The sequence below is a fragment of the Bos javanicus genome, chromosome 26 (genome assembly GCF_032452875.1).
Source record: "Bos javanicus breed banteng chromosome 26, ARS-OSU_banteng_1.0, whole genome shotgun sequence".
NCBI classification, from domain to species: domain Eukaryota; kingdom Metazoa; phylum Chordata; class Mammalia; order Artiodactyla; family Bovidae; genus Bos; species Bos javanicus.
In genome coordinates, this window is record NC_083893.1 from 348503 (window position 1) to 420591 (window position 72089).

The window sequence follows — 72089 nt, forward strand, 5'->3', positions numbered from 1 at the left end:
TCGATGCATGATGCTGGATGCAATGGTATGCCACATGTATACTTTCATTTTGATATTTGGCAAAACTAATACAATTATGTAAAGTTTAAACTTGATTACTTTAAAGAAAATTAGAGGATAAATAGAATGTTTGTGATCTAAAATAGTTGTTTTTTGAAATGTAATTTTACAATTTAAGATAAAGTATATAACCAGTGGGGCATTAGACTTCAGCAGAAATATAGGAGCTTGGAAGTTTTTGTTTGGGCTGATAAATGATATGTTTGCCAAGGAAGACAACACAGAGACTGACAATTGCAGACAAAATATTAAAAATTGTAAACATGGAGAAGACAAGATGAAAAAAATAGGCATGGTAGGAACAGGGGGAACACAGAAGCAATATTCTGTAGTTCAGTGTCTGAGGGGAAAAAAAAGCTAGAATCTCAAAATAGAGGGTTGTCCACAGTGTAAAAGGATGCAGGTTGATTGAGGAACATATTAGGAAAATTTTTTTACAACTTTTAACAAATAATTTTGAAATAAATAAAAAAAAAATAGTATACCTATCAAGGTTGGCATTTTCTTAAGTACTTGGAAGACTAATCACACCAAATGTGTCCCAGACTTACATTAACTTGCCTGACTATTTTTATAAATGTCTCATAAGTACCTAAAACTTAATATGTTCAAAATATCACTTTGATCACTTTATTTTAATCATATCTTCTAATATTTGAAAAATGTCATGGCCAAAGGCCTAACTGTGAAAACATCACAAAAGTCTTTCCTGTTCCTTCAGTTCAGTTCAGTTCAGTCACTCAGTCATGTACAACTTTCTGCAACCCCATGGACTGCAGCACACCAGGCCTCCCTGTCCATCACCAACTCCCAGAGTTTACCCAAACTCACATCCATTGAGTCTGTGATGCCATCCAATGAACTCATCCTCTGTTGCCCCCTTCTCCTCCTGCCTTCAACCTTTCCCAGCATCAGGGTTTTTTCCAATGAGTCAATTCTTCCCATCTGATGGCAAAAGTATTGGAGTTTCAGTTTCAGCACCAGTCTTTCCAATGAATATTCAGGACTGATTTCCTTTAGGATGTACTGGCTGGATCTCCTTACAGTCCAAGGGACTCTCAAGAGTCTTCTCCAATACCACAGTTCAAAACATCAATTCTTTGGCACTCAGCTGTCTTTATAGTCCAACTCTCACATCCATACATGACTACTAGAAAAACCATAGCCTTGACTAGACGGACCTTTGTTGGCATGTAATGTCTCTGCTTTTTAATATACTGTCTGCTGCTGCTGCTAAGTCTCTTCAGTCGTGTCTGACTCTGTGTGACCCCATAGACAGCAGCCCACCAGGCCCCACAGTCCCTGGGGCTCTCTAGGCAAGAATACTGGAATGGGTTGCCATTTCCTCCTCCAATGCATGAAAGTGAAAAGTGAAAGTGAAGTCGCTCAGTCGTGTCCGACTCTTAGAAATCCCATGGACTGCAGCCTACCAGGCCCCTCCGTCCATTGGATTTTCCAGGCAAGAGTACTGGAGTGGGTTGCCATTGCCTTCTCTGATATACTGTCTAAGTTGGTCATAACTTTGCTTCCAAGGAGTAAGCATCTTTTAATTTCATGGCTGCAATCACCATCTGCAGTGATTTAGGAGCTCAAAAAAATAGTCAGTCACAGTTTCCAGTTTCCCCATCTATTTGCCATGAAGTGATGAGACTAGATGTCATGATCTTAGTTTCCTGAATGTTGAGCTTTAAGCCCAAGTTTTTCACTCTCCTTTTTCACTTTATCAAGAGCCTTCTTCATTTTCTGACATAAGGGTGGTGTCATCTGCATATCTGTGGTCATTGATATTTCTCCTGGCAATCTTGGTTCCAGCTTGTGTTTCATCCAGCCCAGCATTTCTCATGATGTACTTTGCATAGAAGTTAAATTAGCAGGGTGACAAGACACAACCTTGACGTATTCCATTTCCTATTTGGAACCAGTCTGTTGTTCCATATCCAGTTCTGTTTCTTTCTGACCTGCATACAGATTTCTCAAGAGGCATGTCAGGTAGTCTGATATTCGAGTCTCTTGAAGAATTTTCCACAGTTTGTTGTGATCCACACAGCAAAAGGCTTTGGCATAGGCAATAAAGAAGAAGTTAATATTTTTCTGGAACTCTCTTACTTTTTTGGTGATCCAGGGGATGTTGGCAATTTGATCTCTGTTTTCTGTCTTTACTAAAACCAGTTTGAACATCTGGAAGAACAGGGTTCAGGTACTGTTGAACTTTTCAGCTGCAGCACTGAAGTGGCAGCTGCATGGCATGGAGCAGCCGTGAGGACATACCCCGCATCCAAGGTCAGAGAAACTCCAGCAAGATAGTAGGTGGGGCGAATTCATATTTATAATCAAACCCCATTCCCTCTAGAGACTCTCAGAGGGCTAAAACAAACCTTGTGAGTACCAGGACCCAGAGACCCCACAGAGACTGAGACAGAGCTGTGTTTGAGCGTCTCCTGTGTAGGTATGGGTCAGCAGTGGGCTGCCGCAGGGACAGGGGCTCTGGGTGCAGCAGACTTGGGAATGGCAAAAACCCTCTTCAAGGAGGTCGCCAGTAACCCTATCAGAGAGCTGCCACAACACATACAGGACTGGGAAAAATCCTCTTGGTGGGCACAAACAGAATCTTGTCCATCAGGACCCAGGAGAAAGGAGCAGTGACCCCCTCAAGAGACTGACCGAGACTTGCCTGTGAGTGTCCGGGAGTCTCCAGCAGAGGCATGGGTCGGTGGTGGCCAACTGCAGGGTTGGGGGCACTGAATGTAGCAGTGTGTACCTGGGATCTTTTGAAGGAGGTCACCATTATATTCATTACTTGCACCACAGTTTAGCCACAGATAAATAGCAGGGACCGAACACAGCTCTACCCACCAACAGAAAATTAGATTAAAGTTTTACTGAGCATGGCCCCACCCATTAGAACAAGACCCAGTTACCCCCTCAGTCATTCTCTCCCATCAGGAAGCTTCCATAAGCCTCTTATGGGCCACTCAAGATAGATGGGTCATGGTGGAGAGTTTTGACAAAACATGGTCCACTGTAGAAGGGAATGGCCGACTGTTTCAGTATTCTTGCCTTGAGAACCTCATGAACAGTATGAAAAGGCAAAAAGATAGGACACTGAAAGAAGAACTCCCCAAGGCAGTAGATGCCCAATATGCTACTGGAAATCAGTGGAGAAATAACTCCAGAAAGAATGAAGAGACAGAGCCAAAGCAAAAACAATGTCCAATTGTGAACGTGACAGGTGAAGGAAGCAAAGCCTGATGCTGTAAAGAGCAATATTGCATAGGAACCTGGAATGTTAGGTCCATTAATCATCATTATATTACTACTGTGGGCAAGAATTCCTTAGAAGAAATGGAGTAGCCATTATAGTCAACAAAAGAGTCTGAAATGCAGTACCTGGATGCAATCTCAAAAACGACAGAATGATCTTGTTCATTTCTAAGGCAAACCATTCAATATCAAGGTCCATGTGTTCTATGAAGACCTATAAGAGCTTTTATTACTAACACCCCCAAAAGATATCCTTTTCATTATAGGGGACTGGTATGCAAAGGTAGGAAGTCAAGAAATACCTGGAGTAATAGGCAAATGTGGCCTTAGAGTACAGAATGAAGCAGGACAAAGGCTAATAAAGTTTTACCAAGAGAATGCACTGGTCATAACAAACACCCTCTTCCAACAACCCAAGGGAAGACTCTACACATGGACATCACCAGATAGCCAACACCAAAATCAGATTAATTATATTCTTTGCAGCTAAAGATGAAGAAGCTCTATATAGTCAGCACAAAGAAGACTGGGAGCTGACTGTGGCTCAGATCATGAACTCCTTATTGCCAAATTCAGACTTAAGTTGAAGAAAGTAGGGAATACCACCAGAGAAGGCAATGGCACCCCACTCCAGTACTCTTGCCTGGAAAATCCCATGGGTGGAGCAGCCTGTTAGGCTGCAGTCCATGGGATCGCAAAGAGTCAGACAGGACTGAGAAACTTCCTTTTCACTTTTCACTTTCATGCATTGGAGAAGGAAATGGCAACCCACTCCAGTGTTCTTGCCTGGAGAATCCCAGGGACGGGGAGCCTGGTGGGCTGCTGACTATGGGGTCACACAGAATCGGACATGACTGAAGCGACTTAGCAGCAGCAGCAGGGAATACCACTAGACCATTCAGGTATGACCTAAATCAAATCCCTTTCTTGTTCCTAATGTAACATAGATTATGTCGCAGGTATTATCTTTTTTCTTCTTCCAATTGTAAAATTTACCTCTTCTCTCTATTTTCAAGTTTTCTTCTTTGGCTTATTATCTTCTGCCAGAAATCCTGTTCCACTGTTTAGCTCATTGTTAAGATTTTACTCCCCTCTTCGATTTTTTGCTCCCTTCCCACATATATTTTCTACCCCCTTCCAACATGTAATTCCTACCCCTTTCCAATCATATAATTCATTATCTTTGTAACTGCAAGATTAATCTTATTTTTTATAAATGTAAATCCTTTCAGTGTTTTACAACTTACTTAGAAAAAAATCCAAATATTTATTATGACCTACATTATCTGATTTTACTAATACTATTATTCAGTCACTCTGGCCTTAAAGGAAACACTAGACTCTATTAAGTTCCCATGAAACAAACAAACAAACACAAAAAAGGATTTTCTATCTCAGGACAGCATCTTTAGGAAATACACTCTTTCTTATAATCCTTAATGTATTTCTTAAAGATTCCTGGAATCCTGGCATATTCTTCCTATGATTTATTCAATACTTGATTACTTCTTATTCTTATGTTTTAGTTGAAATATCACCATCAGAAAGGAATTCTCTTAAAAACATCTAAGAAGTAATTCTCCTAAGTCATCTTGATGCATCATTTTTGTGTAATTTACGTATGGTAATTTACTTATCTTGTTTATGTGTTTTATTCTAGCCCTTTGTTTCTTTCTCATTATTGGAATAGTAGGTCCAGAGGTAAGGGGAAAATAAAGTAACTGAAACTTTAATATATCTTGGAACAAGTAGGAAACAAATAAGATTATATTGTTGTTGTTCAGTCACTAAGTTGTGTCCAGCTCTTTGTGACCCCATGAACTGCAGCATGCCAGGCTTCCCTCTCCTTCACTATCTCCCAGAATTTGCTTAAACTCATGTCCATTGAGTCAGTGATGCCATCCAACAATCTCATCCTCTGTCGCCTCCCCACCTCCTCCTTCCCTCAATCTTTCGCAGAATCAGGTTTTTTACCAATGAGTCAGCTCTTTGCATCAGTTGTCCAAAGTATTGGAGCTCCAGCATCAGGCCTTCCAATGAATATTCAGAGTTGATTTCCTTTAAGACTGACTGGTTTGATCTCCTTGCTGTCCAAGGGACTCTAACAAATCTTCTCCAGCACCACAGTATGAAAGTGTCAATTCTTGGACCCTCAGCCTTCTAGTATGACTCAAAGTAATTAAGAGGAAGAAAGATTTGGAGTCAGAAATGACTAATATCAAATACTCAAAACTGTTTAGTGTTATTACTGCCTTAATTCTTCAATTGTTTTTATATCACTGCTTCATTTTTTATTTCATTGCAGAACTTTTTAAAATCTTCTTTAGGAAAAGAGATATCAATAACTCTGGCCTTTTACTGGTCAGACATTTATGATACATATCTTTTAAAAATTACTTTACTGAGTTATGATTGACATAAAAGAGCTGTACATGGTTAATGTATAAAACTTGATGAATTTGAAGATAAGTATATATTAGTGATACAGTTACCAAAAATCTATGCTGTAAACATATCCACCATTCCCAAAAGTATCATCCTGTCCATTTTATTATTATTATTATTTTATACATATACATAATTAACTTTTTGTTAAAGGGTAGAGCTTATATTAAATGATGAAGTAGTGTTGCTTCTCTGAATCTAAATTTTACATTTTCATATAAGAGACTGTGACAGAATATTTAAGGCCACAGACCATTACTGAAATCAATTAAAAGTTAGAAGGGACTATAATTGGCTTAGTTAGTAACAGGAAGCCATCCTTCAAGCAGATATTTCTAGGAAAATATTATATTATAATTCCATGCTGATTCTTTGGCAACTATATTCAATGTAATTTTCAGAGAAACCTTAGGAAAATAAAATGTTTAGCATTATTACAGTAATAAAAATTATCAAAAGTGTAAAAATGACAGAATTCACAATTTCAGTCTACACTGAATAAATGTTAATACAACGATGGAATAAAGAAAAGAGAGCAGAATAGTGATTGGATCAGTGTTAGAGTGGTGAAGAATCCACCTGCCAATGCAGGAGACATTGGTTTGATCTATGGGTCAGGAAGATCCTCTGGAGGAGGGAATAGCAACCCAGTCTAGTATTCTTGCCTGGAAAATGACAGGGACAGAGGAGCCTGACAATCTACAGTCCATGGGGTCACACACACACACACACAAAAAGAGTTGGACATGATTTAGCAACTAAATAATATTTAAAAATGACTAGATCATGCATTATTCAGAATAAGCAAATATTTTCAAATTAAAGATCACAAGGAACATTGAATTATTTGGAAGCATACAATTACTCAAGAGTTTCTCACACTCAGTGCAGAAGATATTAATATGATGCCATGATATGAGTCATGGCTTTAAATATTTTCAAGATAATAAGATATCCATGAAAAAATTCAATGAATTGGATCTTCGAAATATTCATAATGTTGGATCATCTGTTTAATTTGCCACACTTAAATATTCTCTTTAATAGATGATTTCAAATTTGATTTAATAGACCTAGAAACATGAGTTCAATAAGTTATTTGAGGAAATATCATCCAAGGGATGCTTTTGCCATCTATTGACAGTCCTAGAAAATAGTTCCTTAATTTCTAACCAAGTCTATTTTTCTTCCATATAGATGACTTTCCAAACTCATACATGGCTAATTTAAATTTTACCCAAGTAACTGAGTTTATCCTCAAAGGAGTCTCAGAATGTCCAAACCTCCAGATCCCACTCTTCTTTGTCTTCCTGGTCATCTATGGATTGACTGTGACAGGGAACCCAAGCATCATCACCCTCATCAGTATGGACTCCAGACTTCAGACCCCCATGTATTTCTTCCTCAGGCACTTGGCTATCATCAATCCTGGAAATTCAACTGTCATTGCCCTTAAAGTGTTGATCAATTTTTAGTAAAAACATGCATACCTGTACCACCTCCTTCTAAGAATGTGCCACCCAACTAGGAGGGTTCTTGATTATCAGGGGATGTTCAACTTTAAGGGATCCAATATGTTGCATTTTCTTCCTTTGTGTGCCATTTCTGAAGGACTCTCTGTTCCTTATCAATTCCTGTAATACAGGAATGAGTAGAGCTGCACACAGTTCTCAGGACTGAGATAATGGGAAAGAGCACCTGCTTGGATTCCTTTCAGTGACTCCCTTCAGTGACTCTCTTCAGCGACCTTGTACTTAATAGACTATCCATTTTGTTGCAACTGGTAGAATTTCATGGTTTAGTAATCATTTTACTAAAGATATATAAGCATGCATTTCTGCTAATAAAATACCCTTGTTCCACTAGAGACTTGGGTCCCCCGTGTCCTTCTTTCTGTCTCTGGCTAGTTCTTCGGAGTGTGGAAGCCTACTGAGCTCACTTTCTTGCCCAGGCTTTCAAGACCTCCTTGAGGCCCTGTGCCTTCGTGAGTGGTACAAGCCCTGTGTATGGGCTTTATTGGCTTTCCACATAACCCGAAGGATATTGCTCTTTCTTTCTCTCTTTCTTTTTGTTGACTCCAGCCCCCAGGTCCCAGTCTGTAAAAGACCGCAACACTTGGTTTTCATTGTAGCTGAAATTTCATTTTAGCTGTGATGGCCTATGACCACCATGCAGCCATTTGTCATCCCCTGCTTTACACGATGGTGGTATCTCGGCGGACCTGCCATCTTCTTCTTTCCCTCACGTACCTCTATAGCTTTTCTATAGCTGTTGTAGTTTCATGTTGTGTATTTTCTGTGTCTTATTGTTCTTCCTATGTGATCGATAATTTTTACTGTCCCCCTGTTAGCATTGTCTTGCTATGATACTTCATTACCAGAAATATTAGTATTCATATCTGCATCTACAAGCCTGATGTTTTCCATAACTGTAGTTGTATCATCTTATTTCAACATCATTTTGTCCATTCTAAGGATACGTTCATCAGAGAAAGGAAAAGAGCCTTTTCCACATGTGCTTCACATATGACAGCTGTGTCAGTCTTCTATGGAATTCTGTTTTTCATGTATTTGCAGCCTCAAAATAACCATTCACTGGATACTGATAAAATGGCCTCCATGTTTTGCACGTTGGTGATCCCCATGCTGAATCCCATGATCTACAGCCTGAGGAACAAGGACGTGAAGGCTCCCTTGAGGATATTTGCCGGGAGCCGGCATATTGCATATTGAGTGCATATTGCATATTGCATATTGAGTGCAGCACTTTCCACAGCATCATCTTTCAGGATCTGGAATAGCTCAACTGGAATTCTATCACTGCCGGGAGCCAGCGTAAGGAACTCCGCCCATGACAAAGGTCATGAGGAAGGAGGCTCGGCATACGCAAGGCGGGATCGAGCTTCAGGAGTCCCCCCGGAAATTCTCGAGCATTTACACCCAAAACCAGAGTCTGCCTACTTTCTGCTTTGTGCCTTCACCTACACCTCCGACTTTACGGGGGGCTGTCCCCCACTACCTCTCTCTGAAAAAATGAGTTAGCTTACAGCTCTAGTTAATAATTCCTGGGTGTGACAGTGTTTAACCTACAAACTCCTTTGGAAATCCTCTAGCCTGCCTGAATAGGTTTTTCGGCCACATGTGATTGTTCAGAGCCTCCCAACTGTGAGAGGCAGGAGATGTTCTAAACTGTATAAACACAAATTCTTTTGAGTAGTTAAAAGATTGATTAGAAATTGTATTGGTGAAGGGATTTTCACTTGTTGGGCCAATGTTTGCTGCTAAGTTTCCGTATCCCTTACCTGCTGTGTCCCTGGCAGTGTATTGATTAATATAATTGGTGTAAGTAGTAGCTTTAATGTTTGTAACCTGGGACCCTTGAGTTAATTCTTTTTCTTGTTATAGCCCACCACACCTTTGCTCTGTAGGAATGCAACTTTATCTAATGCTTTTGGAGGGTGGCTCCTGACCAATCACCTTTAGAGAAAAATAACTTTTCTGAAGAAAGGGTCTTAAAATGTTAACAGGCCTCTGGGCCAGAAGATGATGCAAATCACCTAAGCTTTTGCATATGATAAGTTTGCAGGAAGAAAGCCTGGCTTGCTGCCTGACTCTACCCCTTCCCCCATTATGCTCTATGCATAACTTAAGGTATAAAAACTACTTTGGAAAATAAAGTGCGGGCCTTGTTCACTGAAACTTGGTCTCACCATGTCGTTCTTTCTCTTACCTTCTGGCTGAATTATTCAGCCTCTTTTCTCCACTGAATTTCCTCACTGAGCTATCCTCATTCTATTACTCTTTATATCCTTAATTAACGTTTAATTAAGCAATTGTTTCCTGATCTTTGCCTATGCTGTCTCTCCTTTGAATACCCTGGATCAGCCGGGGCTGGACCCCAGCAGATATTTCTGACAAATTAGTGATGCAGTGTTAAAACTCTATAGGTCACTGAAGAGATGGTGAAGACAGGCTGCCATTGTGTGGCATATAGTCTGAACAACATTAGAAGATAAATGAATGGGTTATTTTCCCGTTGTACAATTTCTGTTTTTAGAAAAGGTCCTAGTCTACAGCTTTCAAACACAAATCTTTAATACAAGCCCTTTTTTCTAATATAAAAATGGAAAAAATTGAGACAACTGCCACAAAAATTTTGGGGATGAATTGGAAACACAGCTAGTGAAAATCAGATCCATATTATTTGTACAAAATCTGTGCAATTCACTGGTCTTGAGGCATTTAGGTGTGGAGATTTAGTATCCCAGGAAAGGCTGTGTGTGTGTGTCTGTGTCTGTGTGTGTGTGTGTGCATATGCTCAGTCATGTCTGACACTTTGAGACCCCATGGACTGTAGCCCACCAGGCTCTTCTGTTCATTGAATTTTCCAGGCAAGAATATTCAAATGGGTTGCTATTCTTCCTCCAGTAGATTTTCCTGACCCAGGGATAAAACCCATGTCTCCTGTGTCTCCTTCAGGTGGATCCTTTACCACGAGGCCACCTGGGAATCCAAGACAAGGCTAAAAATACAAAGAAATATTTATGTAACCACCAATGAGACAGGGTTTATAGTTTGACACAAACTTTGTTAACTTTTTCTAAAATAAAAGGAAAAGAACAAATATAATCAACTCTTTTAAGATTATAACAATATTTAGAAACCCTCACAGTATGATGTCCCTGTGTCCAACATAGACTCCATGTCCCCTGAACATCAATGTTTTCAAGAAAATTGGTGTAATCATTGAAGTGACAAAAGAGAGTGAATCTGTGTTATCCTGATCCCTTCTCAGTCTTCAGTGTTAGTCTGTGTACCTTAGGTTGGGATTTTTTCAGCTTTATGTCTTCTCCTACCCACTTCATCTTCTTCATCACAAACTGTTTTGTACACATGGAACTCTTTGCTGGGAGAGACTGTTCTGCCTTCTTCACTGTAGCAAAACTCTTTTTTGTAAAACTGCAAGATCATGGGTCAAAGTGCTAAACAGAAAAATCAAATATAAAACTTCTCGAATAAAATTTGAAAGAATAATTTTATCTATCGCACATAAAAATTCTAAAAACCAATGAAAAGAAAAATCTCAATTGAAATGAACAAAATTTAGACATTTAAGATGGAGATATATGAATGAACAAGTATGTAGAAAAGTGTTCACTACTATTAATCATCAAGTAAATGAAAATAAACTGACAAAGAGATTATTTTTATCCCAGTTTCAATAAATAAATCTTTATTTTTTACTTCAAATATTGAAAAATATGTGGGGAAAGTATGAATTCTCTTACATGGATTTAGGTAATGAAAATGCAAGTTAGTTTAGAAATCTGCAGTTTGTTATAAAGTTAAATATATAATTATCTATGTTCCAGCAATTTCCTTCATAGACCTATTACTAGGGAAATTAATACATCTATAAACATGCATGCTAAGTCACTTTAGTTGCACCTGACTCTTTGCGACACTATGGACTCCTCTGTCCATGGAATTCACCAGGGAAGAATACTGGAGTTGGTTGCCATGCCCTCTTCCAGAGGATCTTTCCAACTCAGGGATGGAAACTGCATCTCATCTCTTATGTCTCCTTGATTGGCAGGCGGGCTCTTTACCCACTAGGAAGCCCCACATATATGCACACATACAGTTACATAAGAGTGTTTATACTAGACTTATTCAGTTCAGTTCAGTCACTTAGTGTTGTCCGACTCTTTGTGACCCCATGAACAGCAGGGCACCAGGCCTCCCTGTCCATCACCAACTCCCGTAGTTTACCCAAACTCATGTCCATTGAATCGGTGATGCCATACAGTCATCTCATCCTCTGTTTTCCCCTTCTCTTCCTGTCTTTAGTCTTTCCCAGCATCAAAGTCTTTTCAAATCAGCTCTTCTCATCAGGTGGCCAAAGTATTGGAGTTTCAGCTTCAACATCAGTCCTTTCAATGAACACCCAGGACTGATCTCCTTTAGGATGGACTGGTTGCATCTCCTTACAGTCCAAGGGATTCTCAAGAGTCTTCTCCAATACCACAGTTCAAGAGCATCAATTCTTCAGTTCTCAGCTTTCTTTATAGTCCAACTATCACATCCATACATGACTACTGGAAAAACCATAGCCTTGACTAGTCGGACCTTCATTGGCAAAGTAATGTCTCCATTTTTTAATATGCTGTCTAGGTTGTTCATAATTTTCCTTCCAGGAGTAAGCATCTTTTAATTTCATGGCTGCAATCACCGTCTGCAGTGATTTTGAAGCCCCCAAAAATAAAGTCAGCCACTATTTCCACTGTTTCCCCATCTATTTGCCATGAAGTGATGAGAACAGATGCCATGATCTTAGTTTTCTGAAAGTTGAGCGTTAAGCCAACTTTTTCACTCTCCTCTTTCACTTTTATCAAGAGGCACTTTAGTTCTTCTCCACTTTCTGCCATAAAGGGTGGTGTCAATTGCATATCTGAGGTTATTGATATTTCTCCTGGCAATCTTGATTCCATCTTATGCTTCCTCCAACCCAGCATTTCTCACGATGTACTCTGCATATAAGTTGAATAAGCAGGGTGACAATATACAGCCTGACGTACTCCTTTTCCTGTTTGGAACCAGTCTGTTGTTCCATGTCCATTTCTAACTGTTGCTTCCTGACCTGCATAGAGGTTTCTCAAGAGGCAGGTCAGGTGGTCTGGTATTCCCATTTCTTTCAGAATCTTCCACAGTTTATTGTGACCCACACAGTCAAAGGTTTTGGCATGGTCAATAAAGCAGAATTAGATGTTTTTCTGGAACTCTCTTGCTTTTTCAATGATCCAGCAGATGTTGGCAATTTGATCTCTGGTTCCTCTGCCTTTTCTAAAGCCAGCTTGATTAAAACAAGCCAAACTTCAAATATCCATCAATAAGAGACTGGTTAAAGATGGGATATATGCATGCAGTCAGTTATTATGTATTTGTATAAATACAACACAGATAAATTTCAATATCACTATGCTGAGTGAAATACAGTTTATTTGAGACTGTTTATTGTGTGATCCCACTTATATGAAATTCAGAAACAGGGAAAATAAGCTTATAGTAGCAGTAAATGGAAGTGGGAGGATGTTGTTCAGGGCATTATAATGTGAGTAGCCTAGGGTGTAGAGATATTTTGGATGCATTTAAAATATCAGGAGCCTTTTTGTTGTTGATAATTTTCTATATCTTGATTTAGGTATCAGGTACAAATGGCACATTTACTAAAACATATCCTATTTTACATTTTAGATCCATCCTTACCTATATATGAATTCCCCTCAATTCTACTTGAGGAAGTAATAGAGGAAGAGATCATGGGTAAATGTTATGAGAGGGAATATATTATCTGCTGTTAGATTTTAATGTCTATGAATTTGTGCTGAACATTATGCAAGAATGATGAGATAACTCAGAAAACACTACGATAGACTATTATTATCGTAATACATTGTACTGCAAGAATTATGTGTTTGTCATATTAAAGGTCAATGTATGTATATCACTCAAAGATGACGTTTTAATTTCAAACCTTCTAATCTTCAATTACATGTTTTTGATCAAGTGATATAGTTTGTCTTAGCTTGGTGTCCTCTGGATATGGAGATAGTAATATCTATATTACTATATAGTAATTACCTATATCTATATAGGGTCAAATGATATATTTTTAACCTAGGGCCTACTACTTATTTTATTGGAAAAACAAATTTAGGAAAAAAAAACTCTATGCAGTGAAGGTGATTCATTTACAGTTTTATCATGACTGTTGGAACTGTTGCAGTTTTGCTGCGAGGGAACTCATACTGTAATGCTTTATTGTTATTTAAATCACTGATTCTGTGAGTAAGTACTTTATGGCATGTAGGTGTCCGTGAAACTCTACAGATCATTTATGCTGCTTTCTTTTTATTCCTTGAATTATTCCTTAGAATTTTTTCCCCTAGAGAATATGCAAAATATTCTGGAGAATTAGCAAGCATCACAGGCAATTATTTTTTAAATCCCTTAGATGATTTAAATTCCATATTACTTCCTCAGGGACATTACAAAGAAAGATAAAAAGCATATATTCTCCCTACCCAAGGAAATATCAGAAGAACATAAGAGCAGAAAATCTGATTCTTCATAAAGGTGAGTATATAAAAATTATTGATTTTGGTAACAACTTGGGTGTTGGTAATTTCCATTGATTCTTAGATTCTGACTAAGGACACTTTGAATTCTTTACACCACAAAAATGTCATTATTTCCTTTATTAACTGGTTTCCCTGGAATAGGATGGTAGTTTTAAGGCATTAATCCTATCATTTGACTACATGTCATATATCCTTCAATTTGTGACAGTCAAAAGTGGTACTTGGATATTGCAAGTGCAGAAGTTACAAGTACCGGAAAATAATCATCACCAATTTAATCTAAGAGAATCCATTTATGTTAGGATTTCCAGATAAAATACAGGCTGTTCAGTGGCATTTAAATTTGAGATCAATAACAGATAATTTTTCATATGTTGTATATAATATTTGTTTTTTTATAAATAAATATACCCAATGTAATATTTGAATAATAATAATTTAAATTATGCATTATTCATGAAATATTGTATATACCTAAAATAATTTTATTTATTTTACAATTGGCTCTGAAGTGAAGTGAAATGAAAGTCTCTCATTCACGTCTGACTCTTTGTGACCCCATGGACTATACAGTCCATGGAATTCTCCAGGCTGTAATACTGTGGGTTTAATGGAGTGGGTAGCTGTTCCCTTCTCCAGGTCATCTTCCTAACCCAAGGATTGAACCCAGGTCTCCCATATTGCAGGTTAATTCTTTACCAGGTCAACCACCAGGGAAGCCCAAAAGTAATTTTAATATATGGATATGCATATTCTTCTCTATGAAAATAACTCCCATGCATTAACTTGGAAAAGTTTTAGTTATTTGTTTCTCTTACTCATTTCTTAGCACTTGTTTGTTTCCCAGAAAACATTTTACAAGCTTAGTGAGTAGACTGGCAAATAAGTATAATGATTTATTAAGAGTTATGAGAAAGTCATGAACTCCACATAACTCCTAACTGCTATCACCAGGACTGAAGGTTGAAAAATCAGTCATCCCACTACATGCTTTTTCTATCCTGTCTACTCTAAGGATTGGTCCTCAATGGAAGGATATAAAATGTTGCACCAAGATATTAAAAAATGACTGGAGACAACTTTTTGCCAAGTAAGAATCAGCAGTGTATCCCTATCTATTTAAGATACTGATAGCAGTTCTTTTGCATAAAAACCGGTTGTAAGTTGGGTCACATGGGGAATTGCTAATCAACAAATATAGTTTCATTTATGTAACATGAATAAGATATAGAGATCCACTGTACAATTTAGTACCTGTAATTAACAATACTGTACAAATGACCTAAAAATCACTTAATGGGACATATTGCATGCTATATATTCTTAAAACAGAACATTAAAATCAAATTTTAAAAAAGAACGGGCAAGGTAAAAAATCTGGAATTTAAGGAGATAATAATTGACACTGAAAATGGAGATACCCTCAGTAAGCATTAGAATAATCCTAACACAGCTGAAGACTTCAGAATTGTAGGACTGTTACCAGAAATCTGAATTTCTTTGCTTAATCCAATGTGTGTCTATTTGTACAATGAAACCCAAGATAGCAGACCAGGCAACACCTAGTCCTTATCTGTGCGTGAGGAAGGAGCCTGAAAGCAGAGTGGGACTCAGTACAGAAACAGCAATTTCCTTCTCCAGGGGATCTTCCAGGGATCAAATCTGAGTCTCCTGCATTGCAGGCAGATTATTTACCACCTGAGAAATCACAGAAGCCCAGAGCAACAGCAGAAAATACTATCTAGGAAAGAGGAATGAACTGGCTCAACAACCTTTAGTATTTCCTTTATTTCTCAACCTCACTCCTTGGATTGGACTAGATTCCTGGTTTGATAATTCAGAATCTCTGTAGCATCTTAGAGAGAAAATAACATCTAAGAATAAAATGGTTATTTTCTAGATCGTTTACTCTTAGTTCAACTGATACTTTTGAATATCAATAGGTAAACAGAAAGACTGAGATGAAAATTTAGAGTTCAAAAAGCTTGTTCCAAGGTGATATGAATAGAAAAAAATGATATGGACTGCAAGGAGATCCAACCAGTCCATTCTGAAGGAGATCAGCCCTGGGATTTCTTTGGAGGGAATGATGCTAAAGCTGAAACTCCAGTACTTTGGCCACCTCATGTGAAGAGTTGACTCATTGGAAAAGACTCATGCTGGGAGGGATTGGGGGCAGAAGGAAAAGGGGAAGACAGAGGATGAGATGGCTGTCGGCATCACTGACTCGATGGACATGAGTTTGAGTGAACTCTGGGAGTTGGTGATGGACAGGGAGGCCTGGCGTGCTGTGATTCATGGGGTCGCAAAGAGTCGGACACGATTGAGCGACTGAACTGAACTGAACTGAATGGATGTATCTGATTGTGGAGTGCACTGAAAGCAAGGCTAAAGCTTTATTCAACTATTCTAAAAATATCTCAGGTTACATACTACTCAAAAGTTTTAATGACCGCATGCTTATCTCATTTGCAAGCTTATTTATCAAGTTTCTGTCCAACAGTAAGACACCTAGTTCTACTACTTAAAAGCCATTTAATTACTTGTTCAACTCCAGTATAGCACTTTCAAAATTAACTTGAACCACCATGAGAAACAGATTTATAAACCAGAATGCAAAGTGTATATTCAGTTCCTTTTGTCTGTAATTTTACAGTGTCTAATCAAAGTGCTATTTTCCATAGTTACCATGACAATAAATCCCCCTTCCTGAGTGTGATTATGTCATACATTCATAATACAGCCAAATACATTTGTGTGCATTTCTTCCTGGCATTGGCTGACAATCTCATTAACTTTTTATAAATTTATATATGTCATTTAATCTTTGCAATATAAAGTTCTATGAATTTATGACAATTGTATAGAGTCAAGTAACAACCCTCTAGTGAAGTTGCTCAGTCGTGTCCGACTCTTTGCAACTCCATGGACTGTAGCCCCCCAGGCTCCTCCATCCATGGGATTCTCCAGGCAAGAATACTGGAGTGGGTTGCCTTTTCCTTCTCCAGGGGATCTTCCTGACCCAGGAATAGAACCCAGGTGTCCCGCATTGCAGGCAGACACTTTAACCTCTGAGCCACCAGGGAAGCCCTGATAACAAGCAAAACAGTTCCTTCACCTTAAAAATTCCCTTAATGTACCTCCTAGTCAAATACTCTCTCCTCCCCAAAACTTTGATCAACTGAACTGAACTCTTTCTCCTAAAGTTTAAGAAATGGAAAGATAAAGATAAACCTTCTCCTGGGAAGAGTCTTTGTTGATATATATATAAAACTAATGTTGAAATAGCATTATAAAAACCCAGTACTAACAAGCTGTGGTTAATAACCTCTCTTTATTGTCATTTGAATTCAACCTAATGTATTTTTATGAGGGATTTATACAGAAGATTTCTACTTAGTTAATTTTCCATCATCCCTATACGAAGTAGAAGCCAAGCCATTTTACAATAAAACATAAATGAAACCAGAACAACTGTATTATGTTTGTCATTTAAAGTAAAATTAAGTATGGCATAGTTACAGAATAATTATGTAATTTACTAAGCATAATTCATATAATCCTGATTGATGCTGACAAATTGTAATTATGTCAAGCTTTGAAATGAAAGGATTTGCTGCTTTTCCTGCTTGCTGAACGACTATTTTAATGTATCATGTACAAACAATGTTAGATACTAACACTGCCACTCCACTGTAGTCATTATATTAAAGCTCATAGTTATTCCTGGAAATTGATTTCATAGAGAACTACATGGTAAATTTTACCGTGCAATATACAAAGCAGACTAATATGTGTCCTCACAAACTATATGCACAACAATCTGGTTCAGTTTAGTTCAGCTCAGTTCAGTCGCTCAGTCGTGTCCAACTCTTTGCGACTCCATGAATCACAGCATGCCAGGCCTCCCTGTCCATCACCAACTCCCGGAGTTCACTCAAACTCATGTCCATCGAGTCGGTGATGCCATCCAGCCATCTCATCCTCTGTCGTCCCCTTATCCTCCTGCCCCCAATCCCTCCCAGCATCAGAGTCTTTTCCAGTGACTCAACTCCTCACATCAGGTGGCCAAAGTATTGAAGTTTCACTTCAGCATCAGTCATTCCAAAAAACATCCAGGACTAATCTCCTTAAGAATGGACTGGTTGGATCTCCTTGCAGGCCAAGGGCCCCTCAAGAGTCTTCAAAACTACAGTTCAAAAGCATCAATTCTCTGGCACTCAGCATTTGTCACAGTCCAATTCTCACATCCATACATGACCACTGGAAAAACCATAGCCTTGCTAGACAGACCTTTGTTGGTAAAGTAACGTCTCTGCTTTTGAATATGCTATCTAGGTTGGTCATAACTTTCCTTCCAAGGAGTAAGAGCCTTTTAATTTCATGGCTGCAATCACCATCTGCAATCATTTGGGGGCCCCCAAAATAAAGTCAGCCACTGTTTCCACTGTTTCCCCATCTATTTCCCATGAAGTGATGGGACCAGATGCCATGATCTTAGTTTTCTGAATGTTGAGCTTAAGCCAACTTTTTCACTCTCCTCTTTCACTTTCATCAAGAGACTTTTTAGTTCCTCTTCACTTTCTACCATAAGGGTGGTGTCATCGGCATATCTGAGGTTATTGATATTTCTCCTGGCAATCTTGAGTCCAGCTTGTGCTTCTTCCAGCCAAGCGTTTCTCATGATGTACTCTGCATATATGTCGGGAGCCGTGTTAGGCATTACTGACAAAATGGAGACACAGCCCCCAGCCCCCTCTTCTCATTCCACAGGCACAGACCTGGGATTAAGGAGTTAGGCCTTGTAATTCTGACTTGTCTTTTCCTCTCCTCGGCTGAGTTGACTGAAAAGGAATATTAAGGTGCTTATTGTTCTTGAGAGGAGCATGAGAAGGCACAAAGCCTTCTGTAGCTGTGCTCAGAGAATAATTCATAAAGTTAATCATTGACATTTGTTTAAGGACTTTTACAAAAGAGTGTTCCAGAATGAGCACATAGGCCGCAGCTCGAGGCCATAGGGGAGATTGCTATCTGAAGCCTATTTGTAAGGAAAATGTTTATGGGAAAGGAGTTTACTGAATTTAGGGCATAGAAATAATTAAAATAGTTAGAAGTTAAAGATTTAAGGAATGTTGTAAAGTTATCATATTTTGTATAGCTTATAGAAGTTAGGAATTTTTAGAGACACTATAGCTAGAAGCCTTTTTAAGAAATAGTGAGCTCAGGATGTTAGGGGCAAACAGGATTTAAGAAGATAAGTAGTAAACTGAGGAATGTAGCATGAGTTACAATGTAACCACAAGTTAACTACAGGATACGTTAGAGGAGGTAGATAATAGATGATAAGGCTGATTCTGAGAGAATCACTGAAGCAGGAACTCTCTTTGAAGAGCAACAATTTATGGAGATAATAAATCTGGGAGAGGGGGAACTGAAAATGTCAAACCTCTGGCCTAATGTTTTTGTAAAAGTATAAAAGATAATCTTGAACTTGAAATAAACAGGCAGTCCGCAGAAAACTGAGAGGTTGTCTCATTTCTCATCTCCAACACCGTCCATCTTTTCAGGTTGAATCCCTGGTTGCTGGAGCTGGACTAAGCAGGGTGACAATATACAGCCTTGAAAAACTCATTTTCCTATTTGGAACCAGTCTGTTGTTCTATGTGGAGTTCTACTGTTGCTTCCTGACGTGCATATAGATTTCTCAAGAGTCAGGTCAGGTGGTCTGGTATTCCCATCTCTTTCAGAATTTTCCACAGTTTATTGTGATTCACACAGTCAAAGGCTTTGGCATAGTCAATAAAGCAGAAATAGATTATTTTCTAGCACTCTCTTCCTTTTTCGATGATCCAGTGGATGTTGGAAATTTGATCTCTGGTTCTTCTGCCTTTTCCAAAACGAGCTTGAACATCTGGAAGTTCACGGTTCACGTATTGGTGAAGCCTGGCTTGGAGAATTTTGAGCATTACTTGACTAGCGTGTGAGATGAGTGCAATTGTGCGGTAGTTTGAGCATTCTTTGGCATTGCCTTACTTTGGGATTGGAATGAAAATGGACCTTTTCCAGTCCTGTGGCCACTGCTGAGTTTTCCAAATTTGCTGGCATATTGAGTGCAGCACTTTCACAGCATCATCTTTCAGGATTTGAAAGAGCTCCACTGGAATTCCATCACCTCCACTAGCTTTGTTCGTAGTGATGCTTTCTAAGCCCCACTTGACTTCACATTCCAGGATGTCTAGCTGTAGGTGAGTGATCACACCGTCATGATTATCTTGGTCATGAAAATCTTCTGTGCATTCTTGCCACCTCGTCTTAATATCTTCTGCTTCTGTTAGGGCCATACCATTTCTGTCCTTTATTGAGCCCATCTTTTCATGAAATGTTGTCTTTGTATCTCTAATTTTCTTGAAGAGATCTCTAGTCTTTCCCATTATGTTGTTTTCCTCTTTCTTTGCATTGACCGCTGAGGAAGGCTTTCTTATCTCGTCTTGCCATTCTTTGAAACTCTGCATTCAGATGCTTATATCTTTCCTTTTCTCCTTTGCTTTTCACTTCTCTTCTTTTCACAGCTATTTCTAAAGCCTCCCCAGACAGCCATTTGGCATTTTTGCATTTCTTTTACATGGGGATAGATGGTCTTGATCCCTGACTCCTGTACAATGTCATGAACCTCATTCCATAGTTCTTCAGGCACTCTGTCTATCAGATCTAGTCCCTTAAATCTATTTCTCACTTCCAGTGTATAATCATAAGGGATTTGATATAGGTCATGCCTGAATGGTCTAGTGGTTTTCCCTACTGTCTTCAATTGAAGTCTGAATTTGGCAATAGGGAGTTCATGGTCTGAGCCACAGTCAGCTCCTGGTCTTGTTTTTGTTGACTGTATAGAGCTTCTCCATCTTTGGCTGCAAAGAATATAATCAGTCTGATTTCGGTGTTCACCATCTGGTGATGTCGAAGTGTAGAGTCTTCTCTTGTGTTGTTGGAAGCGGGTGTTTGTTATAACCAGTGTGTTCTCTTGGCAAAACTCTACTAGCCTTTGCCCTGCTTCATTCCGTATTCCAAGGCCAAATTTGCCTGTTACCCCAGGAGTTTCTTGACTTCCTACTTTTGCATTCCAGTCCCCTATAATGAAAAGGACATCTTTTTTGGGTGTTATTTCTAAAAGGTCTTGTAGGTCTTCATAGAACCGTTCAACTTCAGCTTCTTCAGCGTTACTTGTTGTGGCATAGACTTGGATTACTGTGATATTGAATGGTTTACCTGGGAAACGAATAGAGATCATTCTGTCATTTTTGAGATTGCATCCAAGTACTGCATTTTGGACTCTTTTGTTGACCATGATGGCTACTCCATTTCTTCTAAGTGATTCCTGCCCACAGTAGTAGATATAATGGTTATCTGAGGGTATCCATCATTAATCCAGAATCTTTAGGGATGCAAACTTTTTCTTGCTTTGGACATCACAGTTTGCATCAAATGTCTTACTGTTCCTCTCATCTATGTCTTTTAGGTTCACTATGTATAACTGAAGTTTTGTTTTTCACCTCCTATCTATTCAAAACCTCTGAAAGATATAATTAAAGTATGTGGTGCATCCTCACTTAAATGCTGGACACTGTATATTACTGAGAAGGTAACAGAAATTGCACTATATTGGAAAAATAAAGATAATTCCATAATTCCTTTCTCCCTCATCACTCCCTTCCACCAACCCAACAAAAACTTTTCCATTGTAGAAAATTACTGTTTCCATAAACATGCTGTCTTTGTCCATTCAAGCTACCATAGCAAAATACTATAAAAAAAAAATCAGTGGTTTTTTCATAATAGAAAGTCATTTTCTCATAATTTTGGAGACTGGTAAGTCAAAGATCAAGGTCTTGACCAATTTGGCTCTTTGTAGGAACTCTCTTCCTGGATTGTGTGTGGCTGCTATCTAACTGTGCTCACATAGCCTCTTCTGTGTGTGTATGACAGTGTGATGTTTGTGTGTGTTTATATGTAAATAGAGAGAGAGCAAGCTAGTGTCTCTCCTTATAAAGCCACTGATTCTATCATGAGGATTCCATTCTCAGTATTGCATCTAACACTACTTCCCTAAGGACCATCTGCAAATATCATCACACTGGATTTGGGGCCTTCATCTATGAATTTGGGGAGGATATAATTCAATTTATAGCAGACACATTGTTTCCAAATAAATTTTAAAGCCATCTTTTATCTGTACAACATTGTTGTAGACACAGAAGAACTAAGAAAGCTCTCTGGGAGAGTGCTCTTTAGACTAGGTCACCAAGGAAATCAAGTAATGATGGACAGAGACAAAGAGAAAATGAACTCTTCATGAACATTTCAAGGAATAGGGCAATGATGTTCAGAAATAGATTCTTGGGGGAGCTATATATTTATTTCTTTGAAAGAGATGTAGTTATAAAGTTCACAAGGTAATTTTTTTATCTTTCTTCCAAGGATAGATTTAAATCCTTTTGTTGAACAAAAACAACCACATAACAATTAAAACAACAAATAATTAAGAGCAATTTAAAAACTAGAAAATCTTAGGGCAATAATATCATAGGCAAAATTGTAGACCTGAAGTTCTTCAAAATGAATAATAATGCTAATTGATCTCCAGCCTGCCTTGGGATCCCTTTGGGGTGTGGGCTCTAAGCTTTCTGATTATTTTACTTGCATCATGCTCTAAGTATGAAAGATCCCTTAGGATATGTCAATGACAAAACCTTTCAGTTTGCTGCTGCCTAGACTTATTTGGAGAAGAAATAGGAACACAATCTGCCCAGGTATAGTTTAAAAGAGTATATTTAAAAATTGGGATACAGATGAACAGTTTTAAAATGAATTGGAATAGAATATATTTTAGAATAAAATATTTTGGATGACATTTTCAAAACAAGGGAAAATAATATTCCCTCTAATCTTATTTCAGTTATGTAGACATGTGGTATTATATAAAATGCATTTTTAGTAGGTAGGAGTGAAAAAAACTTGAAATCTCTGAGATAGAATCTATTCAAACATTTAGACAAGTTAGGCACTTAACTGATTAGATTATAAACTATGTCAAAAGTCTCTTTTCCATTTTAGCAAATCTAGTCATTTTACCCAGAATGAGAGATGAGCACATTAAAATTAAATCATCATTGTGACCCTTAATATATTTGATACAAATAAAAGTATGAATTATGAATTGGGGCATAAATTGAAATTGTATGACAAAAATTAATATTTAATTCATTATCACCAAGAATGTAGAAGGGGCTATATTAAGAAATGAATTAAAAATTCATGGCTCCCACCCCTGGAGTTGACAATCTATCAAAAGAAGAAATATGGAAACAGATGGAAATCATAAATGATATGTAAATAAATGATGTATAAAACGTTTCCAGAACACAAAAATGAAAACGGGTAAGTAACAGAGGAACTGGAATTTAAAGAAGTCTCTTTTTAGGAAAGGTTGAGTTTTGATAGGCTTTGAAGAATAAATAGAAGCTTTTCTTCCAACTGTTTAATTATCATTCACCTGGTAGAGATAAGCATAGGATAAAACACATAAGAAGTAGGGGAAAATGGAAAGTCATACTGTAATTGAGGGTTGAAAAATAATTATTCTGTGTGTTGACTGCAACATAAGAGATGTGAGTGGAATATGGATATAAACTATCATGGGATAGATCATAAAAGATAATATATAATATAATTTCAAATATATTGTCAAATATATGCATGCTCTACCTTTAAGATAAAATACAATGGCATACTGAAGCACTTTCTAACTGCTAAACAGTGAAGTCTTAGCTGATGTCTTGGAAATAGTAAACAAAACTTCCAATCAAATACTTGCTTAACTATTTCAAAGTGGAATTTATCTATTTGTGGGACCACTAACTAGGCTTTTAAACACTCTGCTGACTCACTTCATGTAATGATCAATACCATCAAAAATTATCCTCTTCCCATAGAAAGTTGTAGAAACACCCACACATGCACACTTAAAAAATATTTTTGATTTTGATAAAATAGGCACCACTTTAAATTAGGAAAATGAGTAACAAATTGAATTTTTGATGTGCTAAAATTAATGTATTTTGAGGGTGACAGAGCATTCAGATAAAGATCTCCCAGTTTCATTCAGGGTTCTTCCTGCTGTGCTGTGCTTGGCATAAATCTCAATGAAATGGCACTTTTCAACAGTTGTCTCTTATTAGAAAATCAACTGTTCATTACTGAGACTCCATTGTACTTTTTTTCTTATAGATAGAATAAGTGAAATCAAATAGAAACTTTGCATTTACTCTTTAATTTTTATTGGAGTATAATTTTTATTGATTTACAATATTGTAATTTCTGCTGTTATACATATACATATATTCAATCTTTTGTAGATTCTTTTCTATATAGGCCATTTTGGAGTATTGCGTAGACTACCCTGCATTATAAGGTAGGTCCTTGTTAGTTATGTAATAGTGGGTGAGCTCCTGCATCAAAAAAACACAAGTTTGAAACCCCCTGTGCTACAGACAGGCTGTCTGAGCATACTTCAGTTGCTTTGTCTCTCAGTGTCTCTTCCCTGCATATAAAATGGGCATATAAGAAGCAAAGTAGGACTTCTCTCATATTTAAGTGGTTAAGAATTCACCTGCCAATGCAGGGGACATTCCTGGACCTGTTTGATACCTGGTCCAGGAAGAGCCCACATGCTGTGGGACAACTAAGCCCATGTGACACAACTACTGAGCCTGTGCTCTGCAACAAGGAAAACCAGCAAAATGAGAAGCCTGGGTGCCACACAGAGGAGTAGCCCTGGTCACTGAAAGCTGAGAATGCCTGAGTGCACTGAGGAAGTCCAGAGCAGCCAAAAAAAATTATATTATATTATATTATATTTTAAAAAATAACAACCCATGATGTGGGTTATAGTCTCATAAAGTTGCCCATTTTCAGCATTTGCATCATTAACAGATTTGTAAAGATTATGGAGCAATCCACGGTGGCCTCTCTGCAATAAGTAGTGATTATAGAATAGATGGCTAGAGCATGCTGTTCATTGCTCTGTCAGCACTGCAGAATGTGGAGTTTGTATTATATATGCAAGTCTGTCAGAATGATGTCACTGCAGGGCTTTCATTTTCTTTTATATTATTAATGTTAGAATATTTTTAATAAAAGCAATGGCTTTAATGTTTTGAAAAAATAACGTTAAATTTTAAATAACATAATGCTGCTGCTAAGTCATTTCAGTCGTGTTCGACTCTGTGAGATCCCATAGACAGCAGCCCACCAGGTTCTGCTGTCCCTGGGATTCTCCAGGCAAGAACATTGGAGTGGGTTGCCATTTCCTCCTCCAATGCGTGAAAGTGAAAAGTGAAAATGAAGTCGCTCAGTCGTGTCTGACTCTTTGCGACTCCATGGAGTGAAGCCTACCAGGCTCCTCCTTCCATGGGATTTTTCAGGCAAGAGTACTAGAGTGGGTTGCCATTGCCTTCTCCAAATAACATATTAGCTTTGAGCACAGATTCAATGTGGGCTGAATCCTATCTACAGCTGTTAATTTCATAAAATGCATTTGATTTGGGGGAGAGAAACATGCCTGGGCTATAAAATATCTCAATTTACTCTTTATCCCATTGCCAGACTCAAAGATGGTAGCACTTTTACTGTTATCATTTCCATGTTGATAATACCAATTGCTTTAAAGGATAATAAGACTTGAATTTAATTAAGTTGGATTTCATTATCGTCTCTTCATCCAGACATACTAAAGACACATAATCCAGATAAATTGCATCCAGGTAACAGAATTTGTTCCTGTGGGCCTCACAGATCCTCAGGAGTTGAAGATGCCCCTCTTTGTCCTGTTCTTATCCATCTACTTCTTCACAATAGCAGGCAACCTAGGTCTGATCTTAGTCATCAGAACAGATTCAAGGCTCAACACACCAATGTACTTCTTTCTTAATAACTTGGCTTTTGTTGATTTCTGTTATTCTTCTGTCATTACACCCAAAATGCTGGGGAATTTTTTGTACAAACAAAATGTTATCTCTTTCAATGGATGTGGTGCCAGCTGGGCTTCACATGGCCCATGACTGGCCTTCATGACTGCCAAGTGTTTGCTACTGGCTTCCATGGCCTACGACTGGTATGTGGCCATTTGTAACCCTCTCCTTTATATGGTTGTAATGTCCCCAGGCATCTGCATTCAGCCTGTAGCTGGCCCCTATAACTACAGATTCCTGGTTGCTCTATTTCATACCATCCTCACCTTTTGCCTCTCCTACTGCCATTCCAATATCATCAATCATTTCTTTCTATTGTGATGGCATGCCTCTTCTCAGGCTCACTTGCTCAGACACTCACTCCAAGTAGCTATGGATTTTTGCCTGTGCTGGCCTCATGTTCATTTTTTCCCTTCTGGTTGTCTTTGTCTCCTACATGTACATTATTTCTGCCATCCTGAAGATGCACTCCACTGAAGGCAGATGCAAGGCTTTTTCCACCTGTGGTTCCCACATGCTGGCAGTCACCATATTCTTTGGGACCCTCATCTTTATATACTTACAATCAAGTTCTAATCATTCCATTGACACAGATAATTTGGCCTCTGTCTTGTATACAGTGATCTTTCCCATGTTGAACCCTTTAATCTACAGCCTTAGGAATAAGTAGGTGAAAGATGCCCTGAAAAAAGTTATCATGAATAGAAACCAGGCTTTTATGTTCATGAAATTAAGAAAGTAACTTGAATGAATAAAAATGGAATTTTCCTCACAGTCTGATTTTTTTCTCTTAAGCTACCAAAATGCCTATTCTTAATACTGGATTTCTACATGTCTGTTCATTGTGTAATAAAATTTTCTAAAGATTTTCAATTAGAATGAGATTTCAGATATAAAAGTGTCCATTAGAATTTTTGCCAATTCTCTCATTTTCAAATGAAATTATATTAAAAAATAATTCTTTGTTCCATAAGAATTTATACCACTTTTTTTAAATTTCTCAAATGAATAATTGCATAACAAACCATTATCTGGATATGTAACTAGATATAGGACAACGGTTTCACCTTTCCACCACTTCAAAATCCCTGGGTCAGGATTCTCCAGTTCCATTAACCATATCCCATATGAACAGCAAAGATGCACATTGCACTTCTTTCCCTGATTTGCTAGCATCTCAGAAAAATATAACATTATCAAGTGAAGTGAAAGTGAAGTCGCTCACTCATGTCCAACTCTTTGTGACCTCAAGGACTGTAGCATATCAGGCTCCTCAGTCCATGGAATTTTTCAGATAAGAGTACTGGAGTGAGTAGTCATTTCCTTCTCCAGGGGATCTTCCCAACCCAGGGATTGAACCCAGGTCTCCCACACTACAAGCAGACGCTTTACTATCTGAGCTACAGGGAAGCCTCAAAACATAATGTAGAGGGATTTCTCATAGTTATTTAATACTCTCACAAAGATCAGTTTTATCTTTAAACTTTCCATTGATTAGTGAAAAGTGAAAGTGAGGGTCACTCAGTCGTGTCCAACTCTTTGAGGCCCCATGGACTATACAGTCCATGGAATTCTCCAGGCCAGAATTCTGGAGTGGATAGCCTTCCCTTCTCCAGGGGATGTTCCCAACGCAGGGACTGAACCTAGGTCTCCTGCATTGTGGGCAGATTCTTTACCAGCTGAGCCACAAGGGAAGCTTTATAAAACTGTTCCATAAATCAAGTATACTTCAATAAAAATAATTTTAAATTAATGAATGAATTAACAAAACTACTCCATATTTATACATTTAACAAATTGTCTTTATTGTTTTTTCAAATTGTCTTTATTGAGGAGAATAATACCAAATCCTAAGTTTACCTGAGTCACTGATTTAACGTGGCCTGGCATCTGGTCTGATCTCTGAAGACTAATTTTTAAGTGAACTCCATTTTTTAAAGCCTATGAGACCTTGTTATATTTTTTCAAAGTATCTAAAAAAGGTATAACTCAAGAATAGAATCCCAGGTGTATCATATATTCTAAATTAATATACATAAAATAATTGAAGCATCATAGATCATTTTCCAGTAGCAAGGATCCTATGCAGCTATACTGGGCAGATCTCAGGTTAGTTGGTCACCACTGGATAAGGTATAGTTTATAATATGATGACACACTAGGCAATACAGCCTAGCTTGGAAAAGAATACATGCCTTGTAATCAAAGGATGGACTTGAACTGTGTGTGGTCTTCCTGTAGCTTATTTGTCAATTAAATAAGGACAGTATTACAAAATGTGAAGTCTTCTAAAATATTGAACACACAGAAGAGTAATAATAAAATCATAAGCATTTACATATCATCTCTCTTGCTAAAGACTTGAGTTCTAGTCTCAACTACACTAACCTTGAGAGGTCAATTTATAAATGAAGATTAACATATACAACAGATAACTATGATATAGATAGCTAGACAGATATAGATATACAGATATGGATATATAATTTCAGATAAGCGTAATGATAATTTTGCAGTTTCAATTTCACAGAAAATGGTTTTGAGATTGTAATTTGCATAAAATTTTAATATATATTAATGTGTGTGTGTGTGTGTGTGTGTGTGCACACGCTCAGGCACTCAGTTCTGTCTAACTCTTTGTGACCCAATAGAAAGTAGCCAACCAGGCTGCTCTGTGCATGGAACTGTCCTGGCAAGAGTACTAGAGTGGGTTGTCATTTCCTATTCCAGTGGATCTTCCTGACCAAGTAATCGAATCTGTATTTCCTCCATCTCCTGAATTGGCAGGCATATTCTTTACCAGTAGGGCCACCTGTGAAGAAGTCTATGTGTGTGCGTGTGTGTGTGTGTGTATGCCATTTAAACATAACCATGGAAAGGAAATACAGTATATATTTTGGTGAATCACAGAGATACAGGGTTGACTTAATCCACGGTTCTCTAAAGTTTTTTTTTGTCTTTTCTTTGAACATATTTACCTACTATTTGAACATTTCAGTGTTACATATCCTCAAAACCTGTCATTAATGTCTTTGAATTCACACCGTCCTGTCTTGGCAAGATGCAGTTTTTACCATGACACAGCTCTTCAATTAAAGATCATAGATTCCCTGGTGTCTAAAAGCCCGAATCTGAATGCTAGGTCTGACCTTTTAGGAGTCAAAACATCTCAGAAACTTAAGTATGCCGCCATCTCTTCAACAGTGTGAAAGTGAAACTAATAACAAATACTAAATCTATTGTGATGAGATCAACTATAGATAAAGTTTTTTTCTAAATGTCATAGTACCAAAAATAATGTGATACTATGAACAATTGCACTCATCTCACACGCTAGTCAAGTAATGCTCAAAATTCTCCAAGCCAGACTTCACCAATACATGAACCGTGAACTTGCAGATGTTCAAGCTGGTTTTAGAAAATGCTGGTGCCAGCCAGCAAAGTCGATCAGGTCCCAAGAACATGCACGGCGGGGCTGAGAAAGGAAACTACAGCAAGAGACTACAACAAAGATGGGGTCGAGAAGTTCAGACACGTCTCCACAAAGGGGAGCGGTCTGACACCGACTTTATTCAGCATCTTATATTTATACAGGAGAGCGTGAGAAAGACAAGACAGTTGACATTTTTTCTTGGTTGACCTATACATCTTACAAACAGTCACAAGAAATCTTGAGAGCATGGGAATGGCACCCTGTTATTATTTCTTACACCAGATAACATTTCTCTGTGCATGAGAAGTTTGCACAGAACTCCAGGTGTCTGCAGTAAATAAGCGCCTAATCTCTGGGGTGGCGGGACAGAGAGCTATGTTTGCAAGCAAACCCTCAAGGACTGAGGCAGCTCCCAGAGCTGTGTCCTTCAGACAAAGGACCCCGTTCTCACGGGCAGCTCCCCGCATCTCCCCCTTTCTTTTTATATAGGCACACGCTTATGTTCTTTTAACCACAGAGCATTTTAATAGATGGAAGCCTTTATCATCCATAGATTATCAATCAGTTTTTTAATTAAACAAGGTGCAAGAAATAAAACAGTTATGGACTGACCCTCCCAGCCCACCGGTTGGAGAAGGGGAGGGTCAGGAAAATAAGCCCAGTAAGCATTTGAATATTTTTCAGAATTTGCAGTATTAATCTGATTTAAGATAATTAATAAGGTTATCAGGAAGCTTAAAGGCGATATCGAATCACCCTGTACAGCAACATGATTTTGTGCCTCTCGCATCAATGTCTGAAGTTGTTGCTGAGATGGTAATTCATCATGTTCTTGAATCGTCAATCTCCTCATCTGGTTTACTAGAGATCATTTCCGCCGTGCGTACCAACCTTTCTGGCAGCCAGTGCGGTGCTTCAGCATCCTGTGGGAAAACACAAACATGCCCTTGTCCCCAGATTAGTACAGGATCTGGTCCATACCATTTTTCCCACAAGTGGATCTTTCTAAAAGACTTTAGGTCTTATTGTTTGTGCATCAAAGTTCCAAAATCGCTGTGCTGTTGAATGGCCACTTATATTCAATTGTAAAAAATTTAGAACAAGTAAAGCATGGTTTAGAGAGTTGGAGGGGGTATTGGGATACAATTCCCCCTTCTTTAGTTTTTGTAATTGATGTTTGAGAGTTTGATGTGCCCATTTAATAATTCCTTGACCTTGAGGATTATAAGGGATACCTGTTTTATGTGAGATAGACAATTGTGTACAAAATAGTTGAAATTTTTTTTCAATGTATCCTGGACCATTGTCTATTTTTATGGTCTTAGGGGTTTCCATAACAGCAAAACATTTAATGTAATGAGCTATACAATGTTTGTTAGCTTTTCTGGATTGTAGAGAGGCATGTAAAAAACTGGAGAAGGTGTCAATAGTAACATGAACAAATTTTTGTTTACCAAATTTAGGAATATGGGTAACATCTATTTGCCATATATCGTTTGGCAACAATTTTTGAGGATTAACTCTATAATGGGGGACGTTAAAAAATTGAGGACATGTTTGACATTGTTTAACAATCTGTCTGGCAGCTTCTTGGGTAATATCAAATTGAAGTCTTAAGCTATTACTGTTTTGATGGTGTAAGCTGTGGGAAGTTTTTGCCATTTGTTCCAATGAAGGAAATATCATACGTGTAGCTTTGTCAGCCAAAGCATTGTCTTGTGTTAAAGGTCCAGGAAGTCCAGAGTGAGCACGAATATGACCAAAATAGCATTTATTAACTTTGGAGCAAATTAAATGTATATCACGAAAACGAGTTTGGATAGTAGAATTTAGGGTACCAATAAATGGAACAGTCTCAATAGTGTTTAAGGCTCTTATGATATATAGACTGTCAGAATATAAATTAAACGGAGCAGAAATTTGTAATAGAGCCTGAAAAACGGCAAATAGTTTTACTTTTTGAGCAGACTTATAATTAGTACGCCAGGCGGCAGTATTGTCCTATATAATCAAACTAGCTATTCCATTAGAAGAGCCATCAGTAAATACAGTTAGGGCATCGGCAAGGGGCTGAGAAACAACGGATTTTGAGGAAGAGAAATTGGTGATAGTGAGCAAATTGCAAAATTTTATCTGAGGGATAATGATTATCAAGCCGTCCACTAAAACCAGCTAAGGCAATAACCCAATTTAGCCAACACCATTCCCGCCTGCTCATCGCCTATCATTTTACTAATTGTCTCAAGCAGGCAGGCAACAAAATCCTGATATGGTTTATCTGGCCCCTGGCGAATTTTAGATAAATCTTTGGTCTTTTTATCAGAATTTGGAAGCTTTTTCCATGTTCATAGAGCCGCAGCACTAATCTGAGGATAGGCTCCAGGCAAATAATTAAGTTGATTATTAATGTCTCGATAATCTCCCTCTTCCACCATCATTTCATAAGTGGTGTTTAGCCCCTGTTGTCGATTGATATCGGCTGTGATCCCACACTGTTCAGCAAACTCAGATTTCTATAGTAAATAATCTCTTCCAGATAAACAAGCCCGAGCAACCTGTTTTCAATCATTAGGTGGCAGATTTTGATTTCTTAAAGCCTCTATAATAGCCTGAGTAAATGTCGCAGTCGGGCCGTATTGTGTACAAGCCATTTTTAACTCTTTTAGTTGTTTAAAGGGTAGCGGTTTATAATACCTCTGTTGTTCAGCATTTTCAAATACTGGATAGATTCCTGAAAACCCGGGAATATGTTCTCCTTCTTCATTAGCTCGCTTAATCGCTTGTTAAAGAGGAGATAATAATATCTCACTTCTAATTTTTATGTTTTCACTGGGCAAAAAAGCAGGGATAGATATAAGCTCTCGTGGTTCTACGAAAGGTGCAGGTGGATTGAGCCCAGCAAGAACTGAGGGAGGATATGTTGGAGGCATAGGCTGGCTGAAGTGGGAGTCTCCCTGTGCATCCTTCTTTACTGTTATAACAATTTTTTGAATTAAATTTTCCAGCTGTTCTTCGGAAAGCCCTGAATGTTTTAATTCCCCTTTTCCTGAGGGGGATTGTATGCTAACCATCATCTCCCAAGGCATATCCTCTCTATGGTACTGAGCCGCTTGTTCATTGAACTCTTTCTGTTCATCAGAGCTTAACACATCATCATTCCCTCCAGCCTTACAAGCTGTTCCCTCAGGCACGGCATAAAGCGGCTCAGGCGGAGGGGCAGAAGGCTCTGCAACTTCGGGTTTTGTGGAATCCCAGAGGGCCATTTGAATCTTACGTCCCTCATGTTCAGGATCCAGACAGTCTCTCTCTCTCTCTCTCTTTTTTTAAATTTTATTTTATTTTTAAACTTTACAATATTGTATTAGTTTTGCCAAACATCGAAATGAATCCACCACAGGTATACCCGTGCTCCCCATCCTGAACCCTCCTCCCTCCTCCCTCCCCATACCCTCCCTCTGGGTCGTCTCAGTGCACCAGCCCCAAGCATCCAGTATCGTGCATCAAACCTGGACTGGTGACTCCTTTCATACATGATATTATACATGTTTCACTGCCATTCTCCCAAATCTCCCCACCCTCTCCCTCTCCCACAGAGTCCATAAGACTGATCTATACATCAGTGTCTCTTTTGCTGTCTCGTACACAGGGTTATTGTTACCATCTTTCTAAATCCCATATATATGCATTAGTATACTGTATTGGTGTTTTTCTTTCTGGCTTACTTCACTCTGTATAATAGGTTCCAGTTTCATCCACCTCATTAGAACTGATTCAAATGTATTCTTTTTAATGGCTGAGTAATAATCCATTGTGTATATGTACCACAGCTTTCTTATCCATTCATCTGCTGATGGACATCTAGGTTGCTTCCACGTCCTGGCTATTATAAACAGTGCTGTGATGAACATTGGGGTACACGTGTCTCTTTCCCTTCTGGTTTCCTCAATGTATATGCCCAGCAGTGGGATTGCTGGATCATAAGGCAGTTCTATTTCCAGTGTTTTAAGGAATCTCCACACTGTTCTCCATAGTGGCTGTACTAGTTTGCATTCCCACCAACAGTGTAAGAGGGTTCCCTTTTCTCCACACCCTCTCCAGCACTTATTATTTGTAGACTTTTGGATCGCAGCCATTCTGACTGGTGTGAAATGGTACCTCATAGTGGTTTTGATTTGCATTTCTCTGATAATGAGTGATGTTGAGCATCTTTTCATGTGTTTGCTAGCCATCTGTATGTCTTCTTTGGAGAAATGTCTATTTAGTTCTTTGGCCCATTTTTTGATTGGGTCATTTATTTTTCTGGAATTGAGCTGTAGGAGTTGCTTGTATATTTTGGAGATTAGTTGTTTGTCAGTTGCTTCATTTGCTATTATTTTCTCCCATTCTGAAGGCTGTCTTTTCACCTTGCTAATAGTTTCCTTTGTTGTGCAGAAGCTTTTAAGTTTAATTAGGTCCCATTTGTTTATTTTTGCTTTTATTCCCAGTATTCTGGGAGGTGGGTCATAGAGGATCCTGCTGTGATGTATGTCGGAGAGTGTTTTGCCTATATTCTCCTCTAGGAGTTTTATAGTTTCTGGTCTTACATTGAGATCTTTAATCCATTTTGAGTTTATTTTTGTGTATGGTGTTAGAAAGTGTTCTAGTTTCATTCTTTTACAAGTGGTTGACCAGATTTCCCAGCACCACTTGTTAAAGAGATTGTCTTTAATCCATTGTATATTCTTGCCTCCTTTGTCAAAGATAAGGTGTCCATATGTGCGTGGATTTATCTCGGGGCTTTCTATTTTGTTCCACTGATCAATATTTCTGTCTTTGTGCTAGTACCATACTGTCTTGATGACTGTGGCTTTGTAGTAGAGCCTGAAGTCAGGCAGGTTGGTTCCTCCAGTTCCACTCTTCTTTCTCAAGATGGCTTTGGCTATTCGAGGTTTTTTGTATTTCCATACAAATTGTGAAATTATTTGTTCTAGGTCTGTGAAAAATACCATTGGTAGTTTAATAGGGATTGCATTGAATCTATAGATTGCTTTGGGTAGTATACTCATTTTCACTATATTGATTCTTCCAATCCATGAACATGGTATATTTCTCCATCTATTAGTGTCCTCTTTGATTTCTTTCACCAGTGTTTTATAGTTTTCTATATATAGGTCTTTAGTTTCTTTAGGTAGATATATTCCTAAGTATTTTATTCTTTCCATTGCAATGGTGAATGGAATTGTTTCCTTAATTTCTCTTTCTGTTTTCTCATTATTAGTGTATAGGAATGCAAGGGATTTCTGTGTGTTGATTTTATATCCTGCAACTTTACTATAATCATTGATTAGTTCTAGTAATTTTCTGGTGGAGTCCTTAGGGTTTTCTATGTAGAGGATCATGTCATCTGCAAATAGTGAGAGTTTTACTTCTTCTTTTCCAATTTGGATTCCTTTTATTTCTTTTTCTGCTCTGATTGCTGTGGCCAAAACTTCCAAAACTATGTTGAATAGTAATGGTGAAAGTGGGCACACTTGTCTTGTTCCTGATTTTAGAGGAAATGCTTTCAATTTTTCACCATTGAGGATAATGTTTGCTGTAGGGTTGTCATATGTAGCTTTTATTATGTTGAGGTATGTTCCTTCTATTCCTGCTTTCTGGAGAGTTTTTATCATAAATGGATGTTGAATTTTGTCAAAGGCTTTCTCTGCATCTATTGAGATAATCATATGATTTTTATTTTTCAATTTGTTAATGTGGTGTATTACATTGATTGACTTGCGGGTATTGAAGAATCCTTGCATCCCTGGGATAAAGCCCACTTGGTCATGGTGTACGATCTTTTTAATGTGTTGTTGGATTCTGATTGCTAGAATTTTGTTAAGGATTTTTGCATCTATGTTCATCAGTGATATTGGCCTGTAATTTTCTTTTTTTGTGGGATCTTTGTCAGGTTTTGGTATTAGGGTGATGGTGGCCTCATAGAATGAGTTTGGAAGTTTACCTTCCTCTGCAATTTTCTGGAAGAGTTTGAGTAGGATAGGTGTGAATTCTTCTCTAAATTTTTGGTAGAATTCGGCTGTGAAGCCGTCTGGACCTGGGCTTTTGTTTGCTGGAAGATTTCTGATTACAGTTTCAATTTCCTATGTTCCTATGTGGTTGTGATGGGTCTGTTAAGATTTTCTATTTCTTCCTGGTTCAGTTTTGGAAAGTTGCACTTTTCGAAGAATTTGTCCATTTCTTCCACGTTGTCCATTTTATTGGCATATACTTGTTGATAGTAGTCTCTTATGATCCTTTGTATTTCTGTGTTGTCTGTTGTGATCTCTCCATTTTCATTTCTAATTTCATTGATTTGATTTTTCTCCCTTTGTTTCTTGATGAGTCTGGCTAATGGTTTGTCAATTTTATTTATCCTTTCAAAGAACAAGCTTTTGGCTTTGTTGATTTTTGCTATGGTCTCTTTTGTTTCTTTTGCATTTCTTTCTGCCCTAATTTTTAAGATTTCTTTCCTTCTACTAACCCTGGGGTTCTTCATTTCTTCCTTTTCTAGTTGCTTCAGGTGTAGGGTTAGGTTATTTATTTGACTTTTTTCTTGTTTCTTGAGGTATGCCTGTAAAGTGTCCCATAGGTTTTGGGTTGTTGTGTTTTCATTTTCATTAGTTTCTATGCAAATTTTGATTTCTTTTTTGATTTCTTCTGTGATTTGTTGGTTATTCAGCAGCGTGTTGTTCAGCCTCCATATGTTGGAATTTTTAATAGTTTTTCTCCTGTAATTGAGATCTAATCTTACTGCATTGTGGTCAGAAAAGATGCTTGGAATGATTTCAATTTTTTTTGAAATTACCAAGGCTAGATTTATGGCCCAGGATGTGATCTATCCTGGAGAAGGTTCCATGTGCACTTGAGAAAAATGTGAAATTCATTGTTTTGGGATGAAATGTCCTATAGATATCAATTAGGTCTAACTGGTCTATTGTATGGTTTAAAGTTTGTGTTTCCTTGTTACTTTTCTGTTTAGTTGATCTATCCATAGGTGTGAGTGGGGTATTAAAGTCTCCCACTATTATTGTGTTATTGTTAATTTCATACTTGTTAGCATTTGTCTTACATATTGTGGCACTCCCATGTTGGGTGCATATATATTTATAATTGTTATATCTTCTTCTTGGATTGATCCTTTGATCATTATGTAGTGACCGTCTTTGTCTCTTTTCACAGCCTTTGTTTTAAAGTCTATTTTATCTGATATAAGTATTGCTACTCCTGCTTTCTTTTGGTCCCTATTTGCATGGAAAATATTTTTCCAGCCCTTCACTTTCAGTCTGTATGTGTCCCCTGTTTTGAGGTGGGTCTCTTGTAGACAACATATGTAGGGGTCTTGTTTTTGTATCCATTCAGCCAGTCTTTGTCTTTTGGTTGGGGCATTCAACCCATTTACGTTTAAGGTAATTACTGATAAGTATGATCTTGTTGCCATTTACTTTATTGTTTTGGGTTTGAGTTTATACACGGTTTTTGTGTTTCCTGTCTAGAGAATATCCTTTCGTATTTGTTGGAGAGCTGGTTTGATGGTGCTGAATTCTCTCAGCTTTTGTTTGTCTGAAAAGCTTTTGATTTCTCCTTCATATTTGAATGAGATCCTTGCTGGGTACAATAATCTGGGCTGTAGGTTATTTTCTTTCATCACTTTAAGTATGTCTTGCCATTCCCTCCTGGCTTGAAGAGTTTCTGTTGAAAGATCAGCTGTTATCCTTATGGGAATTCCCTTGTGTGTTATTTGTTGTTTTTCCCTTGCTGCTTTTAATATTTGTTCTTTGTGTTTGATCTTTGTTAATTTGATTAATATGTATCTTGGGGTGTTTCACCTTGGGTTTATCCTGTCTGGGACTCTCTGGGTTTCTTGGACTTGGGTGATTATTTCTTTCCCCATTTTAGGGAAGTTTTCAACTATTATCTCCTAAAGTATTTTTTCATGGTCTTTCTTTTTGTCTTCTCCTTCTGGGATCCCTATGATTCGAATGTTGTAGCGTTTAATATTGTCCTGGAGGTCTCTGAGATTGCCCTCATTTCTTTTAATTCGTTTTTCTTTTATCCTTTCTGGTTCATTTATTTCTACCATTCTATTTTCTAATTCACTAATCCTATCTTCTGCCTCTGTTATTCTACTATTTGTTGCCTCCAGAGTGTTTTTAATTTCATTTATTGCATTATTCATTATATATTGACTCTCTTTTATTTCTTCTAGGTCCTTGTTAAACCTTTCTTGCATCTTCTCAATCTTTGTCTCCAGGCTATTTATCTGTGATTCCATTCTGATTTCAAGATTTCAGATCAATTTCACTATCATTATTCAGAATTCTTTATCAAGTAGATTCCCTATCTCTTCCTCTTTTGTTTGGTTTGGTGGGCATTTATCCTGTTCCTTTATCTGCTGGGTATTCCTCTGTCTCTTCATCTTGTTTATATTGCTGAGTTTGGGGTGTCCTTTCTGTATTCTGGCAGTTTGTGGGGTTCTATTTATTGTGGCATTTCCTCGTTCTGTGTGGGTTTGTAGAGGTGGCTTGTCAAGGTTTCTTGGTTGGGGAGGCTTGTGTCGGTGTTCTGTTGGGTGGAGCTGTATTTCTTCTCTTTCCTTTCGAAGACTTGGGTTGCTTTTCTGGGTGCCTGATGTCCTCTGCCAGCATTCAGAAGTTGTTTTGTGGAATTTACTCAGCGTTTAAATGTTCTTTTGATGAATTTGTGGGGGAGAAAGTGTTCTCCCCATCCTACTCCTCCGCCATCTTAGCTCCTCCCCCCAGACAGTCTCTTCTGAGAGTCCACAAAGAAAAAGTATCTACAGGGACACGATTGGGACCATGTAAGGAATAATACGTCTGTAATTGTTTTCCTACTTTTTTTCAAGTTTCCAGATTAACTGTTCTTTTCTCTGGAAACCAAGGACAAACTTCTTTTATAAAAAGTAAAAACTTTTCTAGCTATAACTTATTTACATGAATTCCCCTGCCTTTTAACATAGTTTTCAACATATGTACAAATAACTGGCGGCTATTGTCTTATCCCATGATTTATTACTCTCTACAATAACACTCCCTGTCCTTTACTTTAAATAATTAGGAATTTCTTGTTACTTACCTCAATCTTGGCGGGCAGCAGCTGTCATCATGCTCCGATTCCTGGGTCCCTGTTCAGGCGCCACCTGCTGGTGCCAGCCGGCAAAGTCAATCACATCCCAAGAACATGCACGGAGAGGCTGAGAAAGGAAACTACAGCAAGAGACTACAACAAAGATGGGGTCGAGAAGTTCAGACACGTCTCCACAAAGGGGAGCGGTCTGACACCGACTTTATTCAGCATCTTATATTTATACAGGAGAGTGTGAGAAAGACAAGACAGTTGACATTTTTTCTTGGTTGACCTATACATCTTACAAACAGTCACAAGAAATCTTGAGAGCATGGGAATGGCACCCTGTTATTATTTCTTACACCAGATAACATTTCTCTGTGCATGAGAAGTTTGCACAGAACTCCAGGTGTCTGCAGTAAATAAGCGCCTAATCTCTGGGGTGGCGGGACAGAGAGCTATGTTTGCAAGCAAACCCTCAAGGACTGAGGCAGCTCCCAGAGCTGTGTCCTTCAGACAAAGGACCCCGTTCTCACGGGCAGCTCCCCACAAGAAAAAGCAGAGGAACCAGAGATCAAATTGCCAACATCTGCTGGATCATGGAAAAAGCAAGAGAGTTCCAGAAAAACATCTATTTTTGCTTTATTGACTATGCCAAAGCCTTTGACTGTGTGGATCACAATAAACTGTGGAAAATTCTCAAAGAGATGGGAATACCAGACCACCTGATCTGTCTCTTGAGAAATGTGTATGCAGGTCAGGAAGCAACAGTTAGAACTGGACATGGAACAACAGACTTGTTCCAAATAGGAAAAGGAGTACGTCAAAGCTGTATATTGTCACCCTGTTTATTTAACTTATATGCAGAGTACATCATGAGAAATGCTGGGCTGGAGGAAACAAAAGCTGGAATCAAGATTGCCGGGAGAAATATCAATAACCTCAGATATGCAGATGATACCACCCCTACGGCAGAAAGTGAAGAGGAACTAAAGAGCCTCTTGATGAAAGTGAAAGAGGAGAGTGAAAAAGTTGGCTTAAAGCTCAACATTCAGAAAACTAAGATCATGGCATCTGGTCGCATCACTACATGGGAAATAGATGGAGAAACAGTGGAAACTGTGTCAGACTTTATTTGGGGGGCTCCAAAATCACTGCAGATGGTGATTGCAGCCTTGAAATTAAAAGACACTTACTCCTTGGAAGAAAAGTTATGACCAACCTAGATAGCATATTGAAAAGCAGAGACATTACTTTGCCAACAAAGGTCCATCAAGTCAAGACTATGGTTTTTCCAGTGGTCATGTATGGATGCGAGAGTTTGACTATAAAGAAAGCTGAGCGCCAAAGAATTGATGCTTTCAAACTGTGGTATTGGAGAAGACTCTTGTGAGTCCCTTGGACTGCAAGGGCATCCAACCAATCCATTCTAAAGGAGATCAGCCCTGGGATTTCTTTGGAAGGAATGATGCTAAAGCTGAAACTCCAGTACTTTGGCCACCTCATGCGAAGAGCTGACTCATTGGAAAAGACTCTGATGCTGGGAGGGATTGGGGGGCAGGAGGAAAAGGGGACCACAGAGGATGAGATGGCTGGATGGCATCACCGACTCGATGGACATGAGTTTGAGTAACTCCTGGAAATGGTGATGCACAGGGAGGCCTGGCATGCTGTGATTCATGGGGTCACAAAGAGTCCGACACAACTGAGTGACTGAACTGAACTGAACTGATGAATTTATTGGACTTAAACATAAATAACATGAATATATAAGATGAATATAGCAATTTAATATTGCTCAGCTCAACGTTAAATTAAGCTTTATGTTTTAATGTTTTGTTTATCATATGAAGTGGAATTGTGAAAACTATGTTTTCACATTTCGTTGAAGTTTCACATTTTTTGTGAAATTATGTTATAATTTTCTTTACGCAGCACTACGATAGAAGACATTGTTACAATCATAAAAAAAATCCATTATTACCTTTTCACTAAACATATTGATCTAGATACACTTTCATACTTTATACTGGAGAAGGCAATGGCACCCCAGTCCAGTACTCTTGCCTGAAAAATCCCATGTATGGAGGAGCCTGGTGGGCTGCATTCCATGGGGTTGCTAAGAGTCGGACATGACTGAGAAACTTCACTTTCACTTTTCACTTTCATTCATTGGAGAAGGAATTGGCAACCCACTCCAGTGTTCTTGCCTGGAGAATCCCAGGGAAGTGGGAGCCTGGTGGGCTGCCGTCTGTGGGGTTGCACAGAGTCGGACACGACTGAAGTGACTTAGCAGCAGCAGCAGCAGCATATTTTATACATAACTGTTTTACCCTTTCCTTCATTGCATTGGCTAGCACATTAATAATAACATTTAGTAAGAGTCACAATTGTCTTAATTTTAGTAGAAATGCCTATTGTTTCTTAATATATTAACCTTAATATATTCATGGTCATCTCTTTAACTCTTGAAATATTTATCCTGCTGTACTACCTATGCAGAGAAGGCAATGGCACCCCACTCCAGTACTCTTGCCTGGAAAATCCCATGGATGAAGGAATCTGGTAAGCTGCCATCTATGGGGTCGCACAGAGTCGGACACGACTGAAGCGACTTAGCAGCAGCATACTACCTATGATGCTGGATTTTTATGTGCATGATATCCTACATTTTAATTCAAAACATTCAGTTTTTCTTAACAAACATCTGGACTACTGAGTGTGTTGGAATTCCTACCTGGAGCAAATCCCTTCAAATCCAAAGCAGGCAGCACTGAAATCTGAGAATGGCCCATTGACCAGTGAGGATTTATCTTTCCAATATGGTCACCATAAAATAAGCATGAGTGAAGTCCTTAATCCACAAAGTGACAGATTATCTGCAATGGGTATTCTGGAGATAAAAGTATGATATGCTTCTATACACAATTTGTGGCCAAACACAACAATTTAGAAGTAACTGAATTCATCCTCTTGGGACTCACAGACAGTCCTGAGCTTCAGGCCCTACTTTGGGGGATATTTTTAGTGATTTGCTTAATTAATATCATGGGTAATCTTGGATTAATCATGCTAATTTGTGTCAGTCTTCAGCTTCGCACACCTATGTATTATTTCCTTAGCCACCTAGCTTTTGTTGATTTTTGCTATACCTCCTCAGTCACTCCTAACACTGGTGAACTTCCTCCAATAAACTAAAAGAATATCCTTACTTGTTTGTGCCACTCAGTTGTTTTGCTTTATCATGTTTGTGGTTTGCAAATTTTATATGCTCTCAGTCATGGCTTATGACAGGTATGTGGCCATTTGTAATCCTTTACTCTATACCATTGTTTGAACAGAAGGGTCTGTATTCAGATGGAGGTTAGCACATATCTATATAGCTTTTCTGTGGGACTCCTACAAGCAGTTCTTACATTCCACTTATCTTTCTGTCATTCAAACATAATAAATCACTTTTACTGTGATGCTATCCCCTTGGTTGCCCTGGCCTGTCATGAAACCCATTACAAATAGATAAAAAAGCTGTTACTGTTCACACTTGCTGGGTTCAATATCTTTTTCTCTTTTTATCGTCCTTGTCTCCTATGTATTCATTCTATTTGCCATTCTAAGGATTAAACCAGCTGAAAGCAGAAAAAAGGCATTTTCTACTTGTGCTTCCCACTTGACTTCTATCACTATATTTTATGGTCTGATCATCTTCATGTATATGCAACCAGAAACAAGCCATTCCCTTGATACTGATAAAATACCTTCCATATTCTATATAGTGGTAATTCCCATGCTAAATCCTCTCATATACAGCCTGAGGAACAAGGAAGTAAAAATGCTTTGAAGAGAACTATGGCAAAAGTGTATTCTACTATAAAATAAGTGACTTATGTTTTAACTGAAAGCCTTCACATTTAGGAGGCAAAAAAAAAAAAAGTAAAAAACAAATAGTTTTTCTGCATGATCATACCTTTAGTAGCATGCTTTCTAACACTGCAATATTTAAAAAATGAAAGTGATAGTGTTAATCTCAGTCCTGTCCAACTCTTTTTGACTCCATTGACTGTAGCCCTCCAGGCTCCTCTGCCCAAGGAATCTTCCAGGCAAGAATATGGGAATGAGTTCCATTCCCTTCTCCCATGGATCTTCCTGATACAGGGATGAAACCAATTTCCCACATTGCCAGCAGATTCTTTACCATCTGAGCCACCAAGGGAAAGTTAATTAATTATTAATTAGTTAGTTAATTATTTATTAATTAGAAAGTTAATTAGTTAATTATTAATACAGAAGATACACTTATTTTCTAATTTTATTTTTTATTATTTTGTAAATTATAACTTCTGATAATGCTGAATATGCACTGGAAAGATTGATATTGAAGCTGAAGTTCCAATATTTTGCCCAACTGATGTGAAGAGCTGACTCACTGGAAAAGACCCTGATGTTTGTAAAGACTGAAGGCAGGAAGAGAAGGGAACGACAGAGGATGAGATAGTTGGATGGCATCATCGACTCAATGGATGTGAGTCTGAGCAAACTCCAGGAGATAATGAAGGACAGGGAAGCCTGGGGTGCTGTAGTCTATGGGGTCACAAAGGGTTGGACATGGTTAATGATTGAACTACAACAGCAATATTGAAAGATATAAGATTGAAATAAATTCAGTTGCAAACAGTGGTTTAAATTTTGTTTTGTAGATCACTTAAAATCTCTTTTTTTTTTTCACAGCAGAATTTTTACTTGAATGCTTCAATTCAAAAAACTTACATGGTAAAAAAATATCATATCTTCTTTAGATTATTAAAGCAGCTTTCAACTATCAGAATGGTATAAAATACACTCATGCACACACACATACACAAACACACACACACACACATAGAGTAAGAGGAATCTGAAAAGAACTGTTGATTCTGAAACTCTAACATGAACACTGATATCAACACTGACAGAAAATCTCACTTTAAAAAACTGAAACAGCAACTTGAATTTTAACAAGGAAGCATGTCCTTCTGCACAGAGTAAGATCTATGGCTCCAATAATAAAGTTAATTTGCTGATTTCAACTGAAGTTCTTTGATCTTTAAAGAATGTCCTTGTTTGAGTAACATACACTTATGATTGTATGAAAACAATTACACTGAATATGTAAACTGCCTTGGAGAATATAACTATTTTAACAAGCAGAGGAACCAGAGATCAAATTGCCAAAATCTGTCAGATCATCAAAAAAGCAAGAGAGTTCCAGAAAAACATCTATTACTGCTTTATTGACTATGCCAAATCTTTTGACTGTGTGATCACAATACACTGTGGAAAATTCTGAAAGAGATGGGGATACAAGACCATCTGACCTGCCTCTTGAGAAACCTCTATGCAGGTCAGGAAGCAACAGTTAGAACTGGACATGGAACAAAAGACTGGTTCCAAATAGGAAAAGGAGTACGCCAAGGCTGTATATTGTCACCCTGCTTACTTAACTTATATGCATAGTACATCATTGGAAACACTGGGCTGGATGAAGCACAAGCTGAACTCAAGATTGCTGGGAGAAATACCAAAAACCTCAGATATGCAGATGACACCACCCTTATGGCAGAAAGTGAAGAGGAACTAAAGAGCCTCTTGATGAAAGTGAAAGAGGAGAGTGAAAAAGTTGGCTTAAAGCTCAACATTCAGAAAACGAAGATCATGTCATCTGGTCCCATCATTTCATGGGAAACAGATGAGGAAACAGTGGCTAAGTTTATTTTGGGGGGCTCCAAAGTCACTGCAGATGGTGATTGCAGCCATGAAATTAAAAGATGCTTACTCCTTGGAAGGAAAGTTATGACCAACCTAGATAGCATATTCAAAAGCAGAGATATTGCTTTGCCAACAAAGGTCCATCTAGTCAAGGCTATGGTTTTTCCAGTGGTCATTTATGGATGTGAGGGTTGGACTGTGAATAAAGCTGAGTGCTGAAGAATTGATGCTTTTGAACTGTGGTGTTGGAGAAGATTCTTGAGAGTCCCTTGGACTGCAAGGAGGTCCAACCAGTCGATCCTAAAGGAGATCAGCCCTGGGTGTTCATTGGAAGGAATGATGCTAAAGCTGAAACTCCAATACTTTGACCACCTTGTGCGAACAGTTGACTCATTGGAAAAGACCCTGATGCTGGGAAGGACTGGGGGCAGGAGGAGAAGGGGACGACAGAGGATGAGATGGCTGGATGGCATCACCGACTCAATGGACATGAGTTTGAGTAACTCCGGGAGTTGGTGATGGACAGGGAGGCCTGGTGTGCTGCCATTCATGGGGTCGCAAAGAGTCAGACACGACTGAGCGACTGAACTGAACTCAACTGAATGAGTACAATATATCTTTTCATTTATTTTGTCTTTAATTTTATTCACAAATGTCATAGATTTCTGAGAAAAGCATCTTTTTTGAAACTCTGAATCTATGTCAAAATAAAAGTTAAATGAGTCATCTAGCATTTGTTTTTTAATTTTAATTTAATGCTTTAATTGAACAATATCTTTTAACATATTTCTTATTTTGATGTTCCAATTCATAATCCTTTGTAACTTTAAAAGAACAGTAATACTAAAAGCAAGTAATACCTAAATACCTCCTTGCCAGTAATACCTAAAAGCAATATATCTTTCCTTATGAAAATAAATAAAACAATCCATCTTTCCCAAAGTTTAGTTTAACACAATTGCCTTTTGCTTTATAAGGGCTTATTACTAAGATTGTATTTTTCATTTGTTACAAACTGTTACAAAACAATATACCATAGCTTTTTAGAAATTTTTATTTTATTTTTTAATATTAATTTATTTATTTTAATTGGAGGTTAATTACTTTACAATATTGTATTGGTTTTGCCATATATCAACATGAATCCACCACATGTATGCATGTGTTCCCCATCCTGAACCCCGCTCGCTCCTCCCTCCCCATACCATCCCTTAGAAAACTTTAAATAAGCAACCTAGATGTCCATCAGCAGATGAATGGATAAGAAAGCTGTGGTACATATACACAATGGAGTATTACTCAGCCATTAAAAAGAATACATTTGAATCAGTTCTAATGAGATGGATGAAACTGGAACCTATTATACAGAGTGAAGTAAGCCAGAAAGAAAAACACCAATACAGTATACTAACGCATATATATGGAATTTAGAAAGATGGTAACAATAACCCTGTGTACGAGACAGCAAAAGAGACACTGATGTATAGATCAGTCTTATGGACTCTGTGGGAGAGGGAGAGGGTGGGGAGATTTGGGAGAATGGCAGTGAAACATGTATAATATCATGTATGAAAGGAGTCACCAGTCCAGGTTTGATGCACGATACTGGATGCTTGGGGCTGGTGCACTGAGACGACCCAGAGGGAGGGTATGGGGAGGGAGGAGGGAGGAGGGTTCAGGATGGGGAGCACGGGTATACCTGTGGTGGGTTCATTTTGATATTTGGCAAAACTAATACAATATTGTAAAGTTTAAAAATAAAATAAAATTAAAAAAAAAGAAAACCCTGAAAAAAAAATTTTTAATGACTGTATATTTGTTAATAACTTTATGATTAGCCTTAAAATTACAACCACAATAATGAATATATCAAAGTCTGTTCTCAAATATTCAACTCTTTTAAGTTAGGAGGATAAATAGAGCTCTTTTAGATTCTATTTCATTACTTCATGTTTGGAAGTAAAGTACTTTACAGGCATGGCAGAGTAAAACCAACCTCTGTATCCATTGTATCATTCTTATTGTGCCTGAAGTGTTTCCTGGCCCAAGCAGAGAAGTCTTTAATCATAGCCACCACCTGTCAGATTCCTAGTCACTTCCACAGATTCCACTGTGCCTGCATCACTATGTACCATGTGCTATGTACTCCTAAGACAGGTCTTCTGAAGTATGTTTCAAGATATTATAGACTCATGGTGATGATCTATAAAATGTGATTCAAAGCTGAAATAAAATTTAAAAATGGTTAATGATACAGTCTCTTGCTTGAAGGCACAATTCCCTTTAGCACAAAAGGAACTGACATGTTTACATTCTTTATATATTGAGGTAACATTGGTTTATAATATTATATTATATAAGTTTCAAGTGTACAACATTATATTTCAACATCTGTATACATACAGTACAAGAAAAGGGAGATTTTATATATATGCCTGCATGTGTGCTCAGTTGTTTTAGTCGTGTCTCTTTCTGACCCCATGGACTGGGGTGGATTGCCATTTCCTCCTCCAGGGGATCTTCCCAACATAGGGATCGAATCCATGACTCCTGCATCTCCTGCATTGCAGGCATATTCTTTAACACTAGAATAGGGACCCCTCTCCAGTATTCTTACCTGGAAAATTCCATGGACAGAGGAGTCTGGTGGATTACATTCCATGGGGTTTCAAAGAACCAGACACAACTGAGCATGCATACACACAATCACAAGATTCAAAAAAACAGGGTGAGGTCAATCTTGATATAAACCTCAAACATGCTATTCAGGATCCAACCCAAGTCCCCCCAAATTTTACCCAATTTGTAGTATATTTGTGAAAGGCAGATGCCTTTTCACCTGAAATTTTTTCAGTGACCTTCCCTGTTGCCTCATGGCATTAATCCAGTACATCAGGATATGTTAGATTGCAGGGGCTTCACCTTAGCCCATTTGGAGAAAGTCTAAGACAAATTTATCAGCAACCACTACTTGCTTCCACTGTCTGTGGCCACAGATATCTCTGTATGCAACTTTCCATGTGGCAGGCTAAACAGCTAGGCCATTGGCAACAACCCAGGAACCAAAAATACAATAATTAATACATAGCAAGTTTTTTTTTTTTTTCCCCAAGGAATTCAGAATGTTTCATTTAAAAGAAGCTCCTGGCTAAGACTCTCTGGACACCAGCATCTCCTTGAGGATGAGTGGGTCCTCCCTGAGGATGGGTGGGCCCTCCCTAACCCTGCAGACAGGGCGGCTTCATGAGGGGTCATGCTCAGGGATGGTTGTTGGCTGTGGGCTCTGAGTATTGCCATTCTTCCTCAGTCTGGGTGCCATCCCTTCCTCCCATGGGAGACCACTAGTGGACCAGCATGTGCTGGGCATGGCCTGGGAGATTCCAGTTGACAAGCTGACCAACTCTGTGCTTAGACATGGTCAGACTGTTATCCAGGCTAGCCTTAGAGACTCCTGGTACAGGCTCCTGACGGACTCATTGGTTGGGACGCTGTCTCCACTGGCCATGTGTGCTCACTAGAGAGGCCTGGTGCAGCCCGAGGGCACATCCTCTTGGGTGCCTTTGTCCAAACCTCAGTCAGCTCCCAACTCATAGAATTTTGTTTCTCACTCTTCCTTGACTCTTTCCCTTTGTTTCATTACAGAAATAATCTCACCCTATATCACAGAAAGATTATTTCTTATTTGGGACAGAAAAGGACAGGTTCAAAAACATGATTATAAAATTCATCTCTGATATCACAAGATGGAGAGCCTATTGAAAAAGAGAGGTGTGGAGAGAAGTATCTAACTGTCTTTTGCTGTTTTGACCAGTTACAGCTTTCCAGCTTCACCACTTTGTCTCATTTTAGTCCATAACTGGAGTAAGGAACCCACTGCTCCATCTTTTGCAGAAGATTCAAACTATATAAGTATTTTCTTGCACATGGGAATCCTCACTCAGTCCCACTGACTCATCACAATAAAAAACCTCAAACCCCATAGCCATTGCTGGCTCCTCCTAGCCATATTTTCAGATCAGATTGGGAGTTCACCTTCCTCTCCCTAGAAAGCCCTATTATGTGAACAAAACTCTTAATATCTTTTCTTCTTAGATGTGTGGTATCATCTGGCTGGCCATCTAAAGCAAGTACACATATATTTATCTGAAATGTAAATTGACCTATGTTTTATATGTTTTGTCTTCTAGATACTGAAGAGAAAGAAATGAATACTTTTAATCTTTGCAGCTGAACTGAAATGTCAATCATAATATTGATTTGAACATGAATCTCAGAAGGAAGGAATGAAAGTTACTTATTGGGAAATTCATTTTTATCCAATGGTTTACAAAAACTGCTACCAAATACAAGGCCCATAGATGTAACACTTATCTTAAATAAATTCATAATTTTAATATAAAGCCAATGTGACAGACTTCAAAGCAAATAATCAAAGCAGACATAGCAACTAATCAAGTTGTTTTCCCAAAAGAGATCATGAAAATATTCCTTTACTTTAGATCTTTAACTAAACATAGATGAAAAAATGATCTACCATTTCAAGGGAAATAATTTTCCCCCCAGTTACTAAACATTAAATAATTATGTTCATGTATGTATGTATAATTATATTGTTTTCAACCTTTATTAAAAAGAATGTAGTACAAAAAGAAATCTACCCAAGGGACTACATACATAAAATACAAAGTTTTCTCATAAATACCCAGGTAATTTTAAATGTTACTGGCCTCACAAAGATTCCTGAAATAGTTCAGGCACACTGAACTATTTAGGGGTTTGTTGTTGAACTGAATGATGACATATTGAATATTGAAAGGCATTAGGTAGTAGAAAAATATGCTCAATCCCCTTTTTGGGGGAAGGAATTTGGACTTACAAAAATATAACTTTATCCATTTAATCATTTAGGGATAATTATTTAGAACTGTGGTGTTGGAGAAGACTCTTGAGAGTCCCTTGGACTGCAAGGAGATCCAACCAGTCCATTCTGAAGGAGATCAGCCCTGGGATTTCTTTGGAAGGAATGATGCTTAAGCTGAAACTCCAGTACTTTGGCCACCTCATGCAAAGAGTTGACTCATTGGAAAAGACTCTGATGCTGGGAGGGATTGGGGGCAGAAGGAGGAGGGGACGACAGAGGATGAGATGGCTGGATGGCATCACTGACTCAATGAACGTGAGTTTCAGTGAACTCCGATAGTTGGTGATGGACAGGGAGGCCTGGTGTGCTGCGATTCATGGGGTCGAAGAGTCGGACACAACTGAGCGACTGATCTGATCTGATCTGATCTGATTGACCATCTTCTGTATACTAGGTACAGTTGGAGGTAAAGATTAAATTGAATATGAAATAGAAATATTATTGCTTGCCAAAAGGAGTTCAAGCTTCAGATCAGATCAGTCACTCAGTCGTGTCCGACTCTTTGCAACCCCATGAATCGCAGCACGCCAGGCCTCCCTGTCCATCACAAACTCCCAGAGTTCACCAAGACTCACATCCATCGAGTCAGTGATGCCATCCAGCCATCTCATCCTCTGTCGTCCCCTTCTCCTCCTGCCCCCAATCCCTCCCAGCATCAGAGTCTTTTCCAATGAGTCAACTCTTTGCATGAGGTGGCCAAAGTACTGGAGTTTCAGCTTTAGCATCATTCCTTTAGAATGTGTTATAGACATATTAATAGTTGTCTTCAGTATAGTGTGGTGAATATTATGAAGGAATTAGTGGCTGCAAGAATGTATATATGAGGAGGACTTAAACTCCCTTGAAATTCTCTAAGAGGAAGTTGCCAAGGACCAGCCCCGGCTGATCCAGGGTATTCGAAGGGGAGACGGCGTCGGCGACTATTTATATGCTAATTAGAGATATAGAGAACAATAGAATGAGGATAGCTCAGTAGGAAAATTCAGTGGAGAAAAGAAGCTGAGTAGCTTGGTTTATGCGGGAGAACAATAAAACTTCAAGACAAGAAGTTTGCACCACTTACGTAGGCCGCAGGCGCCCTCTCGAATAGCGGAAGGTGCCTCACCCTAGACACCTTCTCGAGTGGGTCTTAGAAGCCCAGGCGTAATTAGTAAGCGTGGTGGGTTCCGCGCTCCAGATGGAGACTCAGCTGGAAGTTAAAAGGAAGAATGACATGGGGAGACCAAGCGTTGGTGAGCAAGGCCCGTAGCTTTATTTTTAACAGGGGCTTTTATACCCTAAGTTACACATAGAGGATAATAGGGGATGCAAAGTCAGCAGTCTTTGATTCTTATCTAAAACCAAGGTTTCTTTCCTGCAAATTTATCGTATACAAATGGTTTAGGTGATTTACATCATCTTCTGGCCAGAAGGCCTACTAACATTTTATGACTCTTGACAAGGACTTATCAACAAAGACTTATTTTCTCTAAGAGTAATTATTTTAAGGTTTGGCACCATCTTCCAAAGATAAAATTGCATTCCTATAGTGTGGATGTGTAATGGGTTTACAACAAAGAAAATAATTTATTACCTTAAGGGTCTAAAGTTACTAACACCAAGGCCACTACTTATTTTTTTTTTATATACCAACTATTAATTAATACACATTCAAGGATACAATTCAGGGGATGTGAAAACTTGGCAACAAGCATTGACTCATCAATGAAATCCTTTACTAGTTTATTCTGACAGTTTTTAACTCTCTGAGAGGCTCTAAGTTATTTGAAGATCTTAAGCTTCCCGTGCCTCTGGAGGCTAGGAGACTGTAAACAATCGTATGCATAGCTGCAGGAGTCCGGGTAAACTTGTCAGGCGAGTTAGAGAGCCATCAGAGGGGTTTGGATTTAAACACTCCTAATTGCCCAGGAACTTTATTAATTGGAGTTGTAAGTTAACTCTTTGACAGAGAGAGAGAGAGATGGTGGTAGGGGACAGCCCCCAGTAAAGTCAGAGGTGAGAGCACAAAGCAATAAAGTAGGCAGACTCTGGTTTTTTGGGGGAAAATGCTAGAGAATATCTGGGGGGACTCCTGAGGCTCGATCCCGCCTTTGCGTATGCCGAGCCTCCTTCCTCATGACCTTTGTCATGAGTGGAATGCCTCACCGGCTCCCCGCAGGAAGTGATTTAATAGAGTAGAGAAAATTAAGTAAAAGGAAAATCAGGCAAATAAAAACAATGATGGCAGAGGAAAAGTGTTCTAGGAGGAGAATAAAGGATGTACAAAATTCTGTCTCATATTTAAATTTGGAATACTTGTGACATAGAAACTAGATTAAAAAAAATAAAAAATGTTTCAGGAGGTGCCTGATCTGAGATGCAGAAATGAAGTTTTCAAGGGCTATGTTAGCCATGAGAAAGAACTTGAAATTTATCCAAATGGCAATGGGAAGATACTGAAGGGTTTCATCAGGACAAAATAAGAATAAAGTTTCTGTAAAATCTCATATAAGCTGAAAACTGAGGAACAGAGAAAAATAAGACAGATTAGAGGCAAGATTAAAAGTAAAAAAAAAAAAAAATGGCATCATTGTGCTTGGACCAATAAAGCAATATATATGACAAGATTTGAAAATTGTGTGAGGGATAAAATTGTTAGTCTTGTCATTGTTTAGTCTCTCAGTCACAAAGGAGCCGAATTCCCAGGCAAGAATACTAGAGTGGGTTGCTATTTCCTCCTCCAGCAGATCTTTCCAACACAGGGATTGAATGCGCATCTACTGTGTCTCCTGCATTGACAGGTGAATTCTTTATCGGTAGTAGGGGGGCAAATTGAACATTGGCATGAGGATCAGGAAAGCATAGTAAAAGAAATTGCTCTCTGATTTGGAGAGCAAATGGATAATGACACTGTTCATTGCGACTCTTTGTGACCCCCATGGACTAGAGCCAACCAGGCTCCTCTGTCCATGGAATTCTCCAGGCAAAAAAATACTATAGTGGGTTTCCATTTCTTCCTCCAGGGGATCTTCCCAACCCAGGGATCGAACCTGTGTTTCTTATGTCTCCTGCATTGACAGGCAGATTCTTTATCACTAACACCATCTGGGAAGACCATTCATTGCGCTAGAAAATGTATATGCCAAGTCTTGGTTTTTGGGTCCCATGTGCAGAAATATCAAGTTGTTTTCTGTGTGTAATACTTTGATAAATATCTAAATGGTAATTTCTGAGAGATATTTAGTTGTATAAAACTGGAGCAGAAAGAGGTAGTTGGAAAAATAATTTATTAATAGATTTGTTCATAATCAGCATATAGATGCCTATTGAGCACATAGGATTGGATAATTGATCAAGAAGGTGCCAAAATGAGAGGAAGGAGCTTTGGAGAGAACATGAAGAACATGCCATCTAAAGCATAGTAATAGAAACAGACTCCAAGACTGAGGATCAAAATAAACAAACTCAGAAGACTGCTTTGCTTTAGAACTCAAACTTGTATTCAATCGAGTTCAGTGCTACAGTGCTGCCAAAAAATACAGGTTTTATTGAATTCAAAAATAGGGAAGTAGATAATAAACATGCTCAGGGAATTTTTTTGTTTTAATGAGAAAGATAGGTGGATTACACCTTGTTAAGTTATAAATGGAGCTTCCAGGATGGCACTAGTGGTTAAATAGTCTGCCTGTCAGTGCAGGAGACATAAGAGATGCAAGTTACATATCTGAGTTGTGAAGATCCCTTGGAGTATGAAATGGTAACCCACTCCAATATCTTCGCCTGGAAAATTCCATGGACAGAGGAGCCTTGTGGCCTACAATCCGTTGGATCACAAAGAGCCACTCTAATGGCAGAAAGTGCTTCTTGATGAGAGTGAAAGAGGAGAGTGAAGAAGCTGGCTTAAATCTCAACATTCTAAAAACTAAGATCATGGCATCCAGTCCCATCATTTCACGGCAAACAGAAGAGGAAAAAGTGGAAACAGTGACAAATTTTACTTTCTTGGACTCCAAAATCACTGCTAATGGTGACTACAGCCTTGAAATTAAAAGATGCTTGCTTCTTGGAAGAAAAGCTATGGCACATCTAGGCAGCATATTAAAAAGCAGAGAAATTACTTTGCCAACACAGGTCTGTATAGTCAAAGCTATCATTTTCCAATAGTCATATATGGATGTGAGAGTTGGACCATAAAGAAGGCTGACCACAGAAGAACTGATGCTTTCAAATTGTTGTGCTAGAGAAGACTCTTGAGAGTCCCATGGGCTGCAAGATCAAGCCAGTCAATCCTAAAGGAAATTAACCCTGAATATTCACTGGAAAGACTTATACTGAAGTTGAAGCTGCAATAATTTGGCAACCTGATGCAAAGAGCAGCCTCACTGATAAAAACCCTGATGCTGGAAAGATTGAGGACAGGAGGAGAAGAGGGCGAGATAGGATAAGATGTTTTGATGTCATCAATGACTCAAAGGAAATGAATTTGAGCAAACTCTGGGAGATAGTGAAGGACAGGGATGCCTGGCATGTTGCAGTCCATGGGGTCACAAAGAATCAGACACAACTTAGCAACTGAAAATAGTTATAAATATATTTGAGAAGTTGGGGACAGATACCTGTTCCAATAAGTTTGGTTGAAAACTGGTGATGGGGACAGAAAGAGAAAGGAGTAACCAAGATAAGTTTTCAAGGGGATGTAAATCCAAATTTAATGTGGGAGGAGCTTTTATATTTATTTTATCATGTTTTTTACTGTCTTGAAAATCTATAAGGTGCATGTAAAGTAACCTGAGAAAATACAGTGATAAAGGAAAATCATGTTAACTTATATTCTGCCCTGTTAAGAAAGGATGGGAACAAATTCAATTGTACCAGTTTTTGAGCACTGAGAAGCCACCTTGGGTTTATATAAATTTTCTGTGAAGTGAGGTTCTTCTAAATTCTGTCCAAATGCTCTTCACTTGGGACCATTTGATACTTCAAGATAGAGCTTAAAAACATATATCTTAATTACTTAAAAACATTTTACAATCTGGAAAATTGTTCACTGATGTGTATTTTCCCAAAAGATAGCCAGAAAATTTCACAATGCCATTTTCCTAAATATAAATATTATGTATATATTGAAAAAAATAGAATATGAAGAAAAAACAAGGTGAAGAAACTTTTACGATTATACCAAACTGGTTCCCTAAAGATACATACTGTTAGTATTTTGATTTTTTACTTATACTTTCCATGCTTGATTTTGCTTATTTTTAATATTCTTATGAAATGATAAAATGACAGTTCTGTGAAAGAAATATACAACTTAAGAAATTATGTTAATGTATTTTCTATCAAAGCCACTTTATATCCTGAATGCTCTTTTTTGTTTCTTTAAAGAAAAGCACAACACAGTCTTTGCTATTGTATTGATTATAAAATTTTAATTGAAATTCTCTCTTTCTTCTTTCACAGCTTCTTAGTGGAATTTCCACCTGGACCAAATGTTTTTACAGTAAATTCACAATAAATCTACACATAATTCAGGGTGCTTATCAAGATTCTACTTTAACTGAATTTAGCATGACAGCCTGAAGTGCCAGGGCTGCCTTCTCACATTTAATCATTCCTTTCAGAGTCAAGATTATTCAGAGCATGTGATCTGGTGGGATTTACTATAGAATTGCTTATTTCATGGCAGAAAGCAATCGTTCAGTGGTTACTGAGTTCATCCTTTTGGGCCTCACAGATAACCCAGAGCTTCAATTCATTTTCTTTTGCATTTTATTGTTAATCTACTTGATTACTGCCTTGGGCAATCTTGGTTTTATTGTGCTAATACAAGTGAGTCCTCAACTTCACACACCCATGTATTTTTTCCTCTGTCATCTGGCTTTTGTGGATTTTTATGGTTCCTCCACCATCACACCAAACAAGCTTGTAAACACTTTTCATGAAATTAAAAGTGTATCACTTTATGCATGTGCCACTCAAGTGTGTTGCTTTATCACATTTTCAGCTTGGGAATTGTTAATGCTGTCTGCCTTGGCTTATGATCAGTATGTGGCCATATGTCACCCTTTACTCTATGTAGTTCTTATGCCTAGGAAACTCTGCATCCAAATGGTCACTGGCTCTTATATTTATGGATTCCTGGTGGGATTCATACAAGCAGTAGCTACATTCCACATGGCTTTCTGTGCCCCTAATGTGATCAATCAGTTCTACTGTGATGATGTTCCCTTGATCACTCTGGCCTGCTCTGATACCCAAGTCAAAGAGCTGATGTTATTAGCCCTGCAGGATTCAATGTCTTCTGTTCTCTTATCATTGTACTTATATCCTATGTATTCATCATCTTTGCCATCGTAAGGATCCGTTCTGCTGTAGGGAGACAGAAAGCCTTTTCTACCTGCACCTCTCACCTGTTTTCTATTGCTATGCATTATGGGTCCCTCAGTTTTATGTACCTGAAGCCCAGATCAAGCCACTCACTATATAAAGACAATTTTGCCTCCGTTTTCTATACTGTGGTGATTCCTATGCTAAACCCACTGATCTACAGCTTGAGGAATTGGGAGGTAAAAAATGATTTGAGAAAGATTATTGAAAAGATGTATTTGAATAAAAAATAAGAATTGTGTTGTTACTAAAGAAATGCTGGGTATAGTTTTCAGTTCAGTTCAGTCTCTCAGTCATGTCCAGCTCTTTGCAACCCCATGAACCACACCACACCAGCCCTCCCTGTCCATCACCAATTCCCAGAGTTTATCCAAACTCATGTCCATTGAGTTGGTGATGCCATCCAACCATCTCATACACTGTCGTCCCCTTCTCCTCCCGCCCTCAATCTTTCCCAGCATCAGGGTCCTTTCCAATGAGTCAGCCTCTTTGCTCAGGTAGCCAGAGTATTGGAGTTTCAGCTTCAACATCAGTCCTTCCAATGAACACCCAGGACTCATCTTCTTTAGGATGGACTGGTTGTATCTCCTTGCAGTCCAAGGGACTCTCAAGAGTCTTTTCCAACACCACAGTTCAAAAGCATCAATTCTTTGGCACTCAGCTTTCTTTATAGTCTAACTCTCACATCCATCCATGACTACTGGAAAAACCATAGCCTTGACTAGATGGACCTTTGTTGGTAAAGTTATGTCTCTGCTTTTAAAAATGCTCTCTAGGTTGTTCATAACTTTCCTTCCAAGGAGTAAGCATCTTTTAATTTCATGGCTGCAATCACCATCTGCAGTGATTTTTGGAGCCCAAGAAAATAAAGCCAGCCACTGTTTCCCCATGTATTTCCATGAAGTGATGGGACCATGAGCTAAGTTTTCTGAATGTTGAGTTTTACGCCAACTTTTTTACTCTCACTTTCATCAAGAGGCTCTTTAGTTCTTCACTTTCTGCCATAAGGGTACAGATTTAGGACATTTTAAATCAAGACTTGTACAATGATTCAGTATCAATAGGCAGAGAAGCCTTTGGCCTTTGTGGCTCAGTTTGCTGATGTCTTATTTCCTCCTTGAAAATAGATATTTTCCTATTTTAACTTACACATAGTAGATATAACAAATATTTTAATGGTCAAATTCTAAGAAAGAGATAGAAACTATCCGTTCTCTTTGAACATAAAATGCTTTGTCAATAGAGATGAAAAATAAAGCACTTTAAAATCATAATTTTGCCTCATTTCTCTCTAATATTGAGGATTTTAGCTATCTTGAGAGACACAAGCTATGCAAATAGTATAAACACCATGTAAATTTTTTCCTTCAGGTTGAACCAAAGTTAAATATGATACGTTGCTTGGTTAAAATGTTTTGGTTTTAAAATGTCCATAAAATGAAGTTATTATCTTTACAGTGTTACATGTATATGGTCAGACATTTTTTAAAAGGCTTTATTTTTTAGAGAAGTTTTATGTTTACAACAAAATTGAAGAGAGATGCAGAGCTTTATCTTATACCCCCTTACTGTCACAGATACATAACCTCCCAGTTATCAACACCACTCACCAAAGTGGTGGAGAAGGCAATGGCAACCCACTCCAGTACTGTTGCCTGGAAAATCCCATGGACAGAGGAGTCTGGTGGGCTGCAGTCTGTGGGTTCGCTGAGTCGGACAGGACTGAGCGATTTCACTTTCACTTTTCACTTTCATGCATTGGAGAAGGAAATGGCAACCCACTCCAGCGTTCTTGCCTGGAGAATCCCAGGGAAGGGGAAACCTGGTGGGCTGCCGTCTATGGGGTCGCACAGAGTCGGACACTACTGAAGCGACTTAGCAGCAGCACCAAAGTGGTGCACTTGTTACAATAGATGAATCTTCATTGATGTATCTTAATCATGCAGTGTCCATAATTTACCTTAGGTTTCACCCTAGATATTGTGCATTTTGTGATTCTGGACAAATGTGTAATGATTTAATCCATCATTGTACTGTTGCACAGAGTATTTTCATTGCCCTAAGCATCCTCTCTGCTCTGTTCATTCATCTCATCCCCACTGCCCTCACCCATGGCAAACATGGATTTTCTGATCGTCTCTCATGTTTTGCCTTCTCCAGAATGTCATAGAGTTGTAATTATATAATACATAGCCTTTTTTTGGTTGTCTTTTTTCACTTAGCAACATGCATTTAAGGTTCCTCTGTGTCTTTTCATAGCTAATAGCTCATTTCTTTTTAGCTTGGAATAACATTCCTTTATCTGAATGTACCAAAGATTATTTATCTGTTCACCTACTGAAGGACATCTTGGTTGCTTCAAAATTTTAACAATTATGAATAAATCAGCCATAAATGTCTTTATGCATATTTTTATAGAGATGCAAGTTTTCAAATCCTTTTGATAAATTGTTGATTTGTATGGTAAAAAAAATGTGTTTATTTTTGTATGAAACAGCCAAACTCTTCTGGTTGAACATTTTACCATGATCATTTAAGCACTGTCTCTTCTATATTCAGCCTGCATTTTAGCTCCACTGATTAGTTCTGGGTGCAGTGACATAATTTTTATTCTGCATAATTACTGAGAAATTAATTGCCCATTTTTGTCAATTTATATTAATAGTTTGTGCAGTTTCCCACTGGCAGTGGCATTATCACTGGACACAGAAGTTCTAAAGATGCCATATGAATTCCTATGTTTCATATATATATATTTTTTTTTCCTTGCTCCATTGTGCATGGGTACCCCTAATTTCTTAAGTTAATCTGAGTTCATTACCTTAACTGGCACATTAAGTCTTTCCTTGTCTGACAGTCGGTTGGTGTGAAGTAGTCAAAGATTCCAGTTTCTTAAAACACTAATTGAGCTGCTAGTGCAAATATTTGCCCTCTGGGATTCTCATACTACAATCCAGTGAGCCTAATATTATAGGAATAGGAGACATAAAATCAGAAAATTATTCACAAGATGTAATGATGAGGAGGATCAATTCTACTTTCACGTCTTTGTTTCCAGATGCATGATCCTATGCTGTTAGGGACACTATAACTTATGTTCTCATCAGTTCATTACCTACAGTGTATCATGGAGGATGGTGCACCAATGTAGCCAAATCATTTTCTGAGCTGGTGACTTGGCTGTGTTGTCAGGTTGCCATTCATAGATCCAATCAAGCCAACTGAGTCTTGACAAGAGATAAACTATTAAGACCATGGCCATGTCAAACTTTCATTGCTATAGAGTGAGTGTATTTCTTCTGAGGGAATATTGTATGGCTTATACTTTCAAGAACAAAACATCCTTTAAACTATTGAAAAATAACACATCTTAGGATAATGGGTCTTGGGAAGAAAAATTCCTTTTCAGTCTATTGATTTTAGTGGGGACAAACTGCTGTCCCATTCAGCATTGAAGGGATTTGATATAACTGTTGTATCACGTGTTTCTGATTTTTACCTCAAAAGATGGGTGCCACACTTAGGACTTGGCATAGGTCTCTGCTTCTAACAGATTGGACATTCAGCATTGGTAGCAGTAGGAAGGAGTCATGTTTTTGGTAACACATGGTCTTCATTCCTTACACTGTGACTATGCTGCCCATGGTGTCCCTGGGGCTGTGAGGGAGAAGGGAAGGGAACGAGTATGCATATGATGGGTTTTCCAATCCTTCTTATCAGTGCAGACCTCTTCTGTTGTAGTTACTCCTTGCTGTTTAGTCACTAAGCAGTTCAATTCTTTGTAGCCCCACAGACTGTAGCCCATCAGTCTCCTCTGTCCATGGGATTTCCTAGGCAAGAATACTGCAGTGGGTTGTCATTTCCTACCCTAGGGGGTCTTCCTAACCCAGGGATCAAACTCTTGTCTCCTGCTTAGCAAGAAAATTCTTTACCACTGAGCCACCTGGGAAGCCCAGTTACTCCTTAGTAGTTTAAAATATATATATATCAAATCAGCATGCTTTGTGCCTCTTTCACAACTTCATCTAAAGTCCTCTTCTTCAAATGCCATGTTCTTGGACCCTTGCTATCCTCAGTCCATAAATGAGTGTCCAGCGCTGTTCATCACCATCTGTGGGTCAGAGAGTGGCCACCATCTTCAGACCACACTCTCTCAATTTGAAATAGAAGACCACCAAGACAAACTGCCTTCACTGCTATCATTCAGAACCACCACTGTTTCCTACATGGTGTAAAAGCCCTTCTTTGCACTTGGCTCAAATCTTATTTGTGTGTGTATGCTCAATCATGTCAGACTCTGTGACTTCTTGGACTGTAGCCCACCAGGCTCCTCTGTCTATGGAATTTTCCAGGCAAGAATACTGGAACGGGTTATCATTTTCTACTCCAAGAAATGTTCCCAACCTAGGGACTGAACCCCCATCTCTTGCATCTCCTGCCTTGGCAGGCAGATTCACTACCACTGTTGCCACTCCAACCTTATTTGGAGTCTCCTTTTTTGGATCTGTTTAAGCTCCAAATATTATTTGGGGCCTCTTAATTTGAAACCCCTAGCTTATTAAACTGTAGCATAGACTGTGTAAGGGTCTGTGTGGCAGAGACAGGTAATATAAAAATCCGCATCCTTTGTTCATATAATTTGTTACTAACATCTCAACCTAATTTAACCAGGTTGTAAGTGAATGACTCCCATTTCATGGATTGCTATTGTGCTGGACCAAAATTTGAGTTGGTGGATCATGTAAAACCCAGCACAGAATAGACAGCAGATGCTAAATGTTTACTTGCTAGCTCATCATCTGGCACTTAGTTTCTACTGGGGCACACTAGAACACACAAAACCATTTTATTTCTTCATCAGAATATCCGGCTTTTCTGTAAAGTCTGTGCCGTGATGCTGATTTCAGCTTCCTAGAGACTCAGACATCATTCTTTCCCAACATAGATATTTCTAATATCTTTGGATTACTTGCAGAACCTACTCTTTCTGAGGTTAAATCAAATCTGGTAGTCTTCAGAAATATCCAACACATAGCTCAGAGCTATAAGCCCTGTGACATGCTTTTTTCAATAGAATGCTTAAAAGTGTACAGCTTCTAAGGCTAGAACTTTTTTCCAGGGAAATTTTAAATGTTTGAACTCAACCACCATGTTTTCACTGGAAGTCCAAGCCAGACACTCATTACATGGATCACATCCAGCTGTCAGCCTCATCAAGTATAATATCAGCCCTGTGACTGAGGTCTTCATTGACCATACAGCCAGCCTACTGCTCAGCTGACACCACAAGTGGAGAGAGATTGTTCTTAGCCCATGTAAACATGAGAGATAATAAATCCTTTTTGCCTGAGGGCTCTAAAACTTAGGGGTTTTCTTTTAAAAAAATGTTATATAGTTGAAACAACAGTGATCATAGAATGAATTGCAAAACATTTTAAAGTGAAATTAACTCTAATAAGAAATCCTGAAGATAGATTTTATGATTTGACAGAAGGAAAATGTTGAAAAATTTTTTTTCTAAAATAATTGAGGAACGTATTTTAGACACTCATAGCTTTGTGCATGCTGATAGATCTCTTTTAAACTTTCTTGAATTTCTACCAAGCCTCTAAGAAAAACTACAGAGTTAAATCATTACAGATTGATTAGAAATAAAATGCAAACAAATATGATGACTTCTGTACAATTTATGTTTGAGGTTCTTTGTCATTTATTCTACTAGAGAAAATGGTGTTATAAAAATCATAAAAGTCTTCCTAGGACAAAATATCACATTTAATAATAATTGTTCTTTCTTTCTTTGTAATAAGCATTGTCTATGGATTTTCTATCTGTATGTCTTTCTATTTATCACTTTATACATGTGTGGAATGAGGAGAATTTGTTAGAGAGTTTGAAGAAAAGAAGTGTTCATTTCTCTCTGACTTGCATGCCTTTAAAAGCTTTCCATCAGACTTCAGAAAAAAAAACAAAGTTAATTTTAAATTATTTTATTTTTTGAACAGAATGTTCAAACAACAATTTTTTGAGACTTAACTAAATGTAACTCCAAGCTTCTAAATTAATGGCTTAATTATTATTTCCTTACAACCTAACAGATAACTGAGTGGGTTGCAGATGTAGGGTTGAATCTTTGGTACAATATAAACTATTACTTGTTAGCCTTGCAAAGTCCAACAGAAAAGTTAACTCACTGCTTTAATGTGCACTGAGTTCTTATAAAATTCAAATTTTAATAAGGCTCATGTATATGTGTGCATGCTAAGTCACTTCAATCATGTCTGACTCTTTGCGACCCTGTGGACTGTAGCCCAGCAGGCTTCTCTGTCCAAGGGATTTTCCAGGCAAGAATACTAAAGTGGGTTGCCATGTCCTCCTACAGGGTATCTTCCTGACCTAGGGTTTGAACTCCTGTCTTTTATGCTCCTGCATTGGCAGGAGAGTTCTTTACCACTAGTGTCCCTGCAAACCCCAATAATAAAAAATAAATAAAAACAGTTAAACATTTCTGAGTTGTTTTCCCACATGATAAAATAATCTTTGCTGGTAATTATTAATGTTTAATTTTACATAGATTCAGCAGAATGATCTGAAATTTCAAGTGATCAGTCCCTGTCTGTTAGGCAAACTGAGTCCCAAAAGATTAGGCATAATGATTGTTTATGCTTGTGAAACATCATTACGTTGTTTTGTTCAGAAATTGCTTAAAATTGTGCAACACAGGGAACACATTCTGGAGGGACCAACAAATGATACAAAATATATTCACTACAGTTAAGTAAAGTTAAATGTTGTTGACATTCACAGAGTTTGCCACAAGGTGTATTGGACACCTTTTTTGTTTCATTGTGGTTTGCTCAAAGGCAGCAGGCAGTGAGGAAAAATCAAGGTAACTGAAGTAGTAAAAAAAGGGTTTCAGTTCAGTTCAGTTCAGTCACTCAGTCGTGTTCGACTCTTTGCAACCCCATGAACGGCAGTACACCAGCCCTCCCTGTCCATCAACAACTCCTGGAGTCCACCCAAACCTATGTCCATTGAGTCGGTGCTGCCATCTGACCATCTCATCCCCTGTAGTCCCCTTTTCCTCCTGCCCGCAGTCTTTCCCAATATCAGGATCTTTTCCAATGAGTCAGCTCTTCACATCAGAGGGCCAAAATACTGGAGTTTCAGCTTCAACATCAGTCCTTCCAATGAACACCCAGGGCTGATCTGCTTTAGAATGGACTGGTTGGATCTTGTTGCAGTCCAAAGGACTCTCAAGAGTCTTCTCCAACACCACAGTTAAAAAGCATCAATTCTTTGGCACTCAGCTTTCTTTATAGTCCAACTCTCACATCCATACATCACCACTGGAAAAACCATAGCCTTGACTAGACAGACCTATGTTGACAAAGTAATATCTCTGCTTTTCAATATGCTGTCTGGGTTGGTCATAACTTTCCTTCCAAGGAATAAGTGTCTTTTAATTTCATGGCTGCAGTCATCATCTGCAGTGATTTTGGAGCCCAGAAAAATAAAGTCAGTCACTGTTTCTGCTGTTTCCCATCTATTTGCCATGAAGTGATGGGACTGGATGCCATGATCTTAGTTTTCTGAATGTTGAGCTTTAAGCCAACTTTTTCACTCTCCTCCTTCACTTTTATGAAGAGGCTGTTTAGTTCCTCTTCACTTTCTTCCATAAGGGTAGTGTCATCTGCATATCTGAGGTTATTGATATTTCTCCCGGCAATCTTGATTCCAGCTTGTGCTTCATCCAGCCCAGTGTTTCTCATGATGCACTCTGCATATAAGTTAAATAAGCAGGGTGGCAATATACAGCCTTGACGTTCTCCTTTTCCTATTTGGAACAAGTCTGTTGTTCCATGCCCAGTTCTAACTGTTGCTTCATGACCTGCATACAGGTTTCTCAAGACGCAGGTCAGGTGGTCTGGTATTCCCATCTCTTTCAGAATTTTCCACAGTTTATTGTGATCCACACAGTCAAAGGATTTGGTATAGTCAATAAAGTAGAAATATATGTTTCTGGAACTCTCTTGCTTTTTTGATGATCCAGCGGATTTTGGCAATTTGATCTCTGGTTCCTCTGCCTTTTCTAAAACCAGCTTGAACATCTGGAAGTTCACAGTTCAAGTATTGCTGAAACCTGGCTTGGAGAATTTTGAGCATTAGGCTATGGTTTTTCCTGTGGTCATGTATGGATGTGAGAGTTGGACTGTGAAGAAGGCTGAGTGCCGAAGAATTGATGCTTTTGAACTGTGGTGTTGGAGAAGACTCTTGAGAGTCCCTTGGACTGCAAGGAGATCCAACCAGTCCATTCTGAAGGAGATCAGCCCTGGGATTTCTTTGGATTTCTTTTTAAAAAATAGACATGCAACAAATGTTTACTGTGTAGCAGGGAACTGTACTCAGTATCTTGTAGTAGCCTTTAATTGAAATAATTTCAAAAATAATATATTTGTATATATATTTTTAAAAAGGCAGAAAATTACCCTAACCTGGGGAAGAATACAGACCCTTTGGTACCGAAAACAAGCTCCTCTCAATTCTTTTCAGTTTCTTGAGTAACAATTGAATTATTTTAAAAAGGATGGCACACTTTCTTTATAACTTATTTTTACATGATATATTTAAACAAAGACCATCACTCAGTTATACAATTTATTTACAGCAACAAAGAAAAAGAAGAAAAATGCCTGACCTTTATTGAGTGCTTACTTTTGCTTAGCCTAATTTTGAATTTTATCAACTCATTTAATCCTGTTACCAATGCTAAGAAATAAGTCATATGCATTTGTTTAGCAATGTGAAAATCAGGATTTACAAAATAAAGAAAGTGAGATTTAACCCATAACTTTTAGAAAATTATAAGTAGAAAACATATTAAGTTAAATTTTCTTGAAAGTATGATTTAGGGGGGAGGAGCCAAGATGGCGGAGGAGTAGGACGGGGAGAACACTTTCTCCCCACAAATTCATCAAAAGAGCATTTAAACGTCGAGTAAATTCCACAAAGCAACTTCTGAATGCCGGCAGAGGACATCAGGCACCCAGAAAAGCAACCCAACTCTTCGAAAGGAGGTAGGAAAAAATATTAAAAACAAAAAAAGAGACAAAGAGGGAGGGACGGAGTTCCGTCCCGGAAGGAATCTTAAAAAGAGAGAAGTTTCCAAACATCAGGAAACCTTCTCACTGCGAATCTGTGCCGAGCTTTGGAAGCACAGAGGGCAACATAACAGGGAGAAAAATAAATAAACAATTTAAAACTCGCAGATTGCGAGCCCTACGGTAACTCCCCCAGCAGAGAAGCAGCGCAGACGCCTGCATCCGCCATTAGCGAATCGGGGCTGGGCAGGGAGGCGCGGCGTGGGCTGCATCGCTGAGAGTAAGAATCTGGCCTGAATACCCTGAGCGCTATCTGAGCGAAATGATTTGAGCTAACAAACCAGACTGTGGGATACCTACCACGCGAAAAGCCAGCCCTAACCTAAGACCGCCAGGCCCGCGCACGGAACAAAGGACTGAACAGAGATAGCCGGCTGCAGATCTTCCCCCTCCGGTGACAGGCAGCCAGAGCCGGAAGGGGGCAATCGCAGCCCCAGAGAGACATTATCTATAAAGGTGTAAGCAGGCTTCTTTGCTAACTAAAACTTCTTGGGGGTCTGGACGGTCAACATCTGCCTGAGAAGGTGCGCCGGTTTTACATCCAGATAACCGAGTGGCGGGGAGGCGATAAGTCGCAGCATTGGCGCTCGCCTGGGAAGAGCAAATTGGCGCTCGGACCTGGGAAGAGTACAAAACGCAGGCCCAACTGAGTCTGCACCTCTGAGGACTACCCGAGTGCCTGAACCTGAGCGGCTTGGACCTGGGAGGTGCATGCAGCCCAGGGCCAGCCTCGGATTGTTCCCGGCGGAACAACCTAGAGTCCGAGCAGTGTGGACAGGGAGGCTACACGCGCCGTGAGCGGGGGCAGACCCAGGTGGCTGAGGCACTGCAAGCCCACGCCAGTGTTATTTGTTTGCACCCTCCCTCCCTCCTCCCCACAGCGCGACTGAACAAGTAAGCCTAAAAAAAAAAAAAAAAGTGTCCTCCACCGTGCCCTTTGAGTCAGGGCGGAAACCAGATACTGAAGAGACTAGCAAACAGAAGAAGATATAACAGAGGGAAACGCCTTGGAAGCTACAGGCAATAGATCAAAACCTGTGGTTACTACGGACTGCATAGGAAGGGCCTATAGATCTTGAGAAATATAAATCTGACCAAGGAACTAGCCAAAATGAACTGAACCCACAACACCCACAAAAAAAGAAACAAAAAGTCCTAGATATATTTTTATTATTTTTGATCATTCTTTCTTTTTTTTTTAATTAAAAAAAAAATTTTTTTAAGTCCTCTATTGTCCCTTTAATTTTCACTTTTATAACCTATTACTTTGCAAAAAAAAAAAAGACCCTATTTTTTTCTTCTTCATCAAACTTCATATATATATATTTTATAATTTTTTTACCTTGTTGTTTTTTGTTGTTGTTGTTGGTTTTGTTTTTTTCTTCTTTTCTTTAACATTGTATTTTTGAAATTCCAAACTCTACTCTAGATTTTTAATTTTCACTTTTTGGTATATGTTATCAATTTTGTACCTATAGTTTTTTTTATATAATTTCTGGATTTTTTTTTCTTCTTCTTCTCTGTTCCTTTCTCTTCTTCTCTTATATAACATTGTATATCTGAAATTCCAAACTTTACTCTAGATTTTCAATTTATGCTTTTTGGTATTTGATATCAATTTTGTACCTGTATTTTCTTTATAATTTTTGTGACATTGTTCGTATTTGTTTGTTTGTTTTCTCTCTTTATTTTTCTTCTTCTTCTTTTTTTTTTTAACATTGTATTTTTGAAATTCCAAACTCTACTCTAGATTTTTAATTTTTGCTTTCTGGTATTAGTTATCAATTTTGTACCTGTACTTTCTTTATAATTTTCGCGACCTTGTTTGTTTTTGTTTGTTCATTTTTTCTCTTTCTTTTCCTTCTTCTTTTCTTTAACATCGTATTTTTGAAATTCCAAACTATACTCTAGATTTTTAATTTTCGCTCTCTGGTATTAGTTATCAATTTTGTACCTGTGCTTTCTTTATAATTTTCGCGACCTTGTTTGTTTTTGTTTGTTCGTTCTTTCTCTCTTTCTTTTCCTTCTTCTTTTCTTTAGCATCGTATTTTTGAAATTCCAAACTCTACTCTAGATTTTTAATTTTCGCTCTCTGGTATTAGTTATCAATTTTGTACCTGTACTTTCTTTATAATTTTCGCGACCTTGTTTGTTTTTGTTTGTTCGTTCTTTCTCTCTTTCTTTTCCTTCTTCTTTTCTTTAACATCGTATTTTTGAAATTCCAAACTCTACTCTAGATTTTTAATTTTTGCTTTTATGTATTTGTTACCAATTTTGTACCTTTAAGGACCCAGTCTTCAGGACCCATTTTTCACTAGGGAGTGAGATTACTGGCTTGACTGCTCTCTCTCCCTTTGGACCCTCCTTTTTCTCCACCAGGTCGCCTGTGTCTCCTCCCTAACCCCTCTCTACTCTACCCAACTCTGTGAATTTCTGTGTGTTCCAGACGGTGGAGAACATAGGGAACTGATTACTGGCTGGATCTGTCTCCCTCCTTTCATTCCCCCTTTTATCCTTCTGGCCACCCTGTTACCTTCCTCCTTCTTCTCTTCTCTGTGTAACCCCGTGAACATCTCTGAGTGGTCCAGTTGTGGAGTGCACATAAGGAAGTGACTACGGCTAGCCCTCTCTCCACTATTGATTCACCTCATCTCATTTGGGTCACCTCTAACTCCTCCTCCCTCTTCTCTTCTCCATGTAACCCTGTGAACCTCTCTGAGTGACCCTCACTGTAGAGAAACTTATCATCTTTAATGTAGATGTTTTATCAATGGTGCTGTATAGAAGGAGAAGTTTGAAACTACTGTAAAATAAGACCAATAATCGGAAGCAGGAGACTTAAGTCAAACCCTGACTCCAGGGAACCTGACTCAGGAACATTCATTGACAGGAGCTCATCAAATGCCTCCATGCCGACACTGAACCAAGCACCACACAAGGGCCAATAAGTTCCAGGGCAAGACATACCAAGCAAATTCTCCAGCAACAAAGGAACACAGTCCTGAGCTTCAAGATACAGGCTGCCCAAAGTCACCCCAAAACTATAGACATCTCATAACTCATTACTGGACATTTCATTGCACTCCAGAGAGAAGAAATACAGCCCACCCACCAGAACACCGACACAAGCTTCCCTAACCAGGAAACCTTGACAAGCCACCTGTACAAACCCACACACAGTGAGGAAACGCCATAATAAAGAGAACTCCACAAACTGCCAGAATACAGAAAGGACACCCCAAACTCAGCAATTTAAACAAGATGAAGAGACAGAGGAATACTCAGCAGATAAAGGAACAGGATAAATGCCCACCAAACCAAACAAAGAGGAAGAGATAGGGAATCTACCTGATAAAGAATTCGAATAATGATAGTGAAATTGATCCAAAATCTTGAAACTAAAATGGAATCACAGATAAATAGCCTGGAGACAAGGATTGAGAAGATGCAAGAAAGGTTTAACAAGGACCTAGAAGAAATAAAAAGAGTCAATATATAATGAATAATGCAATAAGTGAAATTAAAAACACTCTGGAGGCAACAAATAGTAGAATAACAGAGGCAGAAGACAGGATTAGTGAATTAGAAGATAGAATGGTAGAAATAAATGAATCAGAGAGGATAAAAGAAAACGAATTAAAAGAAATGAGGACAATCTCAGAGACCTCCAGGACAATATTAAACGCTACAACATTCGAATCATAGGGGTTCCAGAAGAAGAAGACAAAAGAAAGACCATGAGAAAATACTTGAGGAGATAATAGTGGAAAACTTCCCTAAAATGGGGAAGGAAATAATCACCCAAGTCCAAGAAACCCAGAGAGTACCAAACAGGATAAACCCAAGGAGAAACACCCCAAGACACATATTAATCAAATTAACAAAGATCAAACACAAAGAACAAATATTAAAAGCAGCAAGGGAAAAACAACAAATAACACACAAGGGAATTCCCATAAGGATAACAGCTGATCTTTCAATAGAAACTCTTCAAGCCAGGAGGGAATGGCAAGACATACTTAAAATGATGAAAGAAAATAACCTACAGCCCAGATTATTGTACCCAGCAAGGATCTCATTCAAGTATGAAGGAGAAATCAAAAGCTTTTCAGACAAGCAAAAGCTGAGAGAATTCTGCACCACCAAACCAGCTCTCCAACAAATACTAAAGGATATTCTCTAGACAGGAAACACAAAACGGTGTATAAACCGAACCCAAAACAATAAAGTAAATGGCAACGGGAACATACTTATCAGTAATTACCTTAAATGTAAATGGGTTGAATGCCCCAACCAAAAGACAAAGACTGGCTGAATGGATACAAAAACAAGACCCCTACATATGTTGTCTACAAGAGACCCACCTCAAAACAGGGGACACATACAGACTGAAAGTGAAGGGCTGGAAAAAGATTTTCCATGCAAATAGGGACCAAAAGAAAGCAGGAGTAGCAATACTCATATCAGATAAAATAGACTTTAAAACAAAGGCGGTGAAAAGAGACAAAGAAGGTCACTACATAATGATCAAAGGATCAATCCAAGAAGAAGATATAACAATTATAAACATATATGCACCCAACACGGGAGCACCACAGTACGTAAGACAAATGCTAACAAGTATGAAAGGAGAAATTAACAATAACACAATAATAGTGGGAGACTTTAATACCCCACTTACACCTATGGATAGATCAACTAAACAGAAAATTAACAAGGAACACAAACTTTAAACGATACAATAGACCAGTTAGACCTAATTGATATCTATAGGTCATTTCATCCCAAAACAATGAATTTCACCTTTTTCTCAAGCGCACATGGAACCTTCTCCAGGATAGATCACATCCTGGGCCATAAAGCTAGCCTTGGTAAATTCAAAAAATAGAAATCATTCCAAGCATTTTTTCTGACCACAATGCAGTAAGATTAGATCTCAATTACAGGAGAAAAACTATTAAAAATTCCAACATATGGAGGCTGAACAACACGCTGCTGAATAACCAACAAATCACAGAAGAAATCAAAAAGAAATCAAAATTTGCATAGAAACGAATGAAAATGAAAACACAACAACCCAAAACCTGTGGGACACGGTAAAAGCAGTCCTAAGGGGAAAGTTCATAGCAATACAGGCACACCTCAAGAAACAAGAAAAAAGTCAAATAAATAACCTAACTCTACACCTAAAGCAACTAGAAAAGGAAGAAATGAAGAACCCCAGGGTTAGTAGAAGGAAAGAAATCTTAAAATTAGAGCAGAAATAAATGCAAAAGAAACAAAAGAGACCATAGCAAAAATCAACAAAACCAAAAGCTGGTTCTTTGAAAGGATAAATAAAATTGACAAACCATTAGCCAGACTCATCAAGAAACAAAGGGAGAAAAATCAAATCAACAAAATTAGAAACGAAAATGGAGAGATCACAACAGACAACACAGAAATACAAAGGATCATAAGAGACTACTATCAACAATTATATGCCAATAAATGGACAACGTGAAGAAATGGACAAATTCTTAGAAAAGTACAACTTTCCAAAACTGGACCAGGAAGAAATAGAAAATCTTAACAGACCCATCACAAGCATGGAAATTGAAACTGTAATCAAAAATCTTCCAGCAAACAAAAGCCCCGGTCCAGACGGCTTCACAGCTGAATTCTACCAAAAATTTAGAGAAGAGCTAACACCTATCCTGCTCAAACTCTTCCAGAAAATTGCAGGGGAAGGTAAACTTCCAAACTCATTCTATGAGGCCACCATCACCCTAATACCAAAACCTGACAAAGATCCCACAAAAAAAGAAAACTACAGGCCAATATCACTGATGAACATAGATGCAAAAATCCTTAACAAAATTCTAGCAATCAGAATCCAACAACACATTAAAAAGATCATACACCATGATCAAGTGGGCTTTATCCCAGGGATGCAAGGATTCTTCAATATCCGCAAATCAATCAATGTAATACACCACATTAACAAATTGAAAAATAAAAACCATATGATTATCTCAATAGATGCAGAGAAAGCCTTTGACAAAATTCAACATCCATTTATGATAAAAACTCTCCAGAAAGCAGGAATAGAAGGAACATACCTCAACATAATAAAAGCTATATATGACAAACCCACTGCAAACATTATCCTCAATGGTGAAAAATTGAAAGCATTTCCTCTAAAGTCAGGAACAAGACAAGGGTGCCCACTTTCACCATTACTATTCAACATAGTTTTGGAAGTTTTGGCCACAGCAATCAGAGCAGAAAAAGAAATAAAAGGAATCCAAATTGGAAAAGAAGAAGTAAAACTCTCACTATTTGCAGATGACATGATCCTCTACATAGAAAACCCTAAAGAGTCCACCAGAAAATTACTAGAAATAATCAATGACTACAGTAAAGTTGCAGGATATAAAATCAACACACAGAAATCCCTTGCATTCCTATACACTAATAATGAGAAAACAGAAAGAGAAATTAAGGAAACAATTCCATTCACCATTGCAACGGAAAGAATAAAATACTTAGGAATATATCTACCTAAAGAAACTAAAGACCTATATATAGAAAACTATAAAACACTGGTGAAAGAAATCAAAGAGGACACTAATAGATGGAGAAATATACCATGTTCATGGATTGGAAGAATCAATATAGTGAAAATGAGTATACTACCCAAAGCAATTTATAGATTCAACGCAATCCCTATCAAGCTACCAACAGTATTCTTCACAGAGCTAGAACAAATAATTTCACAATTTGTATGGAAATACAAAAACCTCGAATAGCCAAAGAGATCTTGAGAAAGAAGAATGGAACTGGAGGAATCAACTTACCTGACTTCAGGCTCTACTACAAAGCCACAGTTATCAAGACAGTATGGTACTGGCACAAAGACAGAAATATTGATCAATGGAATAAAATAGAAAGCCCAGAGATAAATCCACGCACATATGGACACCTTATCTTCGACAAAGGAGGCAAGAATATACAATGGATTAAAGACAATCTCTTTAACAAGTGGTGCTGGGAAATCGTCAACCACTTGTAAAAGAATGAAACTGGACCACTTTCTAACACCATACACAAAAATAAACTCAAAATGGATTAAAGATCTAAACGTAAGACCAGAAACTATAAAACTCCTAGAGGAGAACATAGGCAAAACACTCTCCGACATACATCACAGCAGGATCCTCTATGACCCACCTCCAGAATATTGGAAATAAAAGCAAAAATAAACAAATGGGACCTAATTAACCTTAAAAGCTTCTGCACATCAAAGGAAACTATTAGCAAGGTGAAAAGACAGCCTTCAGAATGGGAGAAAATAATAGCAAATGAAGCAACCGACAAACAACTAATCTCAAAATATACAAGCAACTCTACAGCTCAACTCCAGAAAATAAACGACCCAATCAAAAAATGGGCA

General features: G+C 38.3%; 3 pseudogenes; 2 read left to right on the plus strand and 1 right to left on the minus strand.

The window, feature by feature from the left end:
- Nucleotides 1-23300: 23300 nt before the first annotated feature.
- Nucleotides 23301-26671, plus strand: LOC133239066 (olfactory receptor 8U9-like; annotated as a pseudogene).
- A 4568-nt stretch (nt 26672-31239) lies between these two features.
- On the minus strand, nt 31240-32659 carry LOC133239100 (endogenous retrovirus group K member 10 Gag polyprotein-like; annotated as a pseudogene).
- Nucleotides 32660-54785: 22126 nt separating this feature from the next.
- Nucleotides 54786-55726, plus strand: LOC133239642 (olfactory receptor 5AL1-like; annotated as a pseudogene).
- The last annotated feature ends 16363 nt before the right edge of the window (nt 55727-72089 follow it).